This window comes from Corvus moneduloides, chromosome 15, assembly GCF_009650955.1.
Source record: "Corvus moneduloides isolate bCorMon1 chromosome 15, bCorMon1.pri, whole genome shotgun sequence".
Lineage (NCBI taxonomy): Eukaryota > Metazoa > Chordata > Aves > Passeriformes > Corvidae > Corvus > Corvus moneduloides.
Genome location: NC_045490.1, coordinates 9,062,238 through 9,133,003, shown reverse-complemented (window position 1 = coordinate 9,133,003; position 70,766 = coordinate 9,062,238). Strand labels below are relative to the sequence as shown.

At 45.5% G+C, this 70,766-nt stretch overlaps 2 protein-coding genes across 2 annotated transcripts in view; one reads left to right on the top strand and one right to left on the bottom strand.

Moving 5' to 3' along the window:
* LECT2 (leukocyte cell derived chemotaxin 2) overlaps nucleotides 1-3,385 on the bottom strand; it is a 4,223-nt gene extending 838 nt beyond the window's left edge. The window contains exons 1-5 of the mRNA XM_032124926.1: nucleotides 3,295-3,385; nucleotides 2,601-2,733; nucleotides 1,582-1,733; nucleotides 899-1,069; nucleotides 448-562 (exon numbers count right to left, since the gene is read on the bottom strand). Coding sequence (XP_031980817.1) covers nucleotides 448-562; nucleotides 899-1,069; nucleotides 1,582-1,733; nucleotides 2,601-2,733; nucleotides 3,295-3,340 — 617 coding nt within the window. The 5' untranslated portion in view covers nucleotides 3,341-3,385. The remainder of the gene's footprint in view (nucleotides 1-447; nucleotides 563-898; nucleotides 1,070-1,581; nucleotides 1,734-2,600; nucleotides 2,734-3,294) is intronic.
* A 39,245-nt stretch (nucleotides 3,386-42,630) lies between these two features.
* TGFBI (transforming growth factor beta induced) lies at nucleotides 42,631-64,620 on the top strand. The gene is made up of 17 exons (XM_032125055.1): nucleotides 42,631-42,786; nucleotides 47,062-47,160; nucleotides 53,701-53,765; nucleotides 54,753-54,910; nucleotides 55,848-56,012; nucleotides 56,730-56,876; nucleotides 57,550-57,691; nucleotides 58,247-58,459; nucleotides 58,598-58,735; nucleotides 58,975-59,120; nucleotides 59,271-59,407; nucleotides 59,920-60,050; nucleotides 61,933-62,057; nucleotides 62,947-63,049; nucleotides 63,250-63,329; nucleotides 63,697-63,721; nucleotides 63,890-64,620. The coding sequence occupies exons 1-17, from the start codon at nucleotides 42,674-42,676 to the stop codon at nucleotides 63,943-63,945; spliced, it is 2,043 nt and encodes a 680-aa protein (XP_031980946.1). The 5' UTR covers nucleotides 42,631-42,673; the 3' UTR covers nucleotides 63,946-64,620.
* The last annotated feature ends 6,146 nt before the right edge of the window (nucleotides 64,621-70,766 follow it).

Here is a 70,766-nt window from a genome sequence, read left to right as displayed (position 1 = left end):
CAGAAATCTCTGGTCAGGCCCAGTGTTGCAGAGAGAGGTCAGGCAGCACACGGTGAGATCTGGAAATGCGTTGTTAGGACAGAAATAGTGTCAGTAAACTGGCTGAAGGATCTGCAAAGGTGTAGGTGATGAAATGCCACGTAGGGTGGATGACCTGTAAGAGTTGGAGAAAAACACCTTTCTTCCAGGTCTTTAAAAAAATCCATAGTCACAGAAAGTTTGGTTGTCTGAAGCACATCAAGTCCAACTTTCCCCTTGAGTCAGGAGTGTTCCCAACATTAGGTCAGGTCAGGCATGGCTTAGTCTAGAGAGGTGTTTTGAGCAATGTGGGCAGCCTAAAAGTTTCCTCATGTCCAATCTAAACCTTCAAAGCTGTAATTCTTACATGACCTAAACAGAATTCAACTCTAATGGAAGAAACCCCATGTGTTCCAATTATTGTATTACCTTGGAGCTCCGTAGTATCCACAGCCATACCTATCGCAGCCTCTTATCTCGTTGGTAGGGTTCCCAGCACACACTGCAGCCCAGCCTCTCTCCTGTTGTGGCAATGGTGGAACAGCTTTGAAATAAAGGAACACAGCACATCAAAGTTAACTTCTAGGTAGTTTTAGCACTTACATGTTTGCAACTACGATGTTTGATTTACAGTTAGGTAAGAACATACTGGAATGACATCCCATGCTTGTAGTTGGATTTCCCCCCCATAAAATTTGTCATCCTTTAGGAAATGTAAATGGAATGTAGAACTAAGATGTATGGTTATTTTCTAGATTAGGGTTATTTCGTAGAAGAACCATGCTTTAAATAAAAAAATTCAAAAATACTATCACAGGTCCTAGAGTGCAAATCTACTCTTGTTCTGAGTTGCTTTTTTTGTTGTTAAGGGTTTTTTTACCAGGCGTAAGCAGATGAGTAGGATCAGAGTGGTCGCAGTTCTCAACGTGGATATGAGAAATAATGCCAGGATATACTTTTTGCATTGGCAGCATTTTCCCGAGTTGTTGCCCTCTGCGGATTTGGCCGTGGTACCGGATGGGGTGAATGCAGACAAGCTTCACACAGTAACCTGGGAGAGACGGGAGAGGAAGCGAGGTCAGGAAACATCAGCTGCATCTGCTCCTGGGGTGAGCAAGAAGCATTCCCTGCCAGTCTCTTACTGGAGATTGTTAGGATAAAGCAGAAATGTAGTCAAGGTACCAACAACGGTGAAATCAAAATTACTGTATTTGCCAGGGCAAAAAGAAAAAAAGGGAGCTGAAAATAGAGATGGGAAAACATCCTCTCAGCAAAACTGAGGACGTATTTCCGGTGCTTTATTTTTACTGTTTCCTATTTTTTGATTTGGGGTTGTTATTTTCCTGCTACATGTTTTTCAACTCCTTTCTTTCCTCCTCTCCAAGAAAAGCATAGGAAAGGACTACATCCTGCTGGTGCTGTCTTCCAATAATTCAGCGTGCTAGAGAGGGTGCAAGATTAATCAACATGGTGCCTGAATTGAAGAACCACAGAAACCTTGCTCAAGTAAATGAAATGATTACTTGTGCACACCTCACAGCACACCTGCTGTTAATTACTTGCCTGATCCCCTGATCTGGACTCCATCATCGATGGCATTTCCATTATGGAAGAATCGGATGGGTCCCGAGAGCTGCCCGCTGAAAGGAGCGTACACCGTGGCTCCATCAGAACAGATGACGTCCACACCGCTGTGCTTTCCTTTGCCACCATGCCTGGAGGCAGAAATACATAACTAGAGACATCTCTCAGGGTTAATGCTATGTATCACTTGGTCACTTAATGCAGGATGATAGCTGAAGCTTGTCTAACAAAATTTTTTACCTTCAATGATATTGGGCAGAAGTAGCAGGTTTGAAGCATCGGGGTTTTTTGTTGCAAATTGTTCATATTACTCTGAACTACTTTAGAGTGAGATGAAATTTCAAATTTAAGCTTATTTTTTATTTTCCCAAGTTCATGGGCTATTTCAAACTATTATAGAAAAGTACCATTTTTTTACCCCAAAAAACATCTGTGCCCATGTAAAATAGAATCTTATGTTTGGCATTTTCTCACTTAGAAATTTGGAAGTTGCATGATGAAGATGGACACTTACAGAGCCTGGGGAGAGGAGATGACAGGAAAATGCAGGAGTGATTCTACGTTAAAAAGCATTTTTTCAGAGAAATATAACCCGTTATTTTATGAGGTCCCTACTTAATGATGCTGACAGACTTTTAGTTTGTGTAAATGAATCTACTCAGCTTCCTATAAGCTGTTGCTGAGTGTTAGTTAAATTTCTGGAGTATAAGCAACAAGGATAAAGGACAAAAATCCTTGAAATATTTCCATTTCCTTTACTCTGTCTGTAGTTCATGTAACAGTCCTGCTCCTTCACCTCTGCATCTGTTATCAGCAGTGGTATCACTGTGCTTCTGTAAGATTGCCAAGGAATATCCCAAAAATGAGTAAGAGGTCCTGCAGACACCAGTATTCTCTCATTCCGAGTGTCAGCCTGTTTAACTGTTCTCTTTCTGCTGCCTGAACATTCAATTTAGGAAAGCCAAGTGGCCGCCGGTGCCCAGGCTCCGCTGCGTTACCTGTCAGCACCGAAATTCCCGCAGCCATATCTGTCGCAGCCGCGGATCTGGTTGGTGGGATTCCCGCTGCAGATCTGTGCCCAGTGTTGGTGCTGTTGTTGGGGCGGGTGTACATCCAGCTGCCTGGTGAAAACTTCACATGGAAAAGAGGAAAAGCGGGAAAAATTCAAGCATGTTCTTAGTCCAGTGGAACAGAAAGTGTTCAGGTGCACAATAGGGTGTTTAAAGTGAAAAACATGAGCTCAAAGGAGTTTGCAATTTCAGAAACTGTAGGTAAAAGGACATTTTACAACCTGCTGTATAGACTTGATCCATTTTTTCCTGACTTTAAGGTATATGCACTAAAAAGAAAGCAAAGCTATAGATAAAGATTTTTAAAAATAGTTTGTGAAATAAACTATTTTTACTTTCTAATGGTGCTTTGTTGATGGTTGGTCTTGATCTTAGAGGTCTTTTCAAACCTTAATGATTTTATGATTCTTTCTGAAACCTCCAACTACTTCAGTATATATCTCTTAATGCGCACCTAATTCTGCATTTTATAATAGTCATAACTGTCCACATTACCATCATTCTTCATAAAACTAGAGGGAAAACCCCCCAGCATTATTTATGTTCAACTGAATTTCAATAATTCATTATTGTCTGCCTAAGCCCAGTCAAACCCAGCTGCACCACAGCAATGTCAACTCACCAGTGGCCACCAAGCTGACCAGAGCAATCAGACTGAGAGCTGGCATTTTGGGGCCGTGTCACCTGTGTTCTTTGATCCAGTCAAAGACATCGAACCGCTGCCACCTGAGGTATTTATGTGCTTTTGAAAGGCCAAGTCTGTTGTCTTGGCCAATCAGTCTTGAGCAAAGTATTACAGCTCCAGGCAGGTGGTGTTGCCATACTGGGAACTCTGGATGTCTACAGGCTCTAACAGTTGTTAGAGCTGGTTGGGAAAGATGGGCAAACTGATTGGGCTCTTAGCACACAGTTACAGATGAAAATTAACAACCTCATATTTCAGGAAACTCTGGTTGAGCTGTGTCTTAACACCTTTTCTTCCTCATCCTGAAGTAAGGGCACATTTAGGACAAAAATGGTAGGAACTACAAATATGGTTCAGAGGACTGGCCTGAAGAGAAAAGGTGAGCGAAGCTCTAGAGTAGATGTCACCATTGTCCTTTGCTGCTCATTCCTCCCTGGGTGTTTGTGCCCACCAGGGCTTTGTGACTGAGAACACAGGAAGTGTTTGGCATTCATGAATATTCACTTTGTCTAAGAAATACGGATGCTTTTGCGTTGAAACATCTCTTTTTTCTGGTTCAGCTGAAATTGTCAATTATTTCACTTAAATCCGTGAAGCCTGTTCACTGAAACCCTTGTTTTTAACAGTACAATACTTATTAAAACATCTTCAAGTTAGGAAACAACAGTTACAAACCCAAGTTGCATGGGCAAAACTGACCTGGAGGTCTCAATAATTCTAGGTTTTAAAGTGATGCCTTTAGTGCCTTCTTTGGTTTCAGCTATTGTACTATAAAGCAGACTCCTTTGTGTCTTTTGTAATCCTTCAGTTTGATTTTTCTGCACTACTTACAGAAAAGCATTAGATTTTCTTTACAGACACATCTTGGATAATATGAAATTTAAATGAGTCATGGTGCTTTCACATAAATTATCTGGTATTTCAAGTTACAGAAACCTCTGGAAGTCCTGCAGATTTTATTCAAAGAAACAGATGTGTCTCTGCCCCACTTCTAGTTTGCAAAAGCATCTGTACATTGTGTTTTCTGAAAACCTCCATGGAACAAGCAGTTGGAGACAAAATTTTCACTTGTGTTTCCAAGGTTTTCTTTACAGCCAAAATTTAATCCCCAAACATTATTTTATCCCTCCCTGGGGTTATGACAAGTGGTTTGGCTGGTTTTATCCCTGCTGCTTTCTTCTCCATCCTGCCAGGAAGAACTGCTGGTTTCCACACTCATAACCAGCAAACAGATACTTATGTAAAAGTTATGTCCCTTCAGTCCAGTTTGGATGGGGCATTTGGTTGTAATTTGCTTAATATAATGGAGTCTTGGCTGATAAATGATACAATGTGCTGGTAAGGGTTCTTAGTGGGTATTCAGGGTTTGGGAATGCTGCTTATCCCTGAACTGAAAGATGGGGTGTGTGGGTTTGTGTGATCCTTGCCAGAAACAACCTTCATTGCTTCTTCTCCTTCATTTGACACAAACTCCCTGCAAACCCCCTCAGCTCTCCTTAACAGCAGGAGTCAGCAGGGGAGGTGGTATGGGTGGCATTTTCAATGAAGATTTCATAGCAGAGAGGTAGTAAAGTGTTTCTGAGCCTGGCTAGCTCCATACTGGCTGCTGGAAGCTTTTTTCCTACTACAATCAGAACCATTTAAAATGAAGATTTTTTCAGGGCATGCCTGGCCATTCCCAGTTGAGGGGTGTCCAGTGGGATTTCTGCAGTAATGATCTCTCTCAACCAGATTTTATTTCTGATTTATTTCAGTTTGCAGTGGGAGTGTTTTAAATACCTCATTAGATAACTTTAGCCTGGGGCAGAGCTGCCTTGAAAAGCTACTGATTTTTATAGACTCTTGTGAACTCACATGCTCCAAATTTTACCAAGGAAAGAATTGCAGCACTTCAATCCACTCCACAAAGTCTTGTGAAGGAAAGGCTTAGTGGAAAGCTGGCCAAGCTGGTAGGCACAAGAAGGGAAGGTGTTATGGGTGCACAGACACTGAAGAAGCTTTTCCTTGAGTCTTGCTTTGCAGTCTGGTGCTTTGTAAAATGGCTCTAAGCAACCTGTTCTTTGCAATTTTTTTCCCATCTCTCCTGTGTGCGGGGCTGACTCCAAATTGCTCATAACTGTGTACATTTATTTTTATTTCTTCTCTATAAGAGGTCCTAACAGCATTGTATCTTGCTCTGGTCTATCAAAACACATCAAAATGCCATTGTTACTGCAAATATATCTAATACACTTGTGGTAAAGTACTCTTAATAAAACAGCTTTCAAGTGTAGGATGATGCATCTGGGATGTCTCAGTGCATTCCCCATCTTTCCTGGGTGAGCTAGCAGGTGCAGATCTCTCACCTCAGGCATGAGGAAGCTCAGAACCAAAGTTTGGAGGGATTTCTGTGTTGGCACCCAAGATGTTAATTTAACAGTTGGTAGGTGCAGTTGTGAAAGACATGAATTGGCCACTTAGCACCCAGTAACAGAAGGATATGGAACAACCCCCGGGCATTGCACAGTCCCGGGAGCTGCAGTTGCACCATTTCCTTCTCTGTGGTGAGGAGCAGCCATGGAGATGGAGAGGAGCCAGGTGGGTTAAATTGAGAAATGCCGATTCCTTACTCTTGCACAGGGTGTGAGGTCCCCATTTTCTCCCTTTTAGGTCAGTAGTAACTTACTTGGCTGTGTAAGAAAACCCTTCAAAGTCTTCTGATGGACTGAGCAATAGCTCAGCGGGCAAATGGGAGTGTTTGGGCTGGTATCACTGAATCACAGAATAATAAACTGGTTTGGGTTGGAAGGCAGCTCAAAAAACCATCTCGTTCCAACTCCCCTGCCATGGGCAGGGACACCTTCCCAGGTTGCTCCAAGCCCCATCCAACCTGGCCTTGAACACTTCCAGGGACAGGGCAGCCCCAGCTTCTCTGGGCAACCTGTGCCAGGGCCTTGCCACCCTCACAGGGAGAAATTTCTTCCTAAGATCCCATCTACCTCTGCCCTCTGTCAGTTTGAAGCCATTCCCCCTTGTCCTGTCATTCCAGGCCCTTGTCCAAAGCCTCTCTCCAGTTCTTTTGTAACCCCTTTAGGCACTGGAAGGGGCTCTCAGGTCTCCCTGGAGCCTTCTCTTCTCCAGGTGAACTCCATAGGCTCTCCCAGCCTGGCTCCAGAGCAGAGGGGCTCCAGCCCTCAGAGCATCTCCATGGCCTCCTCTGGACTTGCTCCAACAGGTCCATGTCCTTCTGATGTTGAGAGCCCCAACAGGCAGAGAAGGAGTTAAGCCTGATGCTGTCCTGGAGAAATCCCTCCTTTGCTATTCAGCTTTTCCAAGATACCCTGATTCTGCTGTGTAAATGATGTCATATTTCAGGAGTGTAAACTGCCAGTTACCAGGGCTTTTGGATGGTACCTGCCGTGCATGTGTCCATAAACCTTGCAAAGGTTAGACTAGTCCCCCTTAACTTATTAATAACTTTAACATTATGTCTTAATAAATAAAGTTGCATAGTAGAAGAATGGAATAAGACTTTTGGAGAAAAAAACCCAGAAAGCTGATATATGCCTGAGCAATGGTAGTGGGGCCTTTGAGCAGAAGCAATCAGCAAAGCCAGGGCCAAACCCTGAGCCAGAGCAAATTCACCCCAACACCAAACCCTGTGGTTTCCTGTCAGCCATGCTGCCTCCCACTTCTGCTTGCCCACAAGTGAGGGCTGATTTCTCCATTGTTTCCTTTACACGGTTGGATTCAACCAACGTCCAAAAATTGATAAAGCCCTTCCTCTTTGCCACCTCTGCAGGGATTTTCCCCAGTGAACTGGATAAATGAGTGCTGCGCATTTTATTTCTCGGTCGTTTTACAATACCACAACTGTAGGCTTGCTGGGTTTGTTGGCAGGTGATGGAAAAGGTAAATCCTCTTCTCATATCTATCTATCTATCTATCTATCTATCTGTATCTGTATCTGTATCTGTATCTATATCTATATCTATACCTATATCTATATCTTTATATCTATATCTTTATCTATATCTATATCTATATATCTATATATCTATATCTGTATCTGTATCTTTATATCTATATCTATATCTATATCTATATCTGTCTCTTTATCTCTGTATCGCTATATCTCTATATCTAATCTCTATGTATCTATATATCTATATATCTATATATCTATATATCTATATCATCTTGTCTTTGGCTTGGTCCTTCTTGGCTAGCCCAGAGTGTTCCATGTGGGAGCAAGTCAGTGCTGAGCACTCATCTCCCAGCTGAGCTGTGTACAAAAGGCTGTTAAATATCCCTAAAAGCTGTTTCTCTGAAAAATAAATCATATTCTATGTGCTAATGATTTTAAAATGAAATGTATGTCAAGAATGACTGTAGGAGAATTTACTCGTGCCACTTGCAGCACAGGCTTTTGTAGTGAAAATTCAGTGGGCACAACGTAAAACAAATTGCTCTGGCTAGTAATTCCAGCTTCTGATCATTGAGATAAGAGGAATCTTGCCCCAGCGATTGACTAATCCCTGTGTAGGTGGCTGAGGTTGTAGTTCTGGTGGGATATCAGCAGGTTGCGCTCGTTGACCAGCAAAAGGCAGGGCTGGGCCTGCCGTGTTGAGGAGGTATCAGGCTGTGGGAGATGTGACTACCCTGCCCTTCTTTGCTAAGTATGAACTGAAGACGAAGCTGAAGTTGTGCTACTGCACAATTCTGATTGAAGGCTCCATCTCAAATTTATTTTGCCCTTATTAACAAGCATACCTAAGCCTGAGGTAGGCTGGTTTCAGTAGGGAGGATTAAAGAACACAAAATACCTTTTTGCTAGCTATGTTCTATCTCCTGGGGAGGATAAAGCTTTGGCTGAATCCTCAAAAAATCCTTTAAGGCTTGAGGAAATAGAAGGGCATACTATAGATTTGGGATAGAAGGAAATAAATCTCTGCAGAACTGGTGCAGAAAAAAAGCAACTCTGCATGGCTGAGTTTGCTAGCTCTCTACTCAAAAGCCTAATTGTCCCTGATTCTTCCCCCGGCAGCCCTTTTCCTCACCTTAAATATTTCTAGAACTGTGTATTTTACCAGCTCTTTATTTCCCTCCCAGAGTCAGCTACACATTGTATTTTCCCTTCCTCTACACCCAGTTAATTTTTAATAGACTGAGTAGATAAAACTGGATTTACTTATACTGTTTGCCCCAACTGTAACCTGAAATAGAAAGTGATATTTACTGTTCTCCTCTGCTACCAGGTGATGGCCCCAGCTAAAACTGGAAGGTTTTATGTAGGAGCATCCCTGTGCTGCCAGAAAAAGTCTGATTAAATAACGGATCCCTGAAAATGTTTGTGAAACCAATCTGTGGGACACTCTGGAAAAGTGTTGAGCTGTGGTCATTAGTGTACAGGTGAAAATGTTACCTGAGGAGGAGCAAAGCTGGGATGTTGCTGGAAGCTCAGAGCCCTGCTCAGTCACAAAAGTCAGCTCAGTTCTCATTAGGGTTTGCATGGAGAGGTGGGGACTTGAGTGGGAGCTTCTCTTTTCAATAGAAGTTGATAACTGTGTTAGAACCTGGAATTTTAGACTTCGTAAGTGGAAGTCTTTCTTTCCTGAGGGCAACCAACTCCATGATAAAAATTAAAAAAACTTTGTCAACCTGGAGAACACTGGAGACTTTAGCTGAAATATAAGCAAAAGAAGGAAAAGTTTTGGAGTTTTTTTCTCAACAAATTTTCACAACTCAGTTGTACTGACTTGCCTTCAATGTCTGGTCACTATCTGCCTCTGCAGGTGGGGCTGAATATGTGGACATGCTGATTTTTCACTCGTAGCAAAACTAAAATGGTTCCTGGGGAGGGTAAGACAGCAGGTTAAGCGCCTCTCACAGGTGCAGCAAATACCCTTCTGTAGTCGAAAGAAACAAACATGCTGCCAGGATATACACAGCCCCCCCAGAAGCAGCTTCCCTGCTTCTCCAGGGCAGGAGTTGTGCTAGGAAAGATGTGAGCCTGCAGCATTTGCAGAGCACTTTAGCCCTTGACACTCCCAGTAGCATGCTGGCAGCCTTGCCCTCAGCAGCCCTGTCCTGTTCACAAGAGCTTGTTGTCCCGGGAAGGACTTCAGCTGATTTACTAATGGAAAGAAATACCTCACTTGGACAAAAAGAAACTTGGGTGTGCCAGGAGTCTGGGGAAAAGAAATGAGTTACTTCATCAATGTTGTTTTATGGTTTTGGTGATGGGCCTTGGGGAAGATTTGGGTTTCAGCTTTTTACAGGTTTTTTCTCCCCAGCTGCCTTAAAAAAGCAGAACCCAGCCCATATTCTGTGACAGAACCAAAGAAATTCAAAGCAATTTGTAGTGAAGCAGTCCTTTAATAATGCAATTTTCCAAGTTTAAGCACAAGTGAAATTTCTGGCTTATTAAAGAAATCTTCATTTTTGGCTGCAAGAAAGTAGTGAAGCCCAAGAGGAGTGAGCTGCATCAGGGCTCAGGCTGCTGAGCTTTGAGGATCCATCTCCTCCCACCATCCTCCATCTCCACTGCATCAGCCCCCATCCAAGAGAACAGTGATGAGCAGGATATGGTAACAGCTTTAAAGAAGGTGTTGTACATTACTCTGACTCTGGTCTTGCTCGGATAACCACCAGTATTTTGTTCATGGATACTTCCGAGGTGGAACAACTGCTTGAGGCTCAGTGGTTTCCACTCTACTGGAGTGACTACCTATGCCCAAGCAATGCCCCACAAGTGGAGGGCTGGAGCTTTGACCCTGATGTGCAGCCTTCTGCTAACAGGTTGGGACAGGATCTCTTAAGGCACAGTTCTGGGTATGAACATGGAATACAACTCCTCAGTCACCCTTTGCATGGGCACCAGGACATCGATTTTCACTCCCTTCTTATGGGGCCACTGTACTTGATGGGTTTGATGTAAAAATCTTCACACAGAATCCTGTTAATGTGGGAGAGAGAGAGGGAGAAACTTGGTCCTATGAAATGGTTTCAAAGCCTGGCAAAGCTGTAACATTCAGTAGAAAAATACAAATGACAATAAAATTATAAGAGATTTGGCAGCAATGCTTTAAGAAGAAGCAAAGAGTTGACATTTGTGTGCGTGCAGAGCTAAGCAGGCACCATCCCCTTTGGGCTCTGGGAAGAGGAAGGGAAAATTTTATGCTGGCACTGGAGGTCTGACCTAAAAGGGTGCAGAAAATCTCTAATGCTTTCCCTAAGTAAAAGAGCCGAGGTCCCAGGTAGTCTTCCTTTATTTTATGAATTGTGTATTCTTTGTGAAGCCGAAGGTGATTGCATTAAAGACAGAAACATCTCTGGACTCCCTCTGTACTGATCTTCAAGTAAAAGGCTTTTAAGAAATCAGGCATGCTGTTAGTAATCAATATGCCTCAGCTGATTCTTGCTTATTCAATCAACATTATTTTTTCATGAAGATTTTTCCACAAGCCTTGACCAGCTGATGCTGGGCTGGAGTTGTTTTCAGAGCCTGGTGGAAAACAGATGAGATGTTTCAGCTCCAGAGAACCCCCTGCAAGACAAGGGGGGGCAACATTCTGGTCCTGTTACATGAGGGGTTTTAAGCCCCTGCTGTCTTCCCACACCCTGCTCTCCCATTTGGATCCCTGTGTGATTTTTTTCTCAAGAAGAAACACTCTTGGTGCACTGTTTTCCTGCTTGTCAGATGTCACATGTAGAGAGGGGAAAATCTATTTGACAGTAAAATTTTGAAACAATATGTTTAGACAGACTATATAGGCAAAAAAATCACAATAGCTACTTCAGTGCAATGCTTCTCATGCCCAGGGCTCAGCTAAAGCAAGCCAGATAACATTGCATCATCCTAAATTAATTTTGTTAATTACCAATTTTGTTTGAGAGATCAAAGAGTAGAAAAAAATGAGTGAAGTAATATTGTACATTTCCTCAGAAGCTCAGAAAATGAGGGTTTTTTTCCTAATTCTCTTAATAAATATCCCGAGGGCCAAATACTCTCTGTTTCTTGTTGCACACTCAGTTTAGAGCAGTGGAGGTGAATGCACCATGGTGAGATGCCACAGGGAAACCCACCAGCTTCAAGGGCATCCTTCAAACACAACAGCAAGATCACCAGCCCATGACAGCTCTGATACTCCTGACCCACAGGAGAGCAGCCACCACAGCTGACTTCTGCTCCTGTCCCCAGAGAGGGGGGCCACCAACATACTGGACTGCAGAAAATGTGCTCCAGCTCTTGTGCCACTGATGCCAAGATGATTTTTTTAATATATACCCTTTTATATAGTTTTTATGTATCCTCAGTGCTTTTAGCATGCATACTTGTAATTCCTTAAGCTCAATAATTTAGCATAGTCCTAATATTCCGTTAAACCAGGAGACCAAACATCCTGGAGGCCTCACAGTTGGGGCCAGAAAGTCCTATGCTATCCTGAGAAACCAAGGTCCTCTCTGGAACACAACCTGTAAACTAAGATAGGCCCATCCAGGGGGGAGTTCCTCGGGATGGGGGGATATCATGCTATTCATTTAAGCTTCTCATTGGGGAATCTTTGATAGATCTGCTCATTTGCAAGGTCTGTAAATTGTATACACGATCTATTGTGCATGTGCATTTCTGGGGGTGCATTTTCGGGGTGCATTTCGGTGCATTCCACCTGGATGAAGTCATGCACCTAAGGATCCTTAAATAAATACTGAGGTAAAAACCCCTTTTCCCTTAAACTGTGTTCGGTTCTTAATTTTAAGATCAGGGAAAGACAATGCCACACTGGGAAATATAGGTTAAGAGCTCACTGGAAATTTGCATTTCCAGGCTGCAGATGGGTTTCTCTGGGGTCTTTTAATAAACTTCTGCCTGGCTGCCACTAGTGCAGGAGAGGGGAAGATGGTGAAGATCTGCAAGGCATGGCTTCTGGCACCCCTGCTGGACAATTGTTGGCTTCGCTTTGATTTTGCTAACTGAGATGAGAGGTTTTTACACAGAGTGAATTAAACATGGAAAAGACCAAATTACTTGCTGACATTTTGCATTATACCCTGAGATTCAGATCAGGGAGGTAAAGAGTAATTCATGAAGGTTTTGTGTGCACTGTGCAAGATCAGTGGATGCTTTGCTTACCTTCTCTGCGCCCACCACGCTGCGTTTCATGGGGGTTACAGCCTTGTTCTGAGTCTGAGCAACATCCCAAGGCTTGGAGCAATGCAGATTACCAACCAGTTTCTTCACCTTTTGCTTGTTCCTAACTGGATCCAAAGGTGGTTTTTTTAAAATTTGCAGGAAAACTGTTGGCAGACAGGTGGCAGTGATTGGCAATTACTTAATTTGCATTGATGGCAGGAGTGTGGAAGAGGTAAAGCAGGACAAGGTAAGCAAAGCAAGGGCTGTGTGGTGCAGGCAGTGAAGGGTCTTACTGGGAAGGAGATGGGGGAATTGTGTGGGAGGTGAGGCAGGATGGATTTTTCCTCATCTCACACAGTGCTGGGAGACACTGAGAAAAGGGGAAGATGCGTGTGAGGCACAGGCAATTCTCTTTACTGTGGCTGCAGAGCCTACATAGTGTGTATGTCTGAAGGGGAAGAAAATCACAAAAAAATCCCCAAACACTGCAGCTCTGTAGGCTTTGCAGGACACTCTCTGGTTCAGGAATGCCCTCTGCTCTGTATTTGGGGTCACACCAAGGAGGGCAGGTGCCTTGCTTGCAAAGGGGTGAATAGCAAAATGGTGAACTGCTCATGTGCAAGTAAGCACCACAGAGCAATCAAATTAAATGTAATTCAAGCAAGATTAAATTTGAAAGACAATGGCATTAAAATTGAGCTCTAAAACTCATAAAACTCTCTAAAAGTAATTTCCAAAATCGTAACCATGCTGAGATCTAATAAAGTTTTCACTAAAGAGGAAGTGCTCGACTCAGTCTGTCACTTAGCAATAGAGAGTTGTTTTCCCCTGTTATGGAAGGGATGCAAATAGCTATAATAGTTTCCTTTCTGTTTTACCAAGTACCAAGGCATGACTAAAGTGGTCAGCAATGCTCTAAGGGCTGTGAATCCCCAACTTATGCTAAAAATGCTCGTTTGGTGAGACAGGTGTCTAAAAACTGTTTGGCCTTTGACCCAACAGACAAGATCCTTCTTGTTTTCTTCTATTCACCAGTCAATACAACCTGATAGACCTCAATGTGCTTAATGAGAGCCCCAAACAGACTGAAAGCCATGGGTGTGGGTAGACTGCAGTGAGGGAGAGAGGGTGATTTGGTTTCCTGAATGTCAGGTTTTGGAAATATCCAGGTTTTGCAAGATTCTAGTTTAATTTTTGACAGGAAATAAGGCCTGGGGCACAGCACTGCAGATGCCTATTAGCACTGTCTTATTTTTCCTCCATTTTTTTTCTCGATGGTGACAAATGCCACATGAACCATGTATGATGACAAGCTGTAAGCCCATGTGCCAGCACACTTTCACTCTGAGTTGTGCTGCTTCTATTTCCTAGAGGCTGCAGAGTGCATAAAAGAGGGCCTGAATTATTAAAAAAAAACCAACCAACTGCCTGTGGGGATAATAACTTATTGTTTCTGTTAATTCTGCTTATAAAAATAGTAATTTGGATGAACTAGAGGGGCATTCTAGAGGGCACTGTGGTGTCCAAAGGCAGCTTTTGCCTCCCCTTCTCTGATAACATCTTGGACCTCCAAAAAAATAGGACATAGTTTAACATCAAAAGTCTTTTTAACGTAATTTTTCAAAAGAAATATTGTTGTTTGCATGTAATGGATTCCTGAAATGCAGCATCCAACTTGTGTAACGGGCTCTGAGGGAAAGGATGGTAATGAAATCCAATTTAACTAATGAGTGTAATTTAGACTTTACTGCAGACTTTTCACAGGAAATAGTTTAGAAACATTCTGCCTATGGAAAAGAAGGGGTTTGTGGTTCTTCAAAAAGCCTTGTTTCAATCTGCAGAAACACATAGTGGTTTTTTATTAGTTAATGTGAGCAACGGAATTGCTGTGTGCAATCCTGACATTGCACTTGTCCCTGCAGTGCTGCCCTGGCCGAGGGAGAGCTGCCTCTGGCTGTCCCACCAGATGCCCAGGCAAGGGGCCATTTGCAACTCTCTGCACCACACTGATAATTTAGTTCCTCATCAGTTTAAAATCCTGCAGTTTTCTGTGCAGAACTGGCTGTTAGTTCTTGCAGAAAGTAATTTCTTTGGGGTCCTGGGTCCCCATCAGTGTGGCACGGATGGGCTGCACAGTCCCATGTCCTGCTGTGCTGCCTCAGCCCCAAGATGTCCCTCGTGTCCCAGCAGGTTAATTGCTCACTCTCTCTGTTCCCCACAGTGGTCTCTGCTCTTGTCCTGCTTCTGTGTTTGGGAGTATTTTGAATGCTTTTTTCTCCCGAAGTACTTGTTGAGCAAGAGCTCATCTTGGCACATCAAGGCTCATCCAGGACAAGCCTGTGGAAACCTGCTCCCAGCCAGGTCTTGGCTTTGGGCACTGGAGAACCAGGGATGGGCAGCACTTGTGCTCCAGAGCAGGAAGGTGTTGGTGACATGAACTGGGCAGCAGGGGACAGTGAAAGTGGCAGGGCTGCCACTGCCTCTGAGGGAAGGCAGGCAAAGGCAGTTCCACTGAGCAGCCTGTCCCAGCCTCCCTGGATCCTCATGTCTCTGTATAGGTAGAGATAAAATGTCTCTGTTGTGTGTATATGTATATATATTTGACACCTCTACTGCTCCTTCCCCGGTTAAGGGGAGCTCAGCCCCAGTGATGGGGTTATGGGGATGCTTGTCAGCATCTGCCCACTGGGATGTGCAGCCACTGGCTGCTCAGAGGCCATGTGGTCCTTTTTACTTTCCCCTTCTGCTTTATATGTGCTGAGGAAGGGCTGTGTAGTGCAGAATAAGTCCTTTGCCTCCTCTGCTCTTTATCTGACTTGAAGTGATGACCTGGTGCCTGCTAATAGCGGAGGTTTGTTGGCAAAATGGAAAAGTTGCTTTTTTCCCCCTTCATTTCAACATCTGTTTATCCCTGCACCTCCTGCCATCTAAGGTTGTGCTCTAGCACCTTTGCTTTAATTTGGAAGAAGGAAGAGATATTTGTCTCACCCCGAGTAGTTCAAATCAAAATCCTTAAACAGGTTTTGTGTTGTCCAGGATCCCAAATCTCCCCTGTCCAGGTGCCTCAGCTTCTGGGATCAGTCCACAAACAACTTCTCAGTGCTTTGGCATTAGCAGGGTGGAGAACTGCAATATACTGGATATCTAGTTATGAAAATACATAAAGAAGACTATAAAAATAAGTCATACAGCTATTGTGGTGACTGCTACTCTTTTGTGTTCAGCAGATTTTTTTTTACCCTTTAAGAGGAGCTGTTGATGGATTTAGAAAAGCTGCAGACAGAAATGTGGTGCTGCAGACAGGCTGGTTTTGCTGATAGGCAAAGGCAGATATCACCTCTCCCCTCACCTTTGGGCTGGCAGAGCCCTGTCCTCACTAAAATACAGACTGTGTGGGAATGGCCTCTTGGCAGGTCTCTGGACGGAAACCATATAATTATAAACCACTGTCTAGCCTAAGGTACTGCTAAATCTTTAAGCTATCACATTTCCATGGCTCATTCAGGGGTATTTTTAGTGCTGGTGGAGAAAGTTGCTGACTCCAGGTCAAGTAATCTCTCCCAAGGTCTATGGTCCCGATTCAGGGAAGATCAACCATTTGTTTAAATGTTTGTTATAGTGAAGCCCCTCTCCCTGCCTCTGCCCAAGCTTTGCCATGGGAGAGGACTCGGCCTGGACTGCAAGCATGAAGAAAAAAGACCAGCTTGCATTGGCATTCAGAGTAGAAAAGTCTGATACTGCTAGAACATAGATATCTGTCTAAATGTCATTTCTCTTTCCTACTTCCATTGCTCATGCCTGATTTTCCCAGAGTGGAGGCAAGCAGCAAGGAGCTGCCTCCATACACAGTGCCTCGCCTGAGGCTGTTTGGGGCTCATGAACCCAGCTGTGCAGCACAGCTGGCTCAAGAGCTTGGATTTGTTTGTTTTACACAGAAGTCTCTTGGTAAGATAATGAAGGGAAGGCATCGTTAAGCTGTCACTCACACAGCAAAGACAAGAGCCAGAAGCTGGAATTTTGCTTGGCATTTGTTGTCCCATTTGTGTGTCCAGTGATTCACTGCTCCACGGCCATGGCTGATGGTCCCCACCATGCCCCTCTGGTCCCTCGTGGGCAGGGGTATGTGAAAGCCACACTGAGTGAGGGGACTCAGGGCTGAACCCACAGGAGGGAGAGAGCAGCAGGGACACCACAGTGGCCAGCACCAGGGAGAAGGGCTCTGCTGGCCTTTCCATGCCTGTCATGGAGGAGCAAACTTGCAGGGGAAAACTGAGGAGGGTTTCTGGGTGGTGGAGAAGAGCTCTTCTGCATGAGGAGGAGAGTTGGATGGTGGAAAGAGGCTTTCCTGAAGACAGCCAAGCAGGGGACTGGCTGGAGTTTGCCTTTGGCAGTGGAGGTGAGGGGGGCTGGCAGATTGGAGGTGGGTGTTGATGGTTTGACAGCACATGGGAGATGACCAGTGTTGGGATGAGCTGTGAGGAGCCTTGAGATGAAGATGAATCGACATGTTTGACATTACAGGGGGGAGCCATGGAGAGAGAGGAGTGATGTGGTTATACTGACAAACCAGAAAATGAGCCCAGGCTCCTCTGAGTGAGGAGACATTCTACAGTGGGGCCAGAGTGCATTATTGAAGTCACCCAAATTCTAGTTTAATTAAAAATTAATTCTAGAAAAGAACACCCAATTTAATTTTGACCTGCCAATGAGTATCCAGCAGCAAGTCTTTCTTGTGGGCAACAATCCCTCAGAGTTGAGGACATGAGCAGGGGTATCCCTTGATACATTTGAGGGGTCACAGCTTAAATGCCACTTCCAGTGGTATCAGCACCCTGCTGCTGAGCATGTACTCCAGGTTTGATAACTACATTTTACCATTAAGACAGGGTTTGTAAGTAACTCCTTCTTGTGCCATTAAATTCACTGATCATTCCCTGTGGTTTTATTACCTTTGTGCTGATAACTTTCCTGTATGAGTTCTCTCTGAAAACAGTCTTTCCTGCTAAGAGTTTCCTTCCACTGGTGGGTGAGGATTAATTAAAACATCCCTAGGATTTGGTGCTTTGATGCAATGAGGGCTAGGGCAGGTTTTTTTTTTTTCCCTTTTAAGAAATAATCAATTGTCTGCAGGTAGTCTGCATGCTCCTTTATCTCCCATAAGAAATTACTACTTGTTTGCAAGGTGCTTCTTGGATACACAACTTTGGATTAGTTGATCATATTGTGAAATGGGGAAGACCTGTGGCTCTAGAAAACCTCATGGACTAATGGTTTATTAGGGAAACTAGGGGTGCTCTATCTCAGGCCATGGTTATCCAGCTCTGGAGCTGGATGGTGCCTCTGTTTTGCTCCATTTCCCCTCAGAAACTGGCCATGTCACACCAAGAGCAGTGGGATGTGATCAGCTCACATGGGGCTGAGGATCCCCAAAACCTGCTCCAGTTTGGAGTATGCCCTGGGCTGTTTCAGCTGATCGGTGGGTGCTCCTCAGCAGCAAGGGGTGCCTGGCCCTTCTCCAGCATTTCTGACCCAGATGTTCCCAAACCAGTAGTGTTGGATCTCCCCCATTTGCTCCTGGATGCTGCTGCAAGTCTGTCCCTGAGCCACTTTGGATACTTAGGCTAAAAAGATGTTTAATTTTAATTATTGCTGGAAGCAAACTTGTCTGCTGCCCAATTAACTTGTAGTTGTGGCTGATGCTGAATTTATAATTCCTGCTATCTAGAGCACGATTTCTGTTCATCCCTAATTGGGCTGACAGCTGCTTTGAGCCATGTTGTGCTTTCATTTGCACTGTACAACTGGAAAAACATAGTCAGGAAAAGTTGTTTTCTCTTCTACAGGACAACACATGTCTGCAGCTTGCCTGAAGTCAGTCTCGAGGAGTCCCCTCACCAGGCTCCAGCAGAGGGTGCAGTGGCTTCTTGTGTCTGCAGAGCCAGCTTTTAGGAAAGGTCTTGCTTCTCTTCACCCTTTTGTGTTTGATTGCAAAGTCCTTTTGCTTCCTGAAACCTAAAGTTGTTTAATGCCTATAACAAAAACAATCTCTACTTAATCTTAGAGAAAAATATCGCAGTATTATAGTCCATACAGAAAACACTGATATCCAAATGTGTGAAACCTTTGTCAATAGGCAACAGATGGGAGGTTTATAAGAGTCCTCTTATATTTAATCTTACATGCTTTTATGGAGCCTTTATCTATCAAATTGTGTTGGGACTGTTACAATTTTGTAATACTTTTTGGGGTGTGCTGTTCCCAGTGTTTGTAGTGAGGGCAGGATATTTTTTTCCTTATATTACCAGTTCTCAGTATCACACATGCCACAGAAGAGCATTATCCAGCAGATCCTCTGAACCTTTAGACTCTTGCCTTAAAAATGCAAATACTGTGCAAAATTAGCTCTCCTTTACATCGAGTACGAGACCTCTCTCAGTGCTGAAAGGTTGCTCCTTCAGTGTCTCTATAGACTGAGGTGAGCTTTTTCCCTTGGAGTAAGAAGTTTTAGAAAGTGTGCAATATGCACAGTTGGGCAGAAGGTGTCTGACAGCACAGTGATGAAGCCCTCCCTTGTGGTACTGGGTTCAGAAGTTGCTTGGTTATGATACTTACATCAACCAGTTGTGAATAATTCCTCTGCCACCCAGGGTCAGCCAAACTGCACCAGAGGTCAAGTTTTGGTCAGAAAAGTCTGGTTTCATGCTTTTTTAATTTAGGAAAAAAGAAAGAAGAACAAAAGAACAAAAAACCCCAAACACTGGTCCTGCAAAGAGCCTGCAGGCCTTTTGCCCCTGGTCAGGCAGGAACAGCCTCACCACACACTTGCCCAGGCAGGCTGTGGCCTCTGCGTGCCGGCACCCGGTGAGAAGGGGCAGCGGATAATTTCCCGAGATTACAGAGCAGGGTTTGATGCTGCAGGCTGTGTTGATCGAGGCCTTGATATTCTCATAGCAAGGAGCTTCTGTGCCAAGTTCCCTCCCTGGCGAGCAGTGTGACATGAGTGCCGAGTCTCCAGAAGGTTCCCAACCTCTTTGCAGCGGTCTGGGGGCTTATTTATTTCACAGTGCCAGTTATGATTGACAGGAATTGGCATGGGGATAATGAGGACTGCTGCAGAAATGATCAGTGGGTTTGCAAAATGTGCTCTTTGAACACCCAGCATGTAAGCTGTACATCTCCAGTGGGGTGGGGCTTTTGTGGTCTCTTTAGGACCTGGAACATGGCAACTCAATACAGCCTAATTGGATTCAGCCTCCTAATTCAAGTCTATATTCTCTTCATAATGTGCCTACAGACCTTACAAAGATTATTGATGGGATATCAGTGTGTGAGCAATGCACCAAATTCATTCTTCCTGCAAAGGAAGAGAGAGCCAAGACCTTGACAATGAGCTGGGTGCACCAGCTGCTGCATGTGCTGGTGCACCCAGGCAGAGCCCCTTCTCTGCCTGGCTGCTGTAGCAGCTGTGTGCGTTGATCTAACGAGGGCCAAAGACTGTTCTAATTCCTGCAGGAGGCACACTGAGCAATTCAGCTTCCATACTCAGACCTGCTGCTAGCACTGACACCTCAGGGCGATGCCAAGGACATAACTCAGGTCTGGGTACAGCCTGGGACCACGTGCTCTCCTGCTTATGGCTCTTTGATTGATCTATTTACTCTGAGCTGTCTCTAGATATCACTAAACGGCTTGCTAATGTGTTTGAAAAGCCTATCATTTCTCTAAATTCCCTCATTTAAATGTGACATTTCTTTGTGTTTATATGTGCCAAAATGATCCTTGTTTTTACACCAGGCTTGGAAAGTTTCCACTGAACCTGCTCAGATGTGGTGGGGTCAGACGATTTGGCTGCAAGTAAAGAGGCACAAATTCAGCGGCTCCTTGTCACTGCTCTCCTGGTATAAAGAGAAAATGAGTAACTCCCCTTCCCAATGAACGGTCTGAGAAATTGGGTAAACTTCCCACATCTCTCAACGAGGAAACCAGTCAGATGCTGGTCAGTATTCCAGTTTCCCCATTACTTGTGCTGTGGGTAAAAGCTGACCCATGTGAAGGGGCAGCATTTTCATTTCTGGAGGCCATTTCTCTGTGGAAGGGCTGAGAGCCCCCCATTTTCTGTTGAGGATGGCCTGGAATGCAGTAGCAGAGCAGAACAGATCTCTGTAGAAGGGTGGTGTCAGGGCAGGTTGGGATGAATTGATACGGAGGGCAAGATGAGATCCTTTCACATAGTTCTCAAATTAAATCATGGAATGGTTTGGGTTAGAAGAGACCTTAAAGCTCATCTCGTTCCAACATCCCTCCCAAAGGCAGGTACATCTTCCACAAGACCAGTTCACTCCAACCCATCCTACCTGGCCTTGAACACTTCCAGGGATGTGGCAGCCCCAGCTTCTCTGGGCAACCTGTGCCAGGGCCTCAGCACCCTCACAGGGAAGAATTTCTTCATAATATCTGATCTAACCTTTCCCTCTGGCAGTTAAAACTATTCCTCCTTGTCTTCCTTCTTGCTTGCCTCCAGTGGCCCCTTGATTCAGGGTGGAGACATGGTGGGTGGGGGACTCAGCAATTCTGTTTCAGCAAATTTCCAATGGAAAAAAAGGAACCAAAAGAGTATGAAGTACCCTGAGAAACCTTCCTGTGGCATTTTTAAAGTCTTGAGTAGTCAAAATCTTACTTGGCCATGGGGGAAGAGGAGTTGCTCAGGCTGTTCTGCCATGAACAGGACTTGTGAGCTTGCCCCAGGCAAACAGCTGCCAACTGCTCTGCTCTGGTGATAAATAGTCCTGGAAAACTTTCAGCCAGCTCTTGCTGGCAATTAAGAGGTGACCAATTAATATGATGCCACAGTGGGTGTTTCCAACAGGGTATTTAGTGCATTACTCCATTAGGGTATTTCTCTAACGACCAAAGAAAGCTGAAGCCATGGTGTGCAAGCTGAGCTGCATCCTGTGCTCTGCATCCCTTCAGGGAAGGAAACTCTGTCCCCCCAGCTCAATGTGCTTCCTAGCAAAAAGTTCAAATCCTAACCTAGCTGTATATATGTTCTTCAGAAATGATGAAGCAATATTTTCCTACTCAAAAGTTATTCTACCTCCCCTCCCCCTTCAAGTGAGCCTTCATTTTCATTCCCCTTGAAAAAAGTACATCTTGTTTCAGCTTTGTCCTGGTCTCAATTTTTTGCATTTGCAGTTAATTTCCTACTTCAAAGAAAAACAGAAAAGTCTTTGATTTACTAGATTGGCTAAATTCAATATCTTTTCCAGAAACAGTGGTTCAGGGTTTCCTAACAATAAGTTCAAACATTTGAGTGATACAATTTCCTCACTTCTGACACTCATCAAAATCAGCATATTGCATCCAGTTTGGGCTCCTTCATCTCCCTGTGGCAAGCTTGGCATAAATTTTATCCATTTAAACAATAGCTGTGTTTGCCACACAGTGTCCTAAAGCTGCAAGGTCTGATTCGTGATACGAATAACATGCACAGTTGGATACCTACATTAAGTATGTATGATGAGATCACTTCCAGTAAAATCTTGAAATGCAGTAATGTGAAAAACATCTGGTTATTGTGCGTTTGATTTAAAGTTGGAAGTCTTGGACAAAGCGACTATACATTTATTAATGAGTTCTCTGCTCTATGGAGGTTTCCATGCAATTTACTCATTAGACTTCAAAAGCAGGAAATTATACCACCTCTATCTTATTAGACATCAAAAGTAGGAAAATATATGATCTCTTGGTGGAAAATAATTATTGCATTGGTTTGGTTTTTTTAAAAATGTTTGAATTTAGCATAGCAATTCCCTCCTATGAACCCTTCACTGATGCAGTATGTCTGTGTTTGTTTATGTATGTATATGCCAAAAAAAAAAAGGGGGAAAAATATTTGAATGCTGGCAGTTGGCCACCCTGAGCTGTGCTGATGCCTTAGCTGGAGATGATGGTGTGTGTACAAGGGGTAATCCCAGAGCAGGGGCCTAGGGCTCAACCCTGTGGCCTTGCCAAACATTTAAAGCCACAGGAGGTGGCCACATGATGTCTCTACCCCAGAACAAGGAGAAGCAAGGACAGAGCACCATCTCCCCATCACCTCTCACCTAGGTTAGTGCCTGACATCCCCTTTGAGCCATCAGCAGGGCTCATTGAGGGTCTCAGCTGCACCCACTGCTCTGGGTGGTTGTGTCTGCGTCCCCCCAGCAAAAATGCACAGTGTGTTTGAGTCCTATCCATAGCAAGCTGTGGTAACCATGGAAATCCTGCTGTTTAGCAAATTGTAGAGAGGAAAATTCAACAGAGATGGCCAAGGCGATGAATTAGAGCTGCCCCTTGGCAAGCACAGCAGAGAAACTGGTGGGTTTGGTTTTTAAAAAAATCAAAAACATGTAGGCATGTGGCATTTCTAATTTTTCATTTGCTGCTGACTTTCTGCTCTGAGATGTGGAAAATGTTTGCAGTGGCATTGCAAATTCTGCCGTGTTTCTCTTGCAGTCCCACCTCACCTTGCCAGACTGGCCTCTCCCTGTGCCATGAGTGCTGCTGTGGTGGGGTGTCCCTCTGCCCCCTATACGTCACAGGAATGTGCCCTTGACATCCCCAGATCCACATGTCCTGAGGGAAGGTCCCCAAATCTGTAGGAAATGTTGCTGGAAGTGTTGCCAAGAGCCAAACTGGCAAGCAGAGGGGCTGGCCCTGTGTTACCCGTTCATTTGCCCATCACCTCTCTTTCTATACATAAATCTTTGTACTGGACCTCTCTGCTGGTCTCCTGTTGTGTCCAGTTCCTCACAAATGCCCAGTTATGGTGGTTTTTTGATAGTTTTTTCAAACATGGAAGCTGCAATGGCAGATTAGACTGGAAAAATCTATGAAATGTGTATTAGAAGGTATCAATATTTCTGGAATTGTTTTGTGCTACAGTCTTTCTGAAGCTGCTTAAAGGTGCATTTGTTTCTATATTTTGTTTCCTACTGCTGAGGATTTTGTTGCATTAGTCCTCAGTTTTTGATAAATTGTTATGTATCTATAGGGAGAATTATTGTTTTAATCCCTATAAGCTCTGCTGTAGGGAAATACGGATGGCAAAGAAATACATCTCTGCAGCAGCCACTGTGTTGTCCTTAGAAATATGGGCAGTGAGCCAAGCAGAATTTGAACAGTTTATTCAGAAAAAGCAGTTATTTAGATCTTGCCTCAGGCTGCGTATTTGGGGTGTGGATACACAAATCCTTTGGCTTGGGCACAGTGGGCATAATTACAACCAGTTTCCACTCCATGTGCAGTTCCCCATGAGAAAGAAAGATGGAAACCTCAGGACTTTTTAGAAACAGTTTTTCTGACCAGTCATTTTTAACTTGTTCTGCTCTGGCTACTCATCTTTTGGGTCCAGCAGTGTTCCAAAAGCAACCATGGTTTGCTGCATCCTCCTGCATGGGCCAGGAAATGGCTGAGGAAATCTGTCCTCTGGATGTGCAGACCATTACAAGTGACCAATTACTGGAAAATACTCTTCTAATGAAACCATCTGCATACAGTGTGACTCATCTACGAGCTGACGAAGCGGACAAGTCACCTCTCGTGTTTAAAACATCAGTTTAGCCCCTTGTATAAATGTTCTTTTCCAGTAGCACCATTACTTTATCCATCAGGCATGTTCTGCTGAGCCTGCTGTGGGTCGGCTCCCAGGGAAGCACAACGAAGGCACGATAGCCCCACTAGTACAGGACAGCTGCTCTGTGTTTTCACATGATTTATAAAGGCAACATGTTGAAAATACATATGCATGTGTGTGTATGTATATGAACGAATAATACCTTATCACTGAGCAAAAATCCTGCTTACTACTCTAATGCCAACAAACATATTTTTTAGGCTTCAAGGATCACTTGCTGCCCAAACTCCTGCATGGCATGCTTGCAGAATAAAATAAGACAAAAACGGCAACTCCATTGATCTTCAAAACCAACTGCACTTCATTTTCCTGTATGAAAAGATGAGGGAGAGATTTATATATGATATTCCTATATTCCTAGAGTTAAGACTAAGGTACTTAGCAGGAGTATGTTTCAGCTTTGGACTGTATGGAATCATTTATCTTCATGTAATACCAGTGAAGGTCTCTAATTATTTAAGTCTTTACAGGGTTTATAACATTAGCTCAAATTCCTCACATTAGGCTTTTTATTTTCTTTCTATTCTGACAAAATGTGATAGCCTTTGGAAGAGAAATAGGGTTTTTTTCTAGATAAAGAGAAATTGGAGCTGTGACTTGGCAGGAAATTTTCTTGATGACTTTCTTACAGACTAGATTTCACTATTTCAATTCTTTTGAGTTTTCTTCTTCCCACTCTGCCTTTCTTTTCTTTTTTTCATTTAAATGGGAAGGACCCTTTCTTCTTTCTTTTCTGCTTTTTACAGACTGAGCAGAACATGAGGCAATAGAACTGGGGACTAACGTTAGTGACAGACTTTTCCCAGCGGGCAAACCAAAAAGGAAAGTCAAATTCTAACTTGAAAAATATGAAAAACCCTCGGTGAAGATGCCCAAGGGCCTAAGGCAGTGCATGGGCCAGGTACTCAGCTATCATTAGTGCATGAGGATCTGTGAGCACCAGTGAGGCATCCCCAGCTCATGGCGCTGCCAGCTCATTAGTGCTGGGATTACCCCGAGATTTACAGTCTGGTGAATACGGAGAGCTCAGGCCTGGCTGGCGCTTGCAGGTGACAATTTGATGGAATAGGTTAATTCCAGATGTTGCACAGCAATAAGCTGCTGTGATTGCTCTTGCTGATGAGTTCATCTTCCCACAGATAATGCCCAGAGCCACAGCCCTAGGTCCCCTCCATGCCTCCGCTGGCAGCTGGGAACGCAAAGGAGCCTCTGGTGGCAGCGAGGAGCCTTCTGTAGGTAGCAGGATGGGATGAATCATGGTCTGTGATTACATCAGACTCTGCAATATATTTCTCATTTCTTGAACAGGCTTTTATGGGACAATAGCTCAGTGTGTGCTCTGTAAAAGGCAAGGGAGTGAAGGATAGCAGGGAAACCAGAGCAACGAGAAATAAACAGGCCATGGCAAGTATGGAACCTGCTTCCTGCTCTCATTTTTGGTTTAAATTCAGTACTTAGATAGCATTGGACTTATCTTCCAACTGAAATCAGTATTGCCCCATATCCTCCTTTCCGCCTTTAGGTTACTTAGACCCTTCCAAACGTTAGAGAAAAAAATTATTTAATTAATCATTGTTAAAAAATAATAATTGGCAATTATTTAATGCAGTTGTTCATTAATCCATTAATCAGGATATATAGGAACGTCAGGCTCTTCTTACTACACCCAAGCAATCCAAAACCTTTGCCTGGTGGAGGTTACCAGCCCTGTTTTCAGTGCTGAGGTGTGGTGCAAGTCAGGGGGGCTGTGGTCAGGACCCCCGCAGGGCTGCCATTCCTGGTGCCAGTGGTCCCCTTTTTCAGGCTGTGCCCAGGCCGTGGAGCAATTGCAGCCACTGCAGGACTTCCCACACATGAGTGCTCTGACATGAACACTTCATGTAAATCCTCCAGGGCTCATAACACCATTTTTTTACAATGACTATTTTGGCTGAGAGCAGTATAAACTTACTGGAAAATGAATAACCACTGTTACAAGTCTCAAAACTAGACATTTTCTCTGCTTCCTGGTTTAACCTATCTCCTTTTCCCCTCAGCGTCTCTGTGTTTCCATCCCACCTCGCTCCCCAGGCTGGAGCCAGTGCCTGGGGGTTCCCATGTGTTCTGGACCAATCATATCACTTACTGGAAAAGAATTGCATGGTTTTGTCCTTCGTGGGGGAGGAATAACATGACACTTGTGCTGCCCACCATACTTGTCTGCACCTTAGGAGAGTTGCAGTCAGGGTCCAAAGTCCCCATCACTGAGATGAGCTGTGAGAGGAAGAGGGGAGGTGGAGGCAGCCTGAGGTGGACAGGAGGGAGGTACTGGGAGGCATTAGGTGGCAGGTCTGGTGGGTACAGGCTTGGGGATGTACAGGGCTCAAGGAAAAGGAAACATGCTGTTATATTAGCACAGGGGACCCCAATTTTGCGGATTTCTAGGGTTTTGGTGAGGTTTGCTTTATATCCATTTCCTTTAAGGAACAACTACTATGAGGCAACTCCCCAGGGCATTGGGGAAGGGAACAGGAAGCATGGGAAAGGGTGGGGGGATGGACAGCAAACCCACCTTCCAGGTAGGGAGAGGAGGGAGAGGGCTCTGGGAGACAAGTTTCCCCAAATTCCCTCAGGGAAAACATGAAGCACCCAACAGGTCCTCTCCTGGGGCCAAGGATCTGGTAGCAGTGGAGGAAAAAGGAAATAAATCATCACCAGGAACTGTGTGAGAGGCAATGGGCTGAGTCAGCACTTGTGGGCTCACTGTCACACAGACACATCTTCTAGTGGTTTTATCTCAGGAAATTTGGAGGACTGGTTCCAAGCAGTGTTGGCCATGTTGGGCTCGCCTGGCTGATGTGAATCTGGGAAGGGTTCAGCGTCCAGCTGCTTTTCAAATGGATGTGATGTGAGCTATTCTCTGCACAACTAGTGGATTTGAGTTAAAATGGGGCACTGATGTCTCTGAGGAGATATCTGTGTTCTTTTACAGCACATGGTTGTGCTGTTTTGCAACCAAACCTCGTTGTTTGGGATTTTTGCTGAGTTGCTGTATTTTCTGCTTCACCCATTTATGGTACATTGCTGTGGAAGTGATGCTGATGGTGAAGCTGGCTTTACACCAGGCAGAACATCTCAACCCATGACATCTCTGCAGCACAAAGAAGTGAGCAAGGGCTGACTTTTTGGTTTATCTAGCGAATGTCTGGTGCTTGTTCTGAGGCTGTATTCAGGAGCAGTTTCCAGAGGTGTTTGCCAACATTCTCAGTGCTTTGGGTGTCCAGATAGGGCATCTTGTACCCCATCACTGAGGGTCCTATTGAGCTCCAACACAGGCTGTGGGCTGGCTCCTGCACAGGTCAGCTCTGAAGCCCATAAACAAGGAATAAATCTCCAGGAGCTGAACATTTCATCCTGTCAACCTGGGAGAGATTTGCTCAGATGACTTACATTAATTTTAATGGAAACTGTGTGCAGAAACCACAAGCTTAAATCAGGAAGATTATGTCAAAAGAGCAGACTTCATATTCATAAATCTAAATGACAGACTTCAAGTGGGTTTTTCTGTTCACTGCAAAGAACCCATCACTATTTTCAGCTTCTTAAAGCTGACACAATGCCCAGCCTTCATGGGGATCAAGTTTTGGAACGGTTTTCATAATTCAAAGGATAAAGGAAGAAACCTCCCCAAGTAGGGTCATGTTAATAAGCAGCTGCACTAAAGGAGCAGTTCTCAGAGACTTCAGCACAAGTTCTGGCTTGGCATCTCACTGCAGTCTCTGTGCCAAGGTGGGATGAACTGCTGAATAACATTTCCTTGTGGTGGTGTGGTTGGGAGCATGGCAAGGATGTTGCATCAGCCCATCCTGCCTGCCCATCCCAGTAAGGAGACTGGCACTTTCCATGGAAGAAACGGTCTTTCCTGTCCAGCTGTACTTTTAAAATTCTATCCATTAACTGCAATGAAAGGAGGGAAAAATATAGCCTTCAGGAATCTCCACAATGGACAGTATTAATTTTTTTGAGGATAATTCAGCTTACAAGGTACATCTTGAGCTTGTGTGGAGATGAGGGTATAGGACAAATCCAACACAGCAATCACAAGCTGATCAAAATGCAATTGAAGAAAGTTATGAAATTTAATGTATTGCAACAGGTCAAGAAACCCATGACATGTCTTTGGGCAAAGGAAAGGACCTGGCAGCCAGGCTTGGAACCAAAATCCTGTTGCATTCTGTGCCTGAGAGAGCCCCTTGTCACAGAGCTCCCAGCCTTCTCCATTAGCAAGACAAGAACACCACCACACGGCTCTCCTTGCTTGGGTGGAGGGAACAGTCAGAAGATGTCCCTCTGTTCTATCCTGAACTGCTTCCCAGCCAGCCCTCCCACCTGCTCATTTTCTCCAAAGCCATCCTGACCTCGGTGCCTGCTCGAGTTCCTACCTGTCTCCCTGGGGCTGACAATGCCAACGCAGAAGATGCCTGTCTAATGCCACCAAACTTTTAGAGAACCTCACAGCCTAGGGTTGTCAAACCCCACTGGCAGGAGACAGATCTGCTACTTGTTTCCTCTCTACAGATCCTAAAATGCCAGTGTGATGTGGTGCCCTGTGCCAGTGTTCCAGCGCAGCTCTGGGGGAGCCTAGGGCAGGTCTCAAGACCAGCTGGGATGGAGATCTCCTCATGAGCCATCAGACAGCAGCCCTGCTTCTGGGGAAGGAAGAAAAAACCCTTCCTACAAAACCTGCTTTTGGAGGCAGGGTGGAAAAAGCTTTTCCACAGGAAACAGTAGCCATCACTAATGAACAGGGAAGCACTTGTCATTAGGCTCTTGTCAGTGACTGACATGTTTGTGGCTCTGGACATCTGGAAGGGATTTAGCAGAAAGGTCTGGTTCCTGTGACACTGCTAATCTCCCTGGCTGATGGATTTGAAGGGAATGAGGTAGAGGGAGAAAACTGAAGATCCAAGGGCTGATTCTTCCCACATGTGAAATAAATAAAGGACCTGCTCAGGGAAGAGGGTGAACAACCCCATTCTGCAGCATCAACCACTTTCTCTTGCTTTTCCCTTCTCCGGTTATTTATTGGAGTTAACTACAATATGCTGAAAGCAAAACACACTCAAACCCACGGGGCGTGGGTTTATGCAGGGTAGTGGAGGCTCAGGGACTCTCCCCTCTCTGACTCCCCAGCCACCTTCCCCTCTTGAGCGGAGTGTTTGGGGCTCAGTGATGTTTCCCTGCAGAGGTGGTGAGCAGAGCTTGAACTATACCCCAGACCACCTCCTCCTACAAACTCTCACCCAGATTTTGTGAGTACTTTTGAGGCTCAGCCTGGGATCCTGCCTTTGGACCTTGTGCACCTGCTCAACAATATGACCCCAGCAGACCCCACTGCTGACCTGAGACAAACATGGGAGTCCTCCCACTGCTGCAGACCTGGGGGAGAGACACGAGGACCCAGAGGCTTTAACTGTTGGCAAACCCACATCTTCCTGTGGCATAAGAAAGAAGAGTTATGGAAAAAACTGGCAGAGAGATTTCCCAAAGCCAAATCTGGCGGCTGGTGGTTGGGACTCACCTCATCTATGGGAGGCCTGAGCTTGGCTGCAGGTAAAGGGGCTGCTCTGGGTTAGTCATGCTCAGAAATCACTCAGTCTTACAGCAAATTGCACAGCTAAAGTCTGGTTCAAAACAAAGGACATGATCTGCCTTTACAATCTCCTTCACTACTTGGTTGTCAGGTTCTTCTGAGAGTGACTCAAATTTCATCTTGTCTGAGGTTTGGGAAACCTTCCAGCTGTAAATGCCACCCAGAATGTTTTGGTTGTGTTCTTTCCCTTGGTTCAGTCCTGCTCAAGAGAACCTCATGCCTAGACATGGTGCTGCTATACATTGTGTACTGATGAGCAACGTATTTTACGTTGTTTTGCTGACTATGACACATTATTTGGACTATTATCTTAAGCATGGCATTCCTAAAATATACCATTGGATGTCTCATGGTTTTGAGATGGTCTTTTTTTAGTACCATCTGGGCTAAAATAATAAGGGTCTGTCCAGGACCCATGAGCTCAGACCTCAGTAGGATTCACATACAATTCCTAATTTGGACAATTTTGGATTCTAACAGTCACTGGAGGAAAATGGTCAGGGAATTCCCTGGTTCTTCAGTTTAAGGTGTAAAGCACCAAAAGCCAGTGAAAGGTAATGAGCAAAACAAAGATACCTTAGCCACCTAAACATGTATTCCCAGCAGTAATCAGCTCAGAGAGCCTTTAAATGACCTTTAAAAAATATTTTATCATACTCTTTTCTTCACTTTTGAGAAGGGTTTTTACTTAAAAGAGCTTTCAGAGAGTTTGCCAATTGGATTTTGACAAGTTCTGAAAAGTTAGAGCAACAGGTGCCCTGTGCTGGTGCTGGAAATTCAATGTTGGCAGCCCTGATGTGCTCTGGAGCAAGTCTTTGTGTGTGTCCATGGGTGTGTACTTGCACATCATGTCCCTAAACCCCTGTGGTTTTTTCCTGGCCAGCCCCAGACAGGGATAAGTGTGCTCCATCTTCCACCTACCTGACCTGGCCTCTAAAAAAAAAGGAGAGTCTGGGATTCAACAAGCATGACCTCATCCAGGGAGTTTCACATTACTGCAAGGATTAGGACCATATGACTGGAAAGCCCATCTGATAAATATTTGTTCCTGCTCATGGATGAAGCATCTCTCCTGCAGCAGCTGGAGGAGGGAATGTTGTCTTCCCGCTTCTCCCAGCTCTGCCGGCACGCTGGGCTCCTGGTGTAAATCAGCCCATCCCTGTGCTATAATAAAAGAAGCAAATGTGTCAGCTTGCCAGCTTCAGAGTTGGAGAGTGATGAGTGTGGACAGTGCCAAACCATTGTGAAAAGCAGACTTAGAAAAATCAACAACTAATAATGAAAAAATTAGTCGGTCTTGATTGTGTTACAACTGCCAGACTAATCCTGCTGGAATCCTCCCAGGCCAGAGCACCACTTACTCACTTTCTCAGTAGCTGGCAACTCTGCTTTTTAAAAGCAGTGGTGGAAACTACTTTGGTTTTAAGAAAATCTTTATTTGTAGTGAGGTTTTGCTCCATTTGAATTCCAGATTTCCAGGCACTTGGGGCTAATGGGAATACAAACTCCTATTGCATCACACCAAAGAAATCACTCCTCTGATTCCTCCCGTCAATGCCCAAAGCTGAGTTTGTTGACCCTTTCTGAGTGAGAAGCCCCAATGAAATCAAGAGCTCAGTTTGCCTGAAGAAGAGGAACTGGATTTAGCCCTACATGTCTTGCTTTACAATGTGCTATGTCTCCTATAAAATCCATGTCTCCAGTTTCTCACTGCTTTGGCTATGCCAAAATCCTGGTGCATGCTCAGACATCCTCTACAAGACCTATTCCCACACCTGCCTCTCCTGTAGAAAGCCATAAACCTACGTGCATGTGAGCTCAGAAACGTGCGTGTGCTTTGCAGGACAAATCAGCGCGTGCCTGCTTCAAATACTTGACTGAAACCTGTAGAAAATGCTGCTCCTCATATTTTATGGAAAATAAGCAGCAGGGACCTGGCTGGCTGTAAAAGTGTTTTATCCAGGAACATATGTCTGTACATTGAACTTGCATAATGAAGGCAATTATTTTCCATTCAACCCTCCTGACATATATTGCAACATTTGTTCTCAGCAGTGGTGAGGAAACAGATCCAAACCACTCCAGCTCTGCCTGGCCCTTTATCAAGGAGCCTCTGTGAGCACTGCTGATTATAATATTAAACCATTCCCTCCTAGAAACAATCACTAGCCTTGTCATGTTATCTATTCAGCTGTAACTAGAAAACCACTGCAACTAAATTAAGGCATATGCCCCCCAAAATTCCTCATTGTGATGATGGACTTGCAATATCTAACTGAGAAGTGTGCATCCATATGGTTTTGGGGTTTCTAGGTGCATGTGCATCATGGACTGGGGGAAAGCTCTGCTGGACATGCAGTTTCAAAGCAGACAGTGGTGAATGGGATGTCTCTGTCAGAGGAAGCAGAAGGAAAAGGTGACATCCAGACATGAGGAAGCTGGTGAGGTGTAGAATCACCTTCAGAGTGCAGTGTCAAAGCTGCAGGAAAGCCTGAGGAGGTGTTTTGCTGCCAATGGTGTGATGCTAGGCAGGAGAGCACATCGAGTGGAGTTGTTTTCCTCTTGTACCTACACAGTCCAGCCCTGTGGGGATCAGTGTGGAGGTGGCCGGTGACATCTTTCCAAGCTGTTACAGAAACCAAGAGAGGAGGGCTCTTGTTTTTCTCCCTCCCAGTTGTGCACAGCCTCTCCAGTGTCAGGTCTGTATAGAACAGAATCATTAAGATTGGAAAAGACCTTTAAGATCATCACTTCCAAATATTAACCCAGCACTGCCAAGCCCACCACTAAAGCATGTCCCTAAGTGCCACAGGGCCACATCAGCACATTTATTGAACACTTCTATAATTCTACAGAACTGGGATATCAGTGATGTGCAAATACTACATGTAGCAGATACCCATAATTTTTAAATTTTCATTATTATTTTAAGCCTATTTCTTCTCTTAGATGCAGCATCTCTTCTTAAGGTGGGACTCAAAGAAGGCAAGGCAGCCATGAGAAACACTCTGTTGTTCTCCAGTTTCTTCACTTCCTGGAATTTAATGATTCTAAATATTTTTAATATTTTCCTAACTGCAAGAACCCACAGGGCTTGGAAAAACCCTTGGGATTATTTCAGAAGTATGGATAATATGTTGGAAAATGTACAGTAGGGAACGTGCTGGCACTTTCATGCTTTAATGGCTTTTTTTTTTTGCTTCAATAACACATTAAATGCATTGAGAGATTTTTGTGCAGAGGCCCCATGATCTGTGGGCAATGCTCACCTTGCCACGTTGGGTGTAGCATAGTAAAATGTGAAAATCTGAAATTATTGTTCTGAGCCACATAGGGACTTTTTGAGGCTGGCCTTGAAGTCAGAGTTTTATCATGTTTTCAGGGAGCTGAATTTCATCCAGAGTCTGCAGGCCAACAGGAGCAGCCTTCTGGCTACGCACCTCCGGTTACAAGATGGTCTATTGACATAATGGGGTTTGTGTATCTTTTTGGCAGGCAATGCCTTCTTCTGCCTGTTCCATTTAGCCAGAATTAATGAGTATCTTGGGTTTTGTTAGGTTTTTTCCTTTCTTTTTTTTTTTTTTAAGGAAGTTCCAATATATCATAATAAACTAAATGAATTCAGGTTTCAAAGCTTAGTGTCCCAAAATAACAGTCAGTTGTAATTTGGCTCAGGATGCTCCAACGTTTGCTCTCTTCCTGCATTACAACATGGCTTAGGGCCAACCTCAGCAGATTACTGTGCTGACGCTGGGCGTCTATCAGACCTTTAAATCAGATGGAGAAGGCCAGAAAAAACTTGCTTTTATCTGTTTTGAGGTCTGCAGGCTCTGCTCGTCAAGTGGTTTGCTCTCCAGTGATGTCACAGACTTCTCCATGGCTTACGCAGCTATGCATGGAAATGAATACTCCCCAGAAAGATATGTCAGAATAAGATTTCTTAGGGGTTTTCTACTTCATTGCTGGCTTGCTGAAAGTAAGAAGATAAATTGCAGGATAAGGAATAAAATGAGAACATATGAGAGCTAGAAATGCCTTGTGGGAGCTGTTCTCTATCTCTCTTTTTTATTTTTCATATACATGGACGATATGAATAAGTGACACTGAATTATTCCCTGAAAGTTGAGTTGCTACTTCTTGTGACTTCCTGCTCTGTAAATCTACTGTATCACATATCTACAATATTGGGCAGTGGGAAGGAGGGGAAAACAGAAAACAGATGGGGAGATATCAGCTTGGCTCATAATTCTACTCCTGAGATTCAATGGGTTTGTTTTGTGTGTGTGCCTGTCAGCGAGAGAGCAACAGCAACAGAGAGGTGTTCTTAAAAAGACTTTACTCAAAGTATCTAATGTGGGAAGATAATTGCAAGCTTGTACGATGAAGTAAGAGAATTGTTTTGTTTATACAAGAGAAGATAAAGCACATATTTCTTCCATCACAATGATACATTAAAAGGAAGCAGAATATTGTGTGTAATTGCTTTTTTGGCCAGTGCTCCTGAGGCCCCTGAGAACAGGACAAGGGGTGCCTGCCCCATCTAACTCAGGACAACCCTGCTTAAATGCTTGAGGAAGGCACTTTAGCACTGCTCAGTGTAGATTAATTGAGCCAGAACTAACAAGACCCACAATAGTATCTTCACCTTTAATCAGAGAGGAGACACCAAACAAACAGTAACTGCACATGGGCATGGAGTGACAGGACAAAGGGGAGTGGTTTTAAACTGACAGAGGGCAGGGTTAGATGGGATATTAGGGAGAAATTCTTCCCCGTGAGGGTGGTGAGGCCCTGGCACACCTTGCCTGTTACAGTGCAGATACTGTAATACGCGTATCAAACAAGGAGGCCCGTGGAAAAGAAATATATATGGACTGATTCTTGATCGATGTTTCAGAGATGTTTATTTCTCCAGCCATAAATTATAACATTTCAGTCTCTGACACCAGGTTGCTCCAACCCATCCAACCCGGCCTTGAACACTTCCAGGAATGGGGCAGCCACAGCCTCTCTGGGCAACTGTCGGGGTCCCTTCCCCCCTGCCACGTAGCCCTGGGAGAGGGGCCCTGAGGGGAGGCACGGGGTTTCCCTGCTCCAGGTCAGCCTCGTTCCCCATTGGTTGTTTTGTGTTCCCTGCGCGGGCAAGGACCCTCGGGTCCTGTGATTGCAGCAGTTCCTCGGCAGATCCCGGCCAGGCAGCTGGAGAAATAAACATCTCTGAAACATCGATCAAGAATCAGTCCGTATATATTTCTTTTCCACGGCCTCCTTGTTTGATACGCATGTTAAAGTATCCGCACTTTAACAAATGGTGGAGAATTGAGGGCAGAACGATCCCCGATCCCTAAGGACAGCAACTGATTTGTGAGTAAACTCTGGATTTCTCTTCTTCTTTTGTTTTGCTATTCCATATCTAAACTATGGAGGAACCGTGGGAAGACTCTTGGCTCTCCGAGCCGCATATGGACATTTATCTTAAACTTGAAAAGGTTCTTGAACAACGATTTGTAAATTTTAGCTTAACTCAAGCTCAAAAAGAACTGAAACACTTCCTGGCATGGTTGTTTAAGAACTTTTTCTGTGTTTCTTGGGATTTAATTCTTACCAAAGACTTTTGGAACATTGTTTGGACACAGTTAATTTTTGAGTCAAAATATATGCCAATGGAAGAATATTTTCGTGAATATTATTTAATTACCAAGACTGTTGAGCAATGTCAGCTGTGTCTTGGCGAAGGGAAGCCTGGCTCAGGGACTGTGCGACCTTGGCCACATGGACCGAGCACTCTGCAAGCAGCAGCGAGGCAGTTCCCACGTGTGGGTGGAGTGACGCGAGCTGCAGTGTCAGCAGTGGAGTGAGGCGCAGCGGGAGCAGCGCAACCCAGCAATGCCCACCTGGGCCCGCACAGCGCGTGGTGGAGCAAGCCCTGTGAGAGGAGCGGCACGTGGGCGACAGCTGGCGGCAGTGGAGCGGAGCCGCGCCTACCCAAAATGCGTGCTAGAGCAGGGCATGGGGGGGTCATCGCTCGGGGGCCCGGCCGAGACGTGGGTGCAGCCCCAGGCAGCCGCAGCGCAGCTGAGAGCAGAAGTGGCAGCACGCAGGGAGCTGAGCGGTGCGGCCCGGCCCGGCCCGCATGGCCCCGAATGCGACCCCGGGAAGAGCGTGCAGGCACCAGCAGCTCCGATGGCCCCAGCAGTCCTGGCAGTTCCAACATGGAAGCGAGCAAAGACAAAAGAGAAAGCAAAAACACAGTGAGACAGAAAACAGCAGCCACTCGGAAAAAGGAAAAGATCACCGTAGCTAAGGTTTTAGGAATAGTAAAATGGTATAATGTTAAACAAAATTATGGTTTTATAACGAGATGTGACAACCAGCAAGACATATTCATTCATAGAACTGCTATTAAAAAGAATAACCCTGAAAAATGCATCCCAAGCTTGGGAGATGGAAAGGTGGTGGAATTCAAAGTTGTGCAAGGTAGAAAAGGGTTACAAGCAGCAGAGGTCACTGGGCCTGATGGTGTTTCTGTGAAAGGCAGTATATATGCTAAAAATCGTAGTCATGTTAGACAATATCTTTATATTACTTTATAAGCCCCCCCTACAGTCTCCCTTTCTTAATCCCACTTTCCCTTTTTATCCTATACCCAATATGAACCCTTTCCTAAGTTTACCCCATCCCCAGTGTATTCCTAATCCATTTTTCACCCCATGGCTTCCCTGTACAATTCCCTTTCCCTACAACTCCTCTCCGATGCCGAGGGGGGGATGAAAAGGGGGAGGGAAGAAATTAAACCCTCTCCTGCTTCAGTTTCCCCACAAAGCATGCTCAGAGAGTTCTGTCTCCCTTCTGTCAACCTTAGATGTTCCAGAGAATCTGTTTGGACATTTAAAGACTCAGGAGGGTGGCTTGTTTTGTTTTGAAACTGTTCTTGTTATGTTTATCCAGTTGTTTTCAATTTTATGTTCTAAATCTCTTTTGTTAAAAATAAATGGGTGAAATGTTGGGGTCCCTCCCACCTGCCATGTAGCCCTGGGAGAGGGGCCCTGAGGGGAGGCACGGGGTTTCCCTGCCCCTGGTCAGCCTCATTCCCCATTGGTTTTTTTGTGTTTCCCTGCGCGGGCAGAAGGACCCTTGGTCCCGTGATTGCAGCAGTTCCTCGGCAGAGCCCCGGCCATGCGGCTGGAGAAATAAACATCTCTGAAACAGCTATCAAGAATCAGTTGAAATGTTATAATTTATGGCTAAAACATGTTCAGGAAAGACTTTTGCCTATTATAACAAAACTGTATAAAAGCTGCAGAGAAGACTACCACACCCTGACTTAGGCCCTGCACTGCTCGTTGATGGAATAAGTGACTCAGGTCTGGGCTGGGGGAAGAAGAATACATTCACACAGGGATCAAGCTTAGCACCTTTGGGTTGGAGACCACAGCACCAGGGCTACTGATGCCTTGAGAGGCCACCTAAAAGCAGAGACTAGACAAGAATAAGGGAACAAAGGTAGGTATTTATTCAAAGGGCCTCCAAGGTACACCCTGGGCAGGCCAAAGGCTACACCCAAGATGGATCCCGAGTCACGAATTCTTCACACTTTTATAAGTTTGGGCCATTTGCATATCAGGGTTAATTGTCCAATTATAACCTCAGTTAATGATGTAATTACCCCAAGTTTGTCCCCCTTCAGAGGCTTTTTAGTTTACACATTTTGGGGTCTTGTGTCCTTGAGGTGGAAACCTAGAGAGGTTTGTTATGCCTAACCAGCATGAGAGAACAGTAGTCAAGAGGCCACAAGAAACTTCAGAGTTACACACCAGGCAGTACAGGACTTGAAAAATATAAAAGTTAAAACCTAAGGCATCACTATCAGCTGCCAGGCTTGCACAGACCCTCCCACCAAAGGGTGGTGGGGAGAGAGGTTTTGGGTGTGTAGTGAAAAAGCCTCTGATGAGAGGCAGTGAACGCCCATCCTCCGCTATGCAGACCAGCTCAGCTGTGGGCCCCTGCACCCCAGGAAAAGCTGCATCCACATGAAGGACAGCAGAGGAGGTGACATGGCCCATCAAAGGCCCCCCAAAGGGGTCCCCAGACCCTGCACCAGAGCACTGCAACATGATGCAACAGATCCAAAGTGTTGCAAGGGACAGTGTCAAACTTGCCCTCCCCAGGGGAAGGCACATGGGCGTTCCCACCTGGCCCAAACATAATTAATCCATTGGATTCTTTACTTTTGGATGGCGGGCAGCGGGGGACCCACACCACCAAGAAGACCAGATGGAAGGAAGCCACAAGACGTCGTTGGGACCCTCAAAAGGGTGATCTGTCTCTACCCTGTCACTCTCTCCCTGTCCCCCCACCCCGCACACCTCATTTTCTATTTCTTTATTTTTTTCTTTTCTCTTTCTTTCTCTTTGCCTCCTTTACTATTAAATAAAACATATCAAGTTTTTGGCACCAACATCTAGCCTCGTTGGTACTAATCAAGTTTTGGGGTATATTTATCCATTTTATTTACAGAGACCTAGTTTTCCTCGCTCTTCTGTGTTTAAACCAATTTGTAACACCTGGTCTAGGATCATCTTGTTCCAACCAACCTGCAGGGACGCCTTCCACTAGACCAGGTTGCTCAGAGCCGCCTCCAACCTGCCCTGTTATGTATGTTACTGCATATTACTGTACATATATGTATTTTACTATTTTATTAGTATGTTACTGTACATAATAATAACACTTTAAACATATAGAGGGCCTTTTGGACACAGTTTTGTGTGGAGCTGGATCATAAATCCCATTAATTCCCTGCTGTGTGTGGTAGAGGCAAGTGGGATTAGCTCTCTTCCTTTTCCAGCACACTCTGGACATGTCAAATGGAGCTGTCTGCAAAGGGAAATGAAGAGGATTATGTGATCTTTATCGGGATATTTTTATGAGACTGATGTGTGAAAGCAAGAGCATGGTGTGAAGGACCATCTGCCACATCGTTAACACATTGGACATGGAAAATAGACCCAAAAGGTAAATGCGGGAGCATTTGGGGTGAAGAAGTTGTTCCAAAAGAACTAAAAAGACACAGAAGGGAAATATATTCCCCTGATGCTAATATGGATAGTGAAAACAGGGAACAAAGTGAGAGTGTGGGATGAGATGGGATGTATTTCACACCAGTGCATGGACAGGCTTGTGGTTACTGTCCTTTCCCACCAGTAAGTGACTCCTCTGCACTCCCAGCCCAAGCCAGGCATGTCATGGCATGACTGGCTGTCAGCACTGCAGTCACCAGGAATATTGCTCTGTGATATTCTGTGTCAACCTCTCTGGACCACGTGTTTGCTTCAGCCTCATTTGTGCTGGAGCTGCTCTGATTGCTGTGTCCCGTGCAGGACTGTGCCTCCAGCCATGGCAGCGATCCCTCCCCCTGGCATTTCAGAAACACCCAGGAGTGAATTGAATGAAGGGTCACCTATTTATTCTTCTGAATAAATTCTGCTGCGTTTCACACAAAAGCACAACAAGGATGCTCAGAGCTATTTTCAGTGCTTTTTCTCAGTGTCTGTGAGAACAAGAGCAGAGGCTTCTCTGGGTGAAAAGACATTCAACCTGAAATCACCGTTAAGTAGAGCTCCAAATGAAATGGAGATTCAGCCTGTTGCAGGAATGTGAGGGTCACCAAACATCACTATAACTTTTTATTTTGGGAATTAGAGATCATACTATTATGAGGATAGTGGAAATTTAATATGGCAGACAAATACAAAGAAACCACTTTTAGTTCTATGTTGTTGATTATTTGCCTTGAAACTATTCCTAGAGAGGTGGAAAGGGGTTTTTTCTCCAGAAGCTCTCCTGGCCTTTCTGTGCAGCTCACAGAACAAAATGAAAAATATTTATGGTCTTAATGATTCAGTCACTTCAGCCTTCAGTTTTGTTTATAGAGGAAAAGGTTTTTAAATAATAGATGTTTATTATTGCTGAAGATTTCTTCATTTGGCTTAGTGTATGTCTTTGGCTTCCTCCCTTTCGGTGGACCAGCTGTTATGTCTGAAATGTGTACAGAAGGGTACATTTGTGTAAGTGCAATTTTCTACGTGATTGATTTTAGAGTATTTGTATGAGTGTGCGGAGAGTCCACTGCCCATGGATTTCATTTCAAACTAAACATCCGTCTGGAAGCAGAGGTTAAAACAAGTGCAAATCAAAGCACTGGTTATTCACAAATAGGTTTGTTACAGTCTGATAGCCAAGTGTATTTAAATATTTCTTTGCAACACTTGAACTGCTCTCAAACAGATTCTAGAAGCTAATTGAAGGCTTAGTCAGTACAGAAAGTCCTGTTGGAGAGGAATAATGAATAAAGATGCACTGAAGAAGAACGAGGAGGCAGCTGGACCGGGAGGGACAGATGGGGAGGAAGTAAACCAGCAGTGGTAGATAAAACTAGTGAATTTGCCTGCATGTGACTTGTGGGACCCTGGATATGTCAGTGCTGGGCACAGCATGGCAGTGGGGCTGCCCCATCCCTCCCCACACTCACCCTGACCCCCCACAGCTGGTTGTCCCTCCTCACTCCCTGTTTGCTTAATCTCCAGGGAAACATTTCACTGGGAAAAATCTTTGTCAAGTTAATTTCCAACATTTTGGGTTCAACAAACTTCTGCTGGATATAGTACAGGGTTTGGTGTCTCAAGGACATCAACCCTCATTCTGGAAGGTTATAATAGGAACATGGTCCTGGTGAGCTCATCCCAGGACAGGCAGCCCTGTGCTCCTGGGGAAAGATGCTCTTCTGAGGATCTGGGGCTCCTGCTCCTTGAGGTGCCTGGCAGAGAAGCTCATGCATCTGTTAACCAGCTTTGTGAGTGAAAGGGACCTTGCCATTCCCAAAACAGCAGTCTAGCACGTGGAGGCAAGGCAGGAGCCTACACCCAGGGGCTTGCCTCTGCTACCCCGTGGGATCTTTGCTGTTCTTCACAGAGAAATTGCAACTGGCTGCTGTTTTCAGGGGACTCAGCAGCTGGCAATGCCTTTGCTTGATTCCCCTCCTCTTTTAATTCCATTTTTAAAGAGCTTTAAGCCTTCCCTTGGCAAAAAATTGCAATAGCTGGTGGAGGAGGAGTTAGACCAAGGGGTCTAACTCTGGCCTGGAAAAATGCACAACCATCAGATCAGGCTTCACAGCCGAAAACCTTTTCCCAGAGCCAGGGAACCAAGTCACCCCTTTCTGGGCAGAGTGTAGATCACTCTTCTCTTTTAACCAGAGCACTGGAGGCTCATAAAATCGCCTCCATTTTATAGAGGTGCAGCTGAGGTTCTCAGGCAATACTCAAGAGGGTTTAAAACATCGCCTTTTTGTCAGAAAGACCTGAGACTTCTGTTTCTTATCTTTTAGGCTGGAGTAATGAGCCTTTGCAGGTAAGATTGCATGATTTCCTACTTAGATGGAGGAAGTAATGAAACACTCCCTGGGGAGAGGAAACCTGACTGAGGAATGGTTTTATGTATTTTATCCAATAAGCATTAATGGGTTTTATGCAGATCAGATTTATTTACTGTGGGGAAAAAAAATCTTTGTAAATTTAAGGTGCTTAATATTGCCAAAGATTTTTTCTCTTTGGCTCGGTGGCTGCTTGCTGGACACATTTCAATTCCCATCCTTTGCTGAGCAGCTGCCCTTGTTGGCCACTGCCCAGTCTGCAAAGCCACAGGAGGATTTTGCAGAGATCTGTCCCTACGGGCAAGTGGCCCCAAAGGACCCCTTTTGCTTCCCAGGCAGATTTAGGGAGGAAAGAGCCCTTCAACTTTGATGCCAGTCCAATCGGAGCAAACCCTTTACAAACACTGGGATGTTGCAGTGAATCATAGAATCACACAAAGGTTTGGTTTGGAAGGAACTTTAAAGCTCATCTCGTTCCAACCCCCTGCTGTGGGCAGGGATGCCTTCCACTATCCCAGGTTGCTCCAAGCCCCATCCAAGCTGGTGTTGAACACTCCCAGGGATGTGGCAGCCCCAGCTTCTCTGGGCAACCTGTGCCAGGGCCTCACCACCCTCACAGGGAAGAATTTCTCCCTAATATCAAATCTAAATCTCTCCTCTTCTAGTTTGAAACCATTCTCCTCTGTCCTAACACTATCTGCCCATATAAAATTTGCTCTCTTTCCTTTTTGTAAACCCCATTTAGGTACTGTTAGGGTCTCGAACATCTCCCTGAAGCTTCTCTTCTCCGAACTGAACACCTCCAACTTTCTCAGCCTAAGATCTCCTGCTTTCGTTTGGTTTGGTATAAAGGCAGTAAGAAGGGTGACCAAGGGTGACCCCTGCCAGTGCTGGAAGTGGCTGAGAGGGGGTCGACACCAGGAGGCACTGAGGGGCCTGGGGAGGCAGCGCGGGTGACATTCCCCCGGCGTGGGCTGAAGCCAGGAGAGCCCCCGGGCAGGGAGATCACGAAGGGGCTGGAGCCGGTGGGACACCCGGAGCGCGGCAGTGCAACCACCCGCCCTGAGTCCCGACTGGGGGAAGGATGGAGGGAAAAAGTCTGGATGAAGAAGAACGTGGAGATGAAACACCGATCTGGGAAGGGGGATACAGGACATCCCTTGCTGCTCCCCCCCCCCGCCGCGGCGGGACTGCGAGGCACGGACGGAGCGACGGGTGGAAAGACGGAGGGATGCAAGGGCGGGTGGGCGGACGGAGGGACGGATGGATGCCCTTCGCGGGGGGCGGCCCCTCTCCCCTCTTTCCCTCCCCTCTCGCCGGGCCGGGCCGGGCCGGGCGGCTCCGCTCCCCCCGCGGGGGCCGCTCCCGCCCCCGCCCCCGCTCCGCCGCCGCATTTAACGGGGCTCGCCGCCGCCGGCCCGGCCCGTCCCGTCCCTGCCGCCCGGTCCCGTCCCGCTCCCGGCCATGGTGCGCCCGCCGCTGCCGCTGCTGCTGCTGGCGCTCGGCCTCGCCGCCGCCGCCAAGTCCCCGTACCAGCAGGTCCTGCAGCACAGCCGGCTCCGCGGCCGGCAGCACGGGTAAGCGGCGTCCCGCGGGGACGGGGAGGGCAGGGGGCAGGGGTGGGGGGGAACCTCTTTTAAACCCTTTTTTCCCCTACGTTTTCCCGACTCCCGTCGGCAGCGGGCGGCCCGCGGGGGATGCGCCCGGAGCCGTCTCGCCCGTGCGGCGCAGCCCCGCGGGGTCTTTGTGCGGGCGCGGAGGCGGCGCCGAGCCGGGGCCGCGCGGGCACCGCGGGGAGCTCTCTCGGTAACCACTTCTTTCATTTCTTTCACTTTCATCCTCGGGTAACTATTTTCTTTCGATAACTTTTCCGCTTTTCCGTCACGAAACTTAGTATTGCAGATGTCAGTTCAGACCCCTCAATGCTTCTTTATCAGTATATCCCTGTTGAGGAAAAAGGGGATAAAAATCCCTAGATTTTGAACCATTAAAGATTTTGTGGAAAGAATTGTCGCTTTCATGAATTTGTAGGGAAAAAAAGGAAAATCTCTTCAATGTCTCTATGGAGTCAGCACCAACTTACTCTTTGACAGGAAACCCCAGTCAGTCTTGGAAGTTTTCTTGACAAAAAGAATCACTTATTTACTCATAAACCTTACAAGATAAGGCCTACGGAAAAATGCATGTAGACCTTTCTTGCTTGATACACAGCATGTTATAGAGTGAGTACTTTGAGACTTCATTAATAGGCAGAAAACTAACCCAATCTTAACAACCAAGTTGTTTCCACTGTTTTTAAAATGTATTAAGAATTAGGAGTGGTGAAAGGATGACAGACCTTTCAGCTGGCTTCCATCTCTCAGGATGGTGACAGTGATTGAGTTGAAGCTTCTGTTTAAGTGCATTGCTGGAAGCAGGGTCATGAAATGCTTTAAGTAAAAAAAAAAACCTCCCAAGATTTAAATGTTGCAATTTGATACATTCTCTGGCAGGGATCCAGGTCAGAATTTATGACAAGGGATGTGCTGTTTGTATGTCTGATCAGGTACACAATCCAACAGGCAAATTCTGAGCTGATGTCTACTTGTAATAGGTCAATAATGCCAGAACTGCAGCGATTTATGTAGAAATACAGTGAGTCTTGTTCACCATCTCTGTGTGATGTGAAACTTAAGTAAATAGTTCTGCTGATAGCCCTGAGACTGAAGTTTGCTCAGGCTGAATAAGTTAGGGCAGCCTGGTGTAAATCAGTGCACTCATCTCTGCAGAGAGGAGCTTGTTATGTTACTCCCTGCTCAATTAACAGAGGCACTGGGTAAGATGTGACTGCAGTCCACTCTGGTGCCTGAGATCTTTGGATGACCCAAGGAACTGGAATGCCAGAACTTCCATCTGAGTTGAGATTAACCCAGTGTGGCTGATCACAGCTCTTTGCTCCCTGCTCCCATTCTGATGGAGAGAGGGATTTATACCAAGCTCATTTTTGAACATACACGGACTTTTGACCATTGATTAATGATGTGCCAAAGAGATACAGCAACACAAAACCAGCCCAAAACATCGTGGATGTGGGGCATGTTGTGTTGCTTGCAGGAGCCAGCTCCACAGGGATGTGCAACCAGGACTGCCACCCTTTGCTGTGAGCATCCTCCACACCATCAATGCCCCCATTGAGCTGAGAGTGAGTTGGGAGGCAGAGCTTGGCTCTACAGCAAAACTTGTATGTCTTAATTAACTTTTTTTAAAATGAACCAGCTCAAGTCAGTGAGAGGAACTGAAAAGTGTATAACAAACATTAACATTTGAAAATGAAAATGTGGGAATGCTCTCCCCAAACCCACCCAGCTTTGTGGGCACAGCGTGATGCTGGGGAGCTCCATGGCCACAGTCCTTGCATCCTTACATCTGGGGCTGTACATTAAGTCCTGCTCTTCTCAGGCTCTTCCCAAGGGCAGCCCCTGTCCCAGCAGCTCCCAGCTGCCGCTGCCAAGCAAAAGGCATTGGCTGAAGGGGAACAATAGGCAGTTTTATCCTGGAGTCAGAGCGGCTGGCTGGGAACGGCATGGCAAAGGTGATGAACTCCAACGAGGAGAGGGAAGAGTGTTGACAAATTCATTTTAAGCCAGACTGGGCAAGGAACCAGAACATGCAATGCGGGGAGCCGCTACTACAGCGTGCCTGCAGGAATCGTTGATAACACAGTCCTGAGCAGGGATTTTTCCACACTGAGGAAAAACTGGAAAAAGGTTTTCTCCCATAAGGCAGGGAAGGAGGAGCAGCCCCACAGAACTGCAGGGAGGAGGGAGCAAGGCAGTTCAATACTGTCCTGGAGGCACAAGGGTTTTCTTGGCAGGCTGCTGCTGGGGATGCGGGGGAAGTGATCAAACAAGTCCTTCAGTAGCCAGGCTTGTCAAGATGAATATTAGAGGGATTGTCCACTGCCGTCAGCCAGACGCTAAAATCGAGGCAAGGTTTGGAATTTCGATGTAATTGGAACCATATTTCGGCACGGCGGGGCCGGGTGGCCAAGGTGGGCTGAGTCAGAGAGCACAGACGTCTCTCTAAGTGATGATTTGGCTTGGAAGTTGCTGAGTCTGGGCCAGTTTGCACCAGCTGAAAGTTTGGTTTTGTGATTTCTAACTTTTTTTTCAGTACGTTCTTGCTCCTTGTTCCCTGCCTTATATACAGAAACTGAATGAAATCCTTTCATGAAGAAACAAACTACCATTACTGGATGTGGCAGTAATGAGGGAAACGATGAGCTGAGTCCCCACAGGTCCTCTCTTTCCCCTCGGGGCAGGATGAAGGTGCCTGGGACACACAGGGTCGGATGCTGCCTCCGCAGGGCCCTGCGGCAGCCGCACCAACAAAGGCTCATTGAAGGCAAGCCAGGCTCCCGCGGAGGCTGGCACTGGAGCCAGCCAGCATACAGGAGACCCTCAGGTTAACTCATGCTAATGATGGGCATGCTGGCCCGTTTCGGGATGCCGGCTGAAAAGCAAGCACGGCCGCAGGAGGACTTGGTGGTTGGGCTGAAAACTCTGCTTTTGTTCATTTTGGGGGGCAAGCAGGCAGTGCCTCGGTCAAACGCAGCGGGACACAGGCTTCTGCCTGTTCTCCTGAGCAGATCAACAAGACCTTCACAAGAGCATCTCCAGACTCCATTCGGAGTTTCGTTTGTGCAAATGAAAACTCCGCCTTGGACAGCACAGAGCACTTCTGACAGGCTGAAGTGATGATTTATGCATTTTGCTTAATTATTTGTTTTCCCTTCATCTGCTTGGCAGCCAATACTGTGCATACTTTTGGTGATGCTGCTGCAACTGAGACATGGTGTTGGAGTTGGGAATCCAGCCTCGGCTGGGCTAAGCATCCTCAGCTTGCTTGGACATTTGCTACACCTCTGGTCAAGCCCAGAGGCAGCTGATGGCCTTGCAACCCAGATCCATAAATCATATCTTTTGTGCTGACCATGTTTTGCCTACACATGTGGCCAGGGTTGCTGGCCACAAACCACAGAGATGGTGAGCCAGGCAGAGCAGAGAAATGCTGTGCCAACCAAACCAGCAGCAAGGAAACTCCCAGCTCCAGCTTGACCACATCTCTGCTCACAGTGATGCCACTTCTTAGAAAGCTGAAGAGCTGCAGTCAGCTCTCAGCAGGGTTACTCACACATGGAACACCAACCACCAGGTGTTTTGGCTGAACAGGAGCTCTTGGTACCTTATGGGCTGATACAGCAGCTCTTGATCTGTGCTGTCATATCTGGTGTGTTGAAACAGGGGAGGGCAGTGCCACCGCTCCTCCTCCCCTCATTCAGCTCAGCATCCATGTTCAGAATTTGCTGAGTCTATCATACGGCAAAAGTTCTGGGTTTGGTGCAAGCCTGTAGGCTGATAAATATCTGTCTTACCTTTTTTATATCCTAGACAATAAAATAATGGTTTCTTTTGGAAGGATTTGTATTATTACATAACTTTCTGAGGCTTTAGCTGTGATCCCGAATTTTAAGTAGCTGTTCACCATGGAAATTCTGAGCAAAGTATTTTTACTTGATTTGTTTACATTTTGGTCAGAGGTGGAACATGGAAAAAAGTCAAGAATTTGCGTTCAGTGAAGAAAGAGATGCTCTGGCAGAGTCAAGAGAGATCTCTTTCACTGCTTCCTCCATTTAAGGATGGTCATTATAGGCCTAAATTGAGCAAGTTGACCTGCAGCTCTCAAGGTTTCCTCCCTTGCAATCCCAGCAGGGCTTTTCAGGCACTGTCAGGTGCGGTCTGGCTCTGTGCTGGGGGTCAGCATTGAAGGAGGGAGGCTTACAGGACCCTCTTCTGCTCTGTCATTTCTTGCAGCCCCAACGTGTGTGCGGTGCAGAAGCTGATCGGCACCAACAGGAAATATTTCACCAACTGCAAGCAGTGGTACCAGAGGAAGATCTGTGGGAAGTCCACGTAAGTCCCTGAGTGCCAGACAGGGTCTCCCCAAAGACCCTGTTGTGGAGGTGGGTGCTGGCTGGGAGAAGCAGACAGCAGCTGTGGGATGTCAGAGCCCATGGTGTGGGTGTCACATGTGTATGTGTTAAGAATTACTTTAGCTTTTTACCCCCTAAGAAATATTTGTTTTTCTAAAACACTTTGACGCTAAGAAGAAAAAGTGCCATGTAAATATAAACCCTGATGGTTTATTCTAATTGCATTTCTATGTATACTTATATAGCTCTCAGTGCTGTAATGAAGTGTGTACCAGATGTTTTCTAGTACTTAGCCCTGTCTGTCTCCATGATAGGTTCAATGCTGACTAAATTTAAGAAATAAAAAAGGGGAAAAAAAGGCAGCCCAGAGTTGATGGATATTGGAGAGAATGTAAAATTCATCTCCATCTGTTTGCTTTGGAAGGGAAAACAAATAAAAGGAAAGATGTGTCAGCTTTAGCCAACACTCTGATGACTCCACCAGGAAAGTTAATCAGACTTGCAGGCCAATTCTACGTCTAAAATTGCAAACAATAATATTCAAGTAGCTGTTTCATGAAGAATCTGTGTGAGCAGCCTCGGGACATTCTTTTGAAAGATGCAGTCAGCAGATAATTAAGGCTATGCATGCTTGACTATGTGCCAGGCTGTAGAGAAGGAGCGGGGAATCTTTTCCCTTGCTGTAATTCAGACTGGACTTTTGGACACACTGGCCCACAGCACAGACCATCACAACACCCAGGGTCAGTGCAAAGATTCCCTGAGCAGTCCTGGCTGTGGGATCAGAGCTGTGGGCCAGGTCTCGTCCTGGATCTGCAGGGTCAAGAACAGAGAGAAGAAAATCATCTCATGTGTTTCTCTTACGGCTCAATATAAATTGGAATTAGAGCTATAGCAACATGCTGCTCTTTACTGCAGATTTGGGTTGCTGTCATTGGTGTAGCTGGGACACCTGGCCATTGGGATTCATGTCTGGTGTTGGTGTGGGGAGGAGGCAGGCAAGCCAGGAGTCACAGCTATGCACAGCTTTTGGCTTTCATTGTACTTCACATGAATTTGCCCTAAGAAGGAAAGTTCTGTACTTCAGGAGGATGTATTTCTGGATGTACCATGTAGTGTGCACATACCATTGTTTTCCTTATGTCCAACTGTCCTAAAAAAGGAGAGGCAATAATGTAAAAACAAGCAACCAGCCCCCCTCCCCTTAACTCTACAAACACAAAAATTTGGAAAGGCTTAACTTGGGTGATTAGAGTTCAGGCTGTCATCTTGGCTGAATAATGGCCTTCTTGACATAAAATGGACAAGTTTATGGCACAGCAATATGGTCTCATCATTGCCTTTTCTGATAACAGAGTAGCTTAGTATGCCTCCAAAGAAAACACGACCCAGCTGTGGATGTGGGAGAGTTTTCAGTGCTGTAGTCACTGAAAGGCAAAGCAGTCCAGCCATGGATTTCTTTAGCTCTGAAGCAAATGAGAAACTAACCTTATGTAACCCAAGTGTGCAGCCGTATTTGGCACAGACAAACTCATCCATCCGCTTATCTCTGGGAGGAGGTGGAATAACTGGCATCTGGCAGTATTTCATGATTTCATTTGAGGAGATGGGGTGATCTTTTCTACCTCATTTTCTCTGCTTTTACCCAATGATGCATCACTGAGAGAAAAGCACACAAACCATTAACCTGCCTGTTAACCTATGAGGTAATCTTTCCGTTATCCACGGAATTTGCTCACTATTCTTTGTTTTACATCATCTCCACAATGGGTGTTATTGTCTTCTCTCCTCCCAGTCATTCTTGAGCCTGGGCCCTGCTTTCTCCTTTAGCAGTGCTGGTGCAGAACAAAAGACACATGCCTTGACTCGGATTTTCCGGAGGGCCCTGGGACAGCTCTGATTACAAATGTTTGCTTGTGATGGCTCCCACTGGACGTGGTGTGCCTGGCATATGGAAGCAATCAGGAGTCATTTGGGCTATAAAGGACATGATGCATTATGCTGTAGCAGTCAAATTCTTTCAGCAGTGTCAGGAGTCTGATGCTGTGCTGTGCTCAGGTGCCAGAGCCCAGAGAGCAGGTGGGCACAGCTGATGGTCCTCAGCATGGACCTCCAAACTGGCCCCTTCTGTTGGACTGAGCTGGTCTGTGAGAGGTTTTGAGAATACCACATACCCTTAAATGCCAGAAAAAGTCAGGATTTGGCATGTTTATCATCATAACTCTGTGGATCCAGCCTTTGCTTGGGATCTGTACTCAGCAGTCCTCTCCTAAAGCTGTGTGCGTGGTACTCTGGTTGGCAGGGGGATCCCTTCCATCAGCATGGGCATTTTCTCCTCCTCCTAAAAGGTTTTTCCCACATGAGAACAGAAGTCCCGGGGAGGAGACACTTGACCCATCTCATCTACTTCACATTTGACCTGGCTGTTATCCTCCCTATTTGCTTAAAGTGTCAGTGGTGCCACAAGCTGTATGTGTGTTGCAGGTGAAAATGCCTGGCTCTAGGATGATAGTTTTGACTGCTTTGGTTTCTTTCCTTTTCCGGCTCTGAGCACTGTTTCAAACAGGTAGTGGGGAGGGAGGTCAGTGACAACTGGCAGGAACTACCAAGGAGCAAAGCTGAGCTCCTGCAGAGCTGGTTCAGAGCAGACAAATTCATCCCTGAGCAAGGAAGACAGAAAAGGCTGCAAGCCTGTATAGCATAACTTCACTCGCTGTGGAATGATCACATCCTGCATCAGGCAGCTCAGAGTGACTGGAGCAGCAAGGAAAGCCAGCCTGAAAAACACAGACGTGCTTGGTCTTTAGTCTTAGCTCTGTGTGCCTCACCTTTGTGCTGCTGCTCCAGGCTGAGAGGGCTCAGACCCCTGGGCAGCAGCAGGTGCTGTGCTGAGCTCCTCCGTGGCTGTTGGCAGAAACAGAGGTTACACCTCGGTGGGGAGACTCTGGGGCTTTGTAGACTTGATGCTTCTGGCCCACAGGGGTGGAGTAACTCCACTGGGGCTGTTTGTGCACAATGGAAATTTTAATTCATGCATCAGAAGAAGACTCCTACCTCTTTATCTGCTTTTTTTTTTCCTTTGTTTTTCTCTACCGAAATATTGGCTCACACAGTTACAGAGAAATTAAGTAGAGGATTTATGTAGAGTTTTTATCGTTGCTGATGAAGTGAGATAAGACAGTTGGCAAGAATTCTGACACTGCTTGGATTTCAAGGAGCACTGAGACAAAATTGTTTTGGTAATTAGGTAATTTTCCACTGTTGGTTATTCCAAAGCCAGAGAAATAGTTCATTTAGAGTATCTTTTCATCATTTTGCCTGTGTATTTTATATTTTTCTACCTCCTTATGCACTGGACTCATTATTACAGAATTGGGGTTGCAATGGAACACATCCCCACACAATGTTTTGTCTTGAGAATGAAAAGACAACTCATAAATTCTGGTTTGGATTACTTTTTGAGGAATAACCCATTAATAGATTCCTTTTTTTTTTTTCTCTTTTAAATTAACTTTCCTTTTTTCATGTCTGATGCACTTTCTTCAGTTTAGAAAAAGATTACTGGCACTTATTTTACAAAAACAAAACATATGGGCTTTATTACAGGAAATTATTACAAATGGATCTTTTTCCACTAATATATGCCTAAGCTTATTTTTATTACCTTGAAAAATGTACTTAAAATTTAATTTCAGCTCCTAAGAATGCAACAGCAGTGGAACAATGACTAAAAAAAGCCTAAACTAAAGGAGCTTGCTTCTGCAGGCAGACACAGATAGACATTTAAGAAATAGTGTTTCGAAACCAGAGGCTAAAAAACTATAGATTTGTCTTGAAATTACTCACTGAGGAGGTCAGGAAGTTGTGGTCAAGGCATTGCAGAGTGGATGACAAATGTTCTTTGTGTTAGGGCAGTGCTGATCTAACCCACATCGCTGGCATCCGCTGTGTCCCGGTGGATGGTCTGTGGCCACTGAGCAGACAGCAGAAACAGGGATGCACAGGGCAATTCCAGAGGCTTTTGTGCAGAACCCACTGTGTGGAGCAGTGGCTGGGAGGTGTTCAAGGGAAGTACTCCTCCCTGGGCAGCAGTCTGTGGCTCCGGCCCAGCTGGAGCAGAACGTGTCAAGAGCAGCCTCCCTCCCCCATGGATGTGTAGGGCACGGCAGCACAGAGGTGCAGAGCATCCTTCTGCCACGGCCCTGATGCTCCTTTCCAAGGGCTGGAGGTGGCTGCAGGACCAGTTGGGAACATGCCCTGGGCCCACCCCTGAGCAACCCCTTGAATGGTGCCTTTGAGTGGGCTGGGTGGTCTCGTGCTTCCACCAGCCATGGGAGGCCAAATGCCTGAAGCTGAAGCTGTGTTTAATAACCATCATCTCTGGCTCCTTGTAGGTGCCAACCCTTGGCTGAGCACCTCTGTGTTCACCTGGCCCTTTGCAGCAGTTTGCCAGTGCTTGGAATGGTGATGTGCCAGGCACATACCAGGTGGTGCTGAAGGTCACCTTCAGTGGGAGAGTGAGACAGGGGACTTGAGGGAGTCCCTGCCCAAGTGGAGCTCACCCCATTACTGCCTTGGTGCTTCTTGCCATGAGCAAGCATCTTCCTGCTGGAGATGCCCACAAACCCACTGAAAAGCAGGAGATGCAGTCATGGAATCACAGAATGGTTTGGCTGGAAAGGGACTTCAAGCACCATCCAGTTCCACCCCCTGCCATGGGCAGGGACACCTTCCACTGGACCAGGTACCTGCATCCCTTCCCAGTGCCCTCCCCTCCTGGCAGGCACCTGGGGGCTGGGGCAGCCCTGACCCAGTGTGCCACAGGCTATGTTCATCCATGTCCTGCCCCTTTGGAGCAGCTCATTAATCTCCAATTGATCTATAAGTAAGGCTTTTAAAGCCTTCGTCAGCACTCAGGAATTATTTATGCTGAACTTTGGAATGATTTCTCTTTAATCAGTTCTTCATCTTTGATTACAGGTCTGAACCAAGGGAACTGTCTAGACTGGATTTAGTTTCTAGGGTGAAAAAAAGAAAAATTGGAGGTAGGGGAGGGAAGTGGTGAGGGAAGAAAGTGTGTGTTTCCAATGAACACGAGACAGGGGGGCTGGGAAAGTGGAGCAGCAGGGTGTTAAGATCTCCAGTAGTCAAAGGAAGGGATTGCTTTAGGCAAACTCTTTCCCACATGGAATATATAATGTCTAGACAATCAGTCTGGGTTTGCTTTGTAATTCTCTTAGGAAACCGTGACACAGAATTTATTTGCTTCTGTCACAGAAAAGCAGGTATTTGTTTCACTTTCTGGCTCTTAATTACCCTGAAGAATTCCCTATTAAACCCCAGGCATTTCCACTGTTTGTTAACAGTTTTAAAATGATGACAAATATCTGAAGCTGGAGGATTTTCCTCTCCATTTGAGTGAGTGTGCTGAGCCTCAGCAATACAGCATCCTACTTGTCTCAAATCCAGCTGGGAGCACAGAGGAAATCTTTGGGAGGAACACCTACTCCCTGGCTCTCTCAGCCTATCAATCTGGTGGCCTTACTCCTTTCACACCAAGTATAGAGCAATAGGTGAAAGAATCCCCTGGGAAAAATAAACAGGCAACTTCTGGATTGATTTTTACTGATTTTTTTTCCTTTTTCTTTTTGCTTTTTTTCTTTTCCCTGTTAATACCAAGCCATGTTCCCTCAAATGGCCACCTTTGAGAATCAGATGATTTGTTTCCCATTGATCTGCAGATGATGGATGCAGTTTTCAGGGAGCTCTGGCTTATTTAGGATCTGCAAATCGGCGGGACAGCCCAGGATGGTGTCTCTGACCCCTTTGGTTTTACTGGGCGAAAGTGCTTCCAGTCAGAAGGAAGTGCTGCTTTGAAGGTGCTCACATGGACACAGCTGTGCCTGGCTGCCTGTGGATGCACATCCCACTGCTGGTGAAGTTTCTCCTTGCAGGGCTTTTCCCAAGTCCTTGTGCCAGTGCACATATCTGAGAACAGGGTTCTCCTTTCCCTCCAGGTCTGTCTTGTGGATTTTGCCATAAGTAAGCAAATAATTTCTGGTGGTGGACTAAAACAGGGTGAAATGAGAGGGAAATGCTTGGCTGGTTTGGTCAAACAGCCACGGTGGAATTGCGGGTATTGGCTGAACAGTGATGAGATGTGACAGCAGCAGTCAGCCGAGGAGATCCCCAAATCCCGTGGGAAATGTGCCCAGATGAACCAGCACTGGCAGTCTTGTCGGGACTATGGAATCAGTTTCCATCCACTGTTTGTACAAAGTCTCCTGGAAAGTGTGGTTTTGGAAAGAAATTGTGTCTGCTTTTGTTCTGTGGAGAAATTGGCAACATGCAGCCCTGAAGGAGATAAAAAGTGTGGTTTGTCTTTTGCTGAAGTCTGTATTTCTAATGAAGAGTCTGCTTGGAAACATCCCCAAATATGGATGGACCCAGAACTGTAGCAAACAGAGAAAAAGCAGCAAGATACTGTTGGTTAATCTGCCGTATCCATCTCTTATTCCAGGGTAATCAGTTATGAGTGCTGTCCTGGATATGAAAAAGTTCCTGGAGAAAAAGGCTGCCCAGCTGGTAAAAATATGTTTGACATTTTTTAGACTTCTTAAAATTATACAGCTGCCTAGTAAAGGGAAATGTTAGAAAATTGCTCAAAGTGGATTTGATTTTTGCAATTTATGTGCTGTATTGCCATGAACAAGTCCAAAATGGACTCGGTGGAGGACTAGCCAAGGGTCAGATCAGCTCCAAAGCATGCTAAATGTTCCAGACAACTTAGAACCTTGGATATAATTGAACTTAATCGAGCATGGGAGGGCCATAGGGAACTACTTATTCCAGCAAGTAATATATCTATATTGGCAATGCAATGCAAAGGAATGATAGAGTAACAGACAGCTCTGCCAATCTCTGCTCATTTTTATTTTCACAGATTCATAGAATGGTTTGGGTTGGAAGGAATCTTAAAGATCATCTGGTTCCAACCCTCTGCCATGGGCAGGGACACCTTCCACTATCCCAGGTTGCTTCAAGCTTCATCCAACCTGGCCTTGAACATTTTGGCAAGCATGGGGTTAGCAAAATCACATTTAGTTGATAATGGGAGGGAATTAACTGGGTTTATTGAAGAAAGCCATATTCTGCTTTTGCTTTTGCTTTTGGTACACTTCCTTCCACAAAAGTCTGATGCCTCCAAGTTAACCACATGGGCTGGTGCAGGTGGTCAGTGGAGACTGAGACCAGCAGTGTCCAGCACCAAATCCCAAAAGCCTGAATACAAACAGGATTGTGTGAAAGCAATCAATATCTTTGCTTGCGTAAATCCCATCTGTATAAATCCAGCATAAGTCCATTCAAACTTGCAGAAATGCAGTAGATCCTGGATTACACTGCTGTAATTGAGGGTGAAGCAGTCAGGCTATGATTATTTATTATCTAATTAGTGAACAGATACCAGTCCCCTGATGTGCTTCATTTCCCCAAGCATTCTCACCAGCTATGCTTTAATTCAGTCAGAAGAATGAATGATGTTTCCGGGAACTCAACCTTCTCTTCTTTCAGCTCTGCCACTTTCAAACATCTATGAAACCCTGGGAGTGGTTGGGTCTGCCACCACACAGCTCTACTCCGACCGCTCCAACCTAAGGCCAGAAATTGAAGGACCCGGAAGTTTTACAATTTTTGCTCCCAGTAATGAGGCCTGGGCGTCCTTGTCTGCTGTAAGATAATTCCTCTGCTTTCTCCTCTTCCTCTGATTTTCCCTAGTGGAAATCTAGCTCTGCAGGGGTCTGGCAGGATAGACATAGCACTGATAGAAGAAGGACTGTGGATTTCCAAGGCGGTCCATCAGCTCCAGAGCTTCGCTTCTGAAGGATCCCATCACTAGAGAGATGTGGATGGAGAAATCCCCTCATTCAGTTTTCCCTGCCTGTTGCTATTAGAGATTGCACTGAGACCTGCAGCAAGAAGCTTCCCATCCCTTTCCAGTTTTCTTGTTGACCCTTACATTGCCATTCTGGTTGTTCTTAATTTGTACAAATAGCCAGTCCCAACTGGAGCCTCGGTAATTCCCACGTGAGTGTTTGCCATGCTCAATTAGATGTACATTTCCTTTACATTCATTTTCATTTTCTCACTCTGTGTCTTGTGGTATTTCTACTCCTGAAATGGTCACTGCTGTCCTGCTGGTGCTCCCATCCCAGTTTAGCATCCCTGTGAACAAGAACAACTACTCGGGCAGGGAGGAGGGATATTTTTGGGTCTCCCCACTGCCAAGCCTCTGCCCCAAATGCCCCAGCAGAGCCCCTTGCAGGGATGATGCTGTTGGGAAAGGTCTTTTGGTATGTTTGTCCATGGCCCTGTTGTCTTACTGCTCCTTTCAGTGCAATCATCCCACTCTGGAGCTGCAATCATCTCTTTGTCTGCCAAGTACTGAGGGTGTCAGAGCTGTTAGCTGCTTTCCTAAGGCAAAAGATAAAGGTTTGAGAAAGTTGAGCACTTAATTTACACAAATGGCATGAAGCTGAGTGAATCACTTAATATTCATGCCCATGCCCCCACCCTGGAAGCACTCTGGGTGCAGCCAGACCTCCTGGTCCTCTCTAACAGCTGCCTAATTGCACTCAGTACTGAAAAATTGATTTTTCTGGTTTTCAGGAAACTCTGGATTCCTTAGTCAGTAATGTTAACATTGAGCTGCTCAATGCCCTCCGCTACCACATGGTGGACAAACGGGTCCTCACAGATGATCTGAAACACGGGACTACACTGAACTCCATGTACCAGAACCTGCCTATCCAGATCCACCACTATCCCAATGGGGTAAGGCACTCACAGAGTCAGAGTGGCTCAGGCTGGAAGGCACCACAGTGGGTCATCTGGTCCAACCTCCCTGCTCAAGCAGGGGCATCCCAGAGCACTGGGCACAGGATTGTGTCCACATGGTTCTGGATATTTCCAGTGAGGGAGACCCCACACCCTCTCTGGGAAACTTGTTCCAGTGCATGGTCACCCACAGTAAAGAAGTTCTTCCTCATATTAAACCTACCCACAGCATGCTTGCTTTTTGGCTGCCTTGCAGCTCCTACACTGTCCTTGTGCCTCCAGGACTCCGTAAGGCTTAGGATGATCTAAGTATACATATTTTGTATACTTAAATCATATGATTCAAGATACATACTTTGAAGGAGTTGGAAAGAATACTTATAAGCAGATGGTTTCCTCAATGCTGTTGCAGGGCAGTTGCCCACGCTGCTGTGTAACTGTGCTTGCCCAAGTATTGGTTGTGGCTTATTTTATTAGTCTTGCGGGTAGACAAAACCACTGATGATTTTCAATGCTCTTTGAACACTAAATATTTCAAACATTCTTGATAGAACGTTCTCATTCTTGATATGTCTTTTAAGGAAATCACATTTCTGCTCTTGCTGATTAAATAAAATGCTCACTGCATTTGAAATAGAAATAGAAAAGCAGCAGAGGGTGCTTGACCTTCTGGTTTTAGTGCATGAAACACCCCATGGCTCATTCCCTCTGCAGATTGTGACTGTGAACTGTGCCAGGCTGTTGAAAGCCGACCATCATGCCACCAACGGAGTGGTTCATGTCATCGACAAAGTCATCGCCACCACTACCAACACCATCCAGCAGATCATTGAGACCGAGGACAGCCTGGAAACCCTTCGGGTGAGTTCACACATGGGTGCTCCAGGTCTCCTTAAAGATGCTCAGTCACCCCACTCCCAGTGAATTGTCCTGAAGAGCTTTGGCATTGTCTTGGGCTGACCCTGGAGCTGCTGAGGAAATCCTCATACCAATGTAGCTCTTTTTGCTTTAGGAAGAGAAGTGTTTGCTATCAGTGCAAGTAGGGTTTTATGACAGTAATTGTCACGCTTTGATGTCTGTTCAAAAAAAGAGATAGACTGAGTCTGTCTCCTCACTCTTGTGGGGGAGTCTCAGCCCTAGGAGGCATTAACTGTTTTAATTTGATGTGTCCTGATTTATTTGCTGAAAATGCACAGGGGATTTACAGTTAGCCAGCTGTGGGTTCTGTTCTGAATTATTCACTGGAACTACTGTGACCCTTTCCAGGCATATCTGGGTATTCAAACTAGCTCTCAGTCTTGCTAAAAAAAAAGGGCTCTTGTGCTCAAATTTCTGGAACACCAGAGAACCATGGGGCTGGGTCAAATTTATAAGGGGACCAAAGTGCTGAATGAAGCTATTCAGGATTTTTTGTAAGTCCTCTGAAATTATAAAAGCCTTAATAAGTCTGGCCCTCAGTGTGTGCCTGGACAAAGTTTCTAACCTTTTTATTCTGTCTGAATGTGTTTTACCCTCTCTCCTTATTTCTCCAAAGACTGCTGTGGCTGCATCTGACCTCAGCAGCTTGCTGGAAAGCGAAGGCCAGTACACACTTCTGGCTCCAACCAATGAAGCCTTTGAGAAGATCCCACGAGAAACACTGAACAGGATCCTGGGAGACCCAGAAGCCCTGAGGGGTAAGTGCTTGTTTACTGAGGCCATTGAGAGACTGAAGAGTATTTTTCAGCTCTTCTAAATTTTTTTCTCAAGGACATCTCAACAGCTCCTTGATACACTCTGACAACAGCTGCAGTAAACAGATGTGACAGAGTCTATCTTTTTTAACTGGACAGCCCAGAGCCCTTTGGTTGTAGATGTGGCAGAAGGAGTGGCATCCAGATATGGATGAGGGAGCTGAAGCAGTCCCTTGTCTGAGTTTTCTTTTAACACTTTGTGTGGTGGTGATTTCTTTTGATCCAGCAAGATGCAAGAAAAGTAGTATCTAATCAGTGTAACTTCCCCTGGCAAGTGAGTAGAATACCCACATGAAGACTTTCGAAGTTGGCAAAAGTGTATAAAAAGTGACTCTTTTTAGGCATTTTATTTCACAGGCTGTGGAATTAAAATCAGCACAATTTAAAATGACTGCATTCTATGGAGTACACCCTGGCCATTGAACAGGATCCCTAAAAGCTGCCATACTTTCATAGCTGCTTTTTGCAGCTCACGTAAGACACTCGCCTCTCTCACAGACCTGCTGAACCATCACATCCTGAAGTCAGCCATGTGTGCTGAGGCCATCATCGCTGGCCTGACCATGGAGACTCTGGAAGGAGCTACCTTGGATGTGGGCTGCAGTGGGGAAGAGCTGACCCTCAACGGGAAGCCCATCATTGCCAACAAGGACGTCCTGGCAACCAATGGCGTTGTACATTTTGTTAATGAGCTGCTGATCCCAGACTCAGGTACTGGTGCCTCTCTGCATCTTTCTTTCTGTTGCCTTTCTTTTGTCTATTTTTCCAAGGAAATGCTGGATTTAGAGGGCACAGTGATGAGTGGATAGCCTTTAATGCAAGGCTACTATGTGTTGCTTTTCTTTTCAGCTAAGACTGTGTTTGAGCTGGCACAAGAATCTGAAGTTTCCAAGTCTACAGACCTTTTCAGACAAGCTGGTCTCAGTTCTCATCTAACTGGCAGTGAGCAAGTGACCCTCCTTGCCCCAGTGAATAATGTCTTCAAAGGTAAACCACAGATTAAATTCCTTTCTTCCATCAGCTTGGGCCACAGATCTCCTTCAAACAGTCTTCAGCCAAGTTTCAGTGCACAAGTATGCAAATCCTCTCTCAAATGCCTCGAGGCAGTGGCATCTAGCTTTACAATTTAAAACTGATGTGGGTAATACTCTGTATTTGAATGCTTTTTAGTGTCTCAATAGTCATTTTAAGTGGATCACTGGTTCTTTTCATACTTTTTGCTGCAGATGGACTCCCCATTATTGACAGCAACATGAGAAACTTGCTTCTGAACCACATTGTCAAAGACCAGCTCTCCTCTAAGTATCTGTATCATGGACAGAAACTGCAGACTCTGGGGGACAAGGAACTGAGAGTTTTTGTGTACCGCAATGTGAGTCCTTCCCGTGTGCTGAGTGATGCTCAGTGTTCTAAAGTTACAGCTATCGTGTAAAAAGTGTAAATGGTCATTGTGGAAAGTGTCAAAATCTCTCTTTTGAAGCATATTCTAATGAAGTCTTTTTTTCTGCGACTGTGTTTGCAGAACCTCTGCATTGAAAACGCCTGCATTGCTGCCCATGACAAGAGGGGAAGGTTTGGGACCCTGTTTAGCGTGGACAAAATGTTGACTCCACCAACTGGCTCAGTGATGGATGTTCTCAAGGCAGACCATCGCTTCAGGTGACCTTTCTGTGCTTCCCAAGCACCAGTTAGGAGCAGAAGAGCTGCCAAAGCAGTTTCTATTTATTATGGGTTGTAGTCATGACAATGTGTATATTTTTTTAGCATAGAAAGATCATCCAAAACCATGATCTCTCTAAATTATAGGGAGTGAAACTTCAAATAATCCTCAGCCAACTGTGAGCCAAGAGTAAGTGGTTCCCTTAATACCATAAAAATCTGGCTCTGAAGCCATCTCTGCCCATCAGGTCCGTTGTGGCCAGACCTCTCTGTCTCCCCATACCATTTGGTCCCCATGGAGTCAGCACTCCCAGGTTCCTTTACCATTGCTCATATGTTCTCTTTGGACCTCACAGGCTCATTTCCTTCCTAACCCTCATTTTGGTTATTTGATTTGCTGGACTGCAGAGGGGTTTCACAATTGTAACTTCCCAGCTTTCTCTTGAGCCCAGCATGCAGTTGACCAACACAGTGGTTTGCAGTGAAGCATTTGATGCATGTTTGCTTTGCAGTACGTTGGTGGCTGCAATCCAGTCTGCAGGTCTGACAGAGAACCTGAACAGGCCGGGAACCTTCACGGTGTTCGCTCCAACAAACGAAGCTTTCCGAGCCATGCCCCAGGGGGAGCTCAACAAACTGATGGGTGAGCATGTCTAGAACATTTAGGTGGTGAGCTGCTGTGTGTGACTGCTCTGATACCTGGAGGAATGGCCAAGTTTCTCTGCTGTATCTCATTCTTTGGCTCTGTCTGTTGGAAGCATGGGCTTCCTACCCAATGGATTTGCATAAGCAGAAAGCTGAGGATGCACAGAGTGGCACTGAATTCCCCAAGTGGGGTTTATAGTGCCTATGTTCTTGGAAGACATGTTTGTAGTGTGTGTCACAAACTCACTACGACTTCAATTTGGCTGTGCTGGTGGTGTAAGTGAGATAACTCACAGATGTTTCTAAAGGAACCAGTGAGGTCTCTGCCCTTTTCAAGGATGAAAGAAGTGAGAATGTGACTCTTGACCACACCAGATAAGGGTGTCTAAAGAAAGTTTTGCAAAGAGAAGACATGATCCGCATACAGCCTCAAGTTACACTGTCTGAAATTTAACTACTAAAAGGCTGGGGCTCTTTCTCCTTCTACATATACACGGACAAAGCAGAAGGTCCAGTCTAATCCTGGGAAACCAACAAATGTTCCATTCTAGCTCAGCTGAAGACCAGTATCTGAAAAGCAAAGGCATGCAGGCTGGGTGTGGAAAAAAGCATGGGAATGTTTAATAACTCCCTTCTGGATAAGCAGCACAATCTTTTATTTTGTTCATGTTGGAAACTGGTTGTGGTTGGAAACAATGTCAGGTATTTGAATGTAATGTCTTCTTGCATTAAAACCCAGCCAAACATTGACGTCATAATTTGGGAAGCATCTGCCCATGGTAGCTGGTTATCCTTTTAAGTGCAGGGATGTGGAACCAATAATATCAGTCCAGTCTTATGCTTAATATATAAATATTTCAGAAGTGTTTTGCAGCCATTGTAAATGGCTGCAGGAATGAAGATTCCCAGATGCAGACACTTCAGATATTCTTTTCTCACACAAATGTTTAGCTTATGCCTCTGATGAAGAAGTGGATCATGCTGGTGAGGGCGTGCAGAGTGAACTGTGGCCACTCTCGGAAAACCATAATGGAAAAAAGCTTGCATACAATCCTTGAAAGCATTGAAAGAAAAGGTCCCCCTGGCTGAGGGTGTTGTAGATGGAGGCCACCTTTGCACTAGCTGTCTGTAGTGCTTGTCAGTGACCCTGTCTGTCTGTGGGGCTTGTCAGTGGCCCTGCATCCTCTGAAGGAGAAGATGAAGAAGCGCTGCTGGCCCACTCTGTGCATGTCACCGCCTCTTCTGGAAAACAGCTGGTGCAGGAAAAGCACCTTATCTTCCTAAAATCTGTTTCAAAGCACAGCTGTATGAGTAGAGACTCAGTGGGATGGTATCAGGGCGTCAGTCCATGAGACATTAGTGTCATTTCTCCTGCACTTTTCCCCTCCCTACCCAGCTGTGAGGATTGTTGCCAAGTGACACTGGCCTTGGTGACATTTGAAAATACCAGAATGCCCTATCTGCTTCTTTATTTCACATGGGTCTTTCCCTACCCCATCCCAAACTTCCTTGGGAAGTGAAAGCAGCAAGAGAAGCAGGTTAATGCTGTGCACAGTGAGAGAATGAGGGATGAAAACTCAAGAAAGAGGGAATTCATGTGTAGGGCAGGCTTGGTAGCTACCAAGGTGGGACATTGGGAGAGTGTCCTTCTGGACTTGTTGGGATCCTCACCTGCCCCGGCAGGAATGGCCTCAATGCCTTAACCAGGTCCTTCTGCCAGGTTTTTGGTTTTGGTTTGTTTTTTCAATTTTACATTGTTTTTTTACACTTTCAGGAAATTACGGTGTTTTCCATGTAATTCCATTCCAGCATATTTCCAGTGAAATATGGGAAGCAAGTGCTGATACTGGTTTGTAGATGTAAATGTTTTCTTCCCCCAGGTAATGCCAAGGAGCTTGCCAACATCCTCAAGTTCCACGTGGCTGACGAGATCCTGGTGAGCGGCGCGGTTACTGCCCTGGTGAGGCTGAAATCCATGCAGGGAGATAAACTGGAAGTCAGCATGGTGAGTCACCTCAGATGGGGTTCTGTGGTCAGCAAGGCTGTCCAGTGTTTGTCCATATCAAGGACCAAAGCATGTCTGTGCTCGTGTGGATGGTGGGGGAACATCTCAATGTGTGCACAGTCCCACCAGTGTTTGCGGGGCTGTACTGGAGGGACTGTTGCCATGTGTTTAACAAGCTGGAAGAATGAAATGTGGTTTGCTTCAGCTTTCTCCCCAGAAGACCAATTGTAAATGACTTCCAGGAGCTGCTATAAATTTAACCCTGAGTCATGGGGGGGAAGCATAAAGAAATGAAATGAATAGCTTGTTCAGCTAACATATCTCTTTTTGTGTAACAAAAATGATCCCTGTGTGGCCTCCCTTAGCACAGTAGGATTTATTTAGATATATAATTTCATTTCACAAACTCTATACTACATTAAGAGAATATAGGATCCTCTACTGAGGAAAAAAATAATTTCAGAAAATAAGTAATCATGGCCCACTCTATGCCTAAGAAAACACAGGACAAAAATGAAAGGGACAGTGTTTCCAGGTGCACTGAATTGGCCAACATGCATGCTAGACTCTTCCCATGTCCAGTCCTGCTCTGCCCTCTCCTGATCTCATCTCCACAGCCATCTCCCTGGCAGGTTGCTGGTGGATATGCTCTGCTGCCATGGGACAGCATTCCCAACCCGTGCACTGAGGAAGTCCAAAGCCTGCAGCCATTCCAGGACAAACTGCTCAGGCTATAATTTGTTTTTATATTCTCCTTAATTGGCAAGAGGAATGAAAATGCCTTCAGCCATCCAGTAAATGAATGAATGCAAAGTGAGGGCTTTATTAATAACATTGGAAATAACAGAAGGTTCTCATCTACTTTTCTATTTTTTCTTTTACTGAACAGAAAAACAACGTAATACATATCAACAAGGAGCCTGTTGCTGAAAGTGATATCATGGCCACAAATGGTGTCATTTATGCTGTGAATTCTGTCTTACAGCCACAGGGTAGGTCCACGGTGAGAAATGTACAGAGCCAAGCCTTGTTACAGCAAAACGCCTTTGGGAAGGATTGGGGACACAGGGCAGTTGCTTCAGTTTGGTGAGGAGGGATTAGTCTGTTGTGGGATTTTCAACAGAAAATAGTGGAAGGAAGCAGCCTGCATGCTCTGACTAGTATCTCAATGCTCTCAATGTCCCACCCTTAGCCTCAAGGCCACAAGAAAGAGGTGATGAGCCTGCAGATCCAGCATTAGAAATCTTCAAACAGGCATCTGCTTTATCCAAGGTAAAAGGGAAAAATCTCTCAATGTAAAACTGCCAAAATTAAATTTTTGGTAACAATGATTGGAGGATCATTTCATATTCATATGCTGACTTCCAAGGAAAGTGAGTGTATGTGTTTCATAGAATGATCTTCTTGCATGATTTAATAATATAAGAAATAATACATTTTTCAACACAAAGCCTCAGTTTGCAGCATCCTGTGAATGTAACCTTGGCATGGTACTGTTATATATCAGCTTCCAATAATGAAGAGTCACTCATCCATAGTTTTTGGAGACTAAGGATAAATATATTGATGTGCAAACTGTTCTTATGGCTGTTGGAGATTTGTTGCATTTATGTAAACCCTGTGTTTTGTTTCCCTGCAGGTTTCTCAGAGGAATCCTCGACTAGGTAAAACAACTTCTCCAGCTCATTTCTAATTTCCACTGTGTCCCCCATCCTTTCAAGAGGGATTTCTCCTGTTCCCTTGCTCTAAGCAAGATGTAGCATGGCTGGGAGGAGAGGGGGCAGGGGGATGGTTTGTGTCTGTCCCACCCAACTTGCTCTTCTCCTTGGCAGCACCTGTCTACTCCCGGATACTGGCGAGGATGAAGGAGAACTCGAGTGGATTCTGAGCCCATCGTGAGCAACCACAAGTCAGTGCCTCCATCCCATCCACTCTGGCTCACAGCTGAAGAAAAGGACAGAACCGTTTTTAAAAACCAAATATCATCCTCAAATTTATTTTTGTTTGCAATGAAATGGATAGGAAAAATGAAAAGCCATATATATATGTAAATATTCTAGGACCATTTTTATTTGGTTTTGACTTTAAAGTTCCCAGACCGAGAAAATGTTTTGAGGTTGTTTGTTTGTTTTCATTTTTATTTTGTTTCTTTTTTTAATAAAAATTATTCACTAATTTTCAATTTCAGATATACCCCGTTTTGGGCTTGATAAGTACATCCAAGGGCAGGTGCCTTTTTTTTTTTAAACAAGTATGTCCTTCCTTCTTCCCTTGGATTTTAGAAGTCTTCCATGAAATTCTGAATTGAAGGCTTTTATCAAAATTCTCTCTATTGACATTGAGAAAATTGCATAGTTATAAGCTATGGTTTGAAGCATTCTCTTTTTTTAACTGGGTTGGTTTTTTGATGCCTATGGGTTATAACTGTGCTGCATTTTGTTCACGAGATCTGAAATGAGAGTTCTCCCTGGCTGAAGCTTTCCAGTAAATGATCCATTTTTAATAATGGTTGTTTTTTAATAAAAATTAAAAATAAAATCAAAAATATAAATATGAAAGGTGATGACAGTGCTTGGTTGGGTTTTTGTTTGGTTTGAATTGCCTGATGGCACCAGGTGGTCAGACCTGAGCACTGGGAAGGAGGGGAATCAGATTTGGCTGGATCAGCTGTAATAGGTCTAATAGTTATCTGAGTGGAATGGCAAAGCATTTCTCCTCTCTCATCCTGGCCTGGGATCATTTTTTGCTGGTACTTTCATGAGCAGTCACTGTCACACACTCCAAGGAGCACAGGGCAGCCCTGCACATCCCTCCCACTGGCTGCTCAGCCACCTTTGCTGGCAGCTGGAGCTCAGTGCCACATCCCGAGCTGCCAGCAGCATTTACTCACCATCATGGCTTTATATTCACTCCCTGGTAGTTATTAACTTGGTGAAACCCAGCACTATGAGGCAAAAAAAGGAGTCAAGTGCAGGATACAAAAGACTCAGATTGTTTTGGTTGCCCTGGCTGAGAAATACCCTGATATTCCTCCTCCTGTTAAAAGCCCAAACTGAAATTCCACATGCTCAGAGCCATCTGCGTAACCCAAATGTGTGAAAAATATCCAGCTCTTCTTTTATCTCTTCTTTTATTCCTCTTCCTCACCATCCTCCTCTCATTTTTCTTTATTATTTTTCTGGCATGGTACAGTCCTGGTATTTAAGGCTGAGGAGGTGAAGGGGAACACTTTCAGCCACCTTTTCCCAGCAGCCCAAGGCAGAATAGTTGTATCAGGGGATTGGCTCCTGGGGGAAGCTCAGTTTCTTGCTGTTAAACTAATTAATTACTATTCCTTCAAAAGCTTGAGAGAGAGGGAAAGCCGCCTCATATCTGGTCTGTTTTTTTTTTTTTTCTTCTTCCTTGCTGCTTCATAATTAAGAGATATAAAGTCTTCACAACCTGGAAAAGTGCAAAGTAGGTCTGCTCTTTATCTAGGTGAGTGCTCCTTGCTTGTTGCTTCTCAGCATCTGGCTTGGTGACTAATTAATTGTTTCACTGCAAAATGAAGCCACTGGAGTAGACAGGAGCAGGGGAAACTGCTTACATGAGCTTAATAACCATGAGCAGTGCCATCTGCTGAGACAGCAGTTTTCATCCCCTTTCAGCAGGGAATGCAGCCCTGGCTTTTCACTCCATGGTTTCTGGGCAGGTATTAGGATGTGTGGTGATGGGGTGATGGTCTGCTTTGTATATGGCCTGGCTTTGCTAGGCTTGCTTTTGGGGGGTCACCAGGTTTATGAGTCCTGGCAATTTCCAGTAGACAGAGGTGCATTATCCTTTCAATCCAATTCCCTTTTTGCTCTCTCCCGTTGCTTATTCTCCCTGGTCCCTTGGCAGTGCTCCCTCCCTCACTCCTACTGGCTGTTCCATCATCTGAGCTGCTGTGGGGTGCCAGCAGCAGCCCCCCACAGTGCTGTGGATGGGGGGCTGCTCTCCCTGTTGCGTTGACTCTGTAATTTCCCTGGGATCCTACACCCTGGGAAGCCATCACAGGGTGCCTTCCCACAGCCTGACTGCTTGGCAGTCCCCCAGGATTTTGGTGTCTCCAGATTATAGCTCATGCTGGTGGAAACTCTTGAGCATTCTTAATGCCCTCCCTTTCCCTGCTCCAAGTTGATTTCTCACCCCTCTGTGTTTAGTGAGAGATACACAGATGGATTTGATCAGTGGCTGAGCTGCCTCAGTTGATCAATAGGGACTGTGTCCCTTGCCTTCATTCAGTGACACTTTGGGGATATTTTTCCCCATGGATTTGTCATTGTGCCTTATCCCATGATGTAAGGGTGGGTGCTGCCAGTCATTCCACTGAGGGGAGTGAGATGTGAATGCTTCAGCCTTCAAGGGTGTCCAGGGATGAAGCAAGAGGAGAGCAGCTGAAAGATGGGGAAATGAGGAGTGCTGAGATGATGGGAATAAAAACTTATCTGTCATTTTCTAAAGAAATATTTTTAATATTTTTTTAATGTGGCAAAAGGTGGAAGTGAAAGGAAGAAGGAAGTTGCTGGTGCTGAGGCAAAACATAACTTCCCTGGGGAAGTGCTGTCCAAGGGGTAGAGAGCTCCCATGGGCCCAGCTGGGTGTGGGAACCTGAGGGATGTCCCAGCCCAGGGCTGTGCTGGGATGGAGGAGTTGGATCCCATGCCTGGAGTTTTCAGATAACAACATTCAGGGAAGGGAAGAAGCAAAGCCCAGTTCAGAAAGTGCTTGAGTGAGGGTCGGGGCAGCCTTGGGATGAGCAGCATTTAGGATTAGCCTTCAGAGGCAAACAGCACTGGGGTGTTCAGCACAGAGCCATATTGCACCAGGGGGTTTTGGTTTCTCAATGTTGTCAGGGTATTTCCACATGAAACCCAGCGTGTGGTTGAACGTCACTGTGACCTTTAACCAGGTCTGTGCTCCACAGGAACTCCCATCAGGACTGGGGCAAAAAGAGTAAACTGAGAGCAGATAAGAGCCTTTTGGAGGAGAATGTTGCTTTTTCCCTCCTTAGGAGTCAAGAGTGTTTTTCTATTGAAAATTTGCAGGGATGTGCAGCTGCCCTTGTTTACTTTTTTAGAAAAATGATTCCTTCATTTGCAGCAGCTCCAGTTCAGTAAAATAATTAAATGTATGCAGAAATCCATTTAGGAAAAATACAGATTTTAAGTGTGTGCTGTAAGTCCTGAAATGATGCCACCATGGCTGGGCTGCTGCTCGTGGGTCACTCCTGTGCCAGCGGAGCCCCAGTGTTCTCCAACGTTGGAGCAGTGAACAGAAAGTGGTGGCTCTGAAGGGCTGGAAAAGCAAACCTTGACTGCAAAATGCTGTGTTTTGGGAAGCTTCATGTTATGGTTTTGCTCATTTACATCTTGAGATATGAACCAGAGGCGCTTTTTTTCTAGAAAATTCTTTTACTTTCAGGCAGCCTTCTGCAAAGATATTTAAGGCAAGAGGAAAAAGCAGCACTGAGCTTTGTCCCCAGGGAGATCTCACATGCTGTAGTGGAAAACACGTGCTCCTGCAGTGTCACGGGGATCTCGGAGCCCTGTGTGCTTGGCTAAGAAAGGAGGTTTGGAGCTGACCTGCCCCGGTGCTGGTGGGGGAGCCAGGCTGGGAGGGCCGCGGGGTGGGCGAAGGCAGTTCCCTGTGCCTTGGTGTGGGAGCAGTGGAAAGGCAGCAGCCTTCGCCTGTGTCAAAGGCCAGGCTTGAGTGAAGCCAAGGCATCGCAGCCAGATGTGCTGCAGAAGGATGACCCCTGGAAGGGGTCACCTGGAGACGGGGGAAGCCACCCACAGGCCGTCACTGGAAAACTGTACTCCTGTTTTTCTGCTGTAGGGAAAGTCTTGTTTCTACACGTGATTTATTGGAAAGTTGTTGCACCGTTAGCTGGTGTCCCAGGAGGAGCAAAGAGAAAAACTAATGGTAATATTAGTGCTGGTGAAAGACAGGCTCAAAGGAGCAGTTGGGATCAGAGGCATTCAGCTATGACACAGGCAACTCTTGCATTATTTTGTTTTTCTTTTCAGTACTTTTTGGAGACACATTTGAGAGATTTTCCAGAAACCTGTAAATTCTCCAAAGAAAAACATTTAGGGGGACTTTCTTTCCAACAGTGAATGATCCCTTTCTGTTTTGTAACATTTTTATGATCAAGCACTTTACAAAAGGTCAGCACTTTTCCTAGGAGAAGTCAGTTGGTGCAGGAGCAGAGGGGTATCAATGTCTGGTGAGCCATGCACTGCCACGTGAGGGCATCTCCTGCTAAGGGAGAATAACTAAGGATTTGTATTCATGTCCTGGAAAAGAAGGTGACAGGAAGGCTTGGTTTGCTGGATGATGCCATTCATGATATACTGAAAAGTTCTTTTCAGAATTGCCATGGGCTGCCCTGGGCACATCTGTCCTGCTACACTTACCCTTGACTTTTCTGCAGCTTTTCAGAGGGCTTGGCTGCCTCTGGCTTTTGACCTGTCTCTTCTTTCGCTGTTCAGTCTTTCCAAGGGGACTTCATCTGACTTCAGAAGTCACATTTACATTTCTTTCACATGCAGCTTGTGCATCAAGGCCTATTAGCTGGCAAATGCAAAACTCATTCTATTTTAATTGCTACTTCTGGGAGAAGAATCAAGATCTCCTGTTTGGAAAATAATTGTGCATAAGCTGGAGGCCTTCTTAGGGCATTTGTTAAATTTTGCAGAGGCAGGAGGATAAACTCCTGGATTCCAGGATCTCTCCCAGTGTTGCTGTGTAGTTTTTTAGCTTTCTACCTTTGTTTTGAAGCCTGCAATTGGGATAAATGATCTTTCTCAGCAACCTTTAGGAGGGAATCCCAGGTAATCCCAAGTACTACTTGTATTTTTACTACCTTTGTACATGTAGCACTTGGGAAGTTACCAACCTCCACAAAGGAAGAGCCAGAGAATTGCTCTGAAGGAAGGTCAAGTATCATGATGACCATGACAGCAGCCATGAATTTATAATTAAGGCTGGTTTTATAACAGTAACCTGAAAACACATCCATCTGCTGTAAACTGTAGGCATCCTAATCCTGTGCTCGGCACAAGTGTGTGTTCTCCTGCCAATGTGTGTGTGCTTCGGGTACCACACACACTCATGTGGTGATGTGGCTTCCAGCTTGGAGCTGGCATCTCAAAGTCTGGGATGTGTGACTGGACCAAGCCTGGCTCTACCTGGTCCTACTCATAGTCAGACAACAGATCCTCACCCTTCTTATCACCCAGAACACAAAGTTCTCAGACAGAAATATTGACAGGCTTGTCCCTGACAGTGGTAGATCCATCGTGGCCTAGTGGGAGGTGTCCCTGTCCACAGCAGGGGGTTTGGAACTACATGATCTTTAAGGTCCTTACCAACCCAAACCATTCTGTGATTCCTGCACTCGAAGCTGAAGGGACCTGATTTTGCAATCGTGGCTCACATGAATGGCAGTGACACACCCGTCATCGCCCCGCGGACGTGCGCCGGCACCACTGAGGGATTAATGGCGCAAAAGGGGCTGGTTCCTTTCTGTAGCTCGTAACTAAAGAGCAGGAAAAGTGGAATAAACAAAGCCAAGCTGCAGAGCAGTCACGCAAGGCAAGGGGAACTGAGAAGCATCAGCAGAAAGTGCTCCAGGACAGCACCATCTGCGAGCACTTGAGGCTCAGGAAATGCTGCTCTTTAAGGAGTTGGTGGTGCTGCCGCGTAGGACCGGAAACAGGCTGGGGGTGAGGCTGTGCCATTCTGCCTTTTATTTGCTCAGCATATTTCACCTCTTTTTATGTAAAATCAGCAAATGAGGAACTTAAAGTCACTTCTCCCATAAAATTTTTTTGCTGCAGAATGATTTTATGGACTTTCTTCTTCTGGGCTGCCTCTACCTTACGTTCCTGTGGGTGTTAACTCTGAAATGTAGGTAAACTGTAATAAAATGACTTGTGCTCCAAAGTTTTCTGAAGCTAGAGAGGCTTTGAGTTAAGGGCCCGAAAGATGGGACACTGAGCTGGATCAGCACTGAACTGTGAGCCACAGTACAATGGCTTGGACCATTTCCTGTGCTGTAGAGCTCCTGGTGCAGATTTGGGAGAATGTGTGTGCAGACAGGGCAGGAATGACACTCATTCACACCTGACTGCCTGGGCTTGGGCACGGGAAACTCTGCTTGCCATGAGGCCCCAGCTGCCCATGGCTGTGTGACTGGTGTCACTGGGGCACAGTGGGGCTCTGGGGCTACCCTCGCTTTACACAGTGTAGGTGTAGCATCAGGGAGGTAAAAACCAGAGCACAGGGGAAAGCAGCTCACTGGTACCTATATCCTCTCCACCTGCCATTCCTCTGAGTAATCTCCCCCTTGCTCAGTACCTTGGCAGTAAAAAGGGCAGCTGCTCTTTCAGGTTAGTGGTTTTCGAGGCAACACCACTGCCTCACTGTTTATTGGGTGTCCTGACTCCTCAGAACATGCTGGCTCACCGGGAAGCCATGTTCTCCCTCTCCTCTGCCCAGCACAGGGTGCTGGGGCACCAGGGGTTCAAAGTGTGTCCATGCAGGATGATGTGCATCAATTGCACAAAAATCTATCTGACTCCAAGGAGATGTTGAGATGTTTGGAGGCTTTATTTTGTTAGGGACCAGATCAGTTGAGATCATATTGGAGGCTATTTAAAAAAGATGAGTAGAAATTTGCCTGGG

Excerpts from the sequence above, each read along its gene's own strand:
- TGFBI (XM_032125055.1), top strand. The coding sequence starts at position 42,674 with ATGGTGCGCCCGCCGCTGCCGCTGCTGCTGCTGGCGCTCGGCCTCGCC. Across the intron at positions 56,877-57,549 it reads ACAGCCTGGAAACCCTTCGG|ACTGCTGTGGCTGCATCTGA; the intron begins GTGAGTTCACAC and ends ATTTCTCCAAAG. Across the intron at positions 62,058-62,946 it reads ATAAACTGGAAGTCAGCATG|AAAAACAACGTAATACATAT; the intron begins GTGAGTCACCTC and ends TTTACTGAACAG.